Genomic DNA, 67,165 nt, shown 5'->3' with positions numbered 1-67,165 from the left:
TTTCCGGCCTCTTTCCTCACTTCTTTTACCGTTTCCAGTTTCTGTTCTCACCACAGTGTTTCCAGGTTTTTTTCTCACCTCCCTCACTGTCTCCAGTATTTATGTGTTTTCCGTGCCCTTTTCTCGCCTCCTTTACTCCTTTCTAGGCCTCCCTCACTGTCTTCGGGCTGTTTCCTCGACTCCTTTACTTTCTCTGGCCTCTTTCCTCGCCTCCTATACTTTGTCTATCCTCTTTCCTCACCTCTTGTACTGTCTCCATGCTCCTTTCTCGTCTCCTGTATTTTCTCCAGGCTCCTTCTTAGCCTCCTGTACTGTTTCCAGGCTCTTTCCTGGCCTCCTTTTTCATTTCCTTGTTTCATAACTCCAAACTTGAATTTAAGACAGTCTGACTGGTTTCCTTAGTTTGGTTCGTGTAAATAATGATTTTGAGCTTAATTGCCTAAAACTGATGTCTGAATGTCTTCAACTGTTGCTGAAGTTCAAATGTTTAAGATGAAGCTTTTGCCACAGTTTATGACCATTTCCTTTATGAAGTCATTGTTCAGTGAACATCACACTGATGGGCTGCAACAAGCTCCTTTAAATGTTGTGTGTAGTCAGTGCTGCTGTCAGTAACTCAGCTGTCAGTGAGCCGGTGAGAAGCTTCCAGGTGTTACTCTGGAGGAGGCTGGAAAACTTTGGAAAAGGAGTTCAATACAAGTGAGTGAAGCTCTGCTGAGCAGTGTCAGTGATACTGAGGTGAGCTGCTGAGGACATCCTGACCTCTCTGTCAGTGAGCCCTGGTGTTTCTGCTGCTGTTAGCGGTGAAGAAGATCCATCATCACTGACCTGCGACACTTGGAGAATAAACTCATACGAATGTGGCAGTTGGTACTGAAGGAAAAAGGGGGGGTTGTGCCTTTAATTAGTGCTTCCAGGGGTAAATATACAATCAACTGCACGTAGAAACAGTTTTATGAGTGGGATCAGGCCATTGGAGTGAGGCGGGTGCACACCTCACTCCATGTGAGCGGCATAATCCTGGGCATGAATATCTGAAGGTTTCAAGTTTTATTTCTTACAGAAGTTTTTGTGAAATTGTGTATTTATAGATGACCTAATTTCAGATCTGTGTAGAGGCAGTAGTAGAGGAAGCTGGTAGTCAATAGAGGGGCAGATCGAGGTACCAGGTATTTTAGTGTGTATCAGTAAAACTGTTTTTAAATGTCTTTTTAATAAAACCTTTAATAGTGTAAATTTGTCTCCCTGCAGCACACCTGTGAGCCTCTAGCTGCTCTTGCCGTGGAGAATTGTTTTTGGAGATTTAGTGTGATGCTAATTAGAGTTAAAGATCATTGAAGGGGTTTATTCACCTCGTATGCTTTGATTGGCTGCAGTGAAATTGTCCCCGGACCTACTCTGTGGAGTGGGGAGTTTTATTCTTACTCCTGAATGAAATGATGTGAAATAAAGATTTCTTTATAAAACAAAAACTTTCAGTAAACACAAATCTGTTGTTTTTCCAAATGACCTGTCGTGTAACACAAAGTGATGATTTAATCAAACTGTATCGGAGAGAAAGCGGCTTTTTAGGACACTCGAGCCTAACGTTAGCTGCCATAACGTTAGCTTATAACCAGCTGTGCAGCAAAGTACAAGGAGCGATCCTGATCCATAAATCTGATCCATTCTGGATTCATCCCGCTGTGCGAATGGACTCCGATCCAGACCCAGTTTGCAGATCCATTACAGTCTGTGATACATCAGGATGGATCCGGTCCCGAGTCTCTTTACTATCTGAGGTGGTTTATGATGAATGTGTTTGAAAATGAAGCAGAAGAATTAAATGATGTTTGTGTGAAAAAATGCAATTTCAAAAGTTTTTGTGGGGACACTTCATAGTAACTTCTGTGATACACAACTGTGAACAAAATGAGTTGTACACCATTAATGCAGCCATGAGGACATACACACAAAAACATGAGTTAGTGCTTCCTCTCGTCCTGTTGAACATACTGACAGAAACCTCTTTTGTTTACTTTGTATTCATTTATTATATGAAGACATCAAAACACAACACAGTTCAATCACATTTAACAACTAAAAAAGGAAACTTAACAACTAAAAAATAAGAAACTTAACAACTAAAAAATAAGAAACTTAACAACTAAAAAATAAGAAACTTAACTAAAAAATGGGAGGAAATATAACTTGAAACAAGTCAAAAAGGAGATGGGAAAGATAGAGGGAAAGGGAGGGAGGAAAAATGGAAGGTTAGGGGTGTTAAAGAGAAAGGCGTGGTGGGAGGAGGGGGGGGGGCAGAGGGAAGGATGAGGAGAGGGGGGGGATGAGGAGACAGAGGGAAGGATGAGGAGGGGGGGGTGAGGAGAGGGGGGGAATGAGGAGACAGAGGGAAGGATGAGGAGAGGGGGGGATGAGGAGACAGAGGGAAGGATGAGACAGAGGGAAGGATGAGGAGAGGGGGGGGATGAGGAGACAGAGGGAAGGATGAGACAGAGGGAAGGATGAGACAGAGGGAAGGATGAGGAGAGGGGGGGGATGAGGAGACAGAGGGAAGGATGAGGAGAGGGGGGGGTGAGGAGACAGAGGGAAGGAGGAGACAGAGGGAAGGATGAGACAGAGGGAAGGATGAGGAGAGGGGGGGAATGAGGAGACAGAGGGAAGGATGAGGGGAGGGGGGGGGTGAGGAGACAGAGGGAAGGATGAGGAGAGGGGGGGTGAGGAGACAGAGGGAAGGATGAGACAGAGGGAAGGATGAGGAGAGGGGGGGATGAGGAGACAGAGGGAAGGAGGAGACAGAGGGAAGGATGAGGAGAGGGGGGGATGAGGAGACAGAGGGAAGGAGGAGACAGAGGGAAGGATGAGGAGAGGGGGGGGGTGAGGAGACAGAGGGAAGGAGGAGACAGAGGGAAGGATGAGAGGGGGGGGTGAGGAGACAGAGGGAAGGATGAGGAGAGGGGGGGGGTGAGGAGACAGAGGGAAGGATGAGAGGGGGGGGGTGAGGAGACAGAGGGAAGGAGGAGAAGGAGGAAGTGGACTTCATGTCTTAGTGGATTTCTTCTGCTTCTTCAGCTCTTTCATTGTGTTCAGCAGCTGCTGCTCGGCCTCTTTCACTTTTCCTTTCAGTTTCTTTTTGGCCTCTTTTGCTTTCACTTTCAAATTCTTCTTGGCTGCTTTGTGTTCTAGTTTCAGCTGTTTGAGAGCTGTTTTACAGTCTTTTGCTGTCATTTCAGTCTCGGGCATGTTTGTATTTATAAAAGCTTCTATTTTTTCCTCCTCTAGTTTTTGTTTTGTGGCCAATAATTCATTTTTTAGATCTTCTGAGTCTTTTTTGGCCATCAGCTTTTCTTTCATTTCTTCTTGGAGCACACGCTGCACTTCCCGCAGTTTCTGCTTCCCAGTTTTGGTGTCGTCCTCTGCCTGCTCCCTTTCCTCCTCTTCAAATGCTTTGAATAATTGTAACAAGTCCTCCTTTATTTTCCCATTTTCATTTTCAGCCTCCAGTCTTCCTTTGACTTCCTCTTCTAGGGCTTCTTCCACTTCCTGTAGCTTCTGCTTCACACTTTTGGTTTCGTACTCTGCCCACTTTCTTTCTCTTCTCTCTTTTTCTAATGTGTTCTTCACCTCTAACAGTTTTTTATTAACAGTGTCCACTTCCTCCTTTGCATTTTCACAGTAATGTTTTGTTTTTTGCACCTCCCTTACCTCCTCTTCCAGTGCCTTCAATAATATTAACAGGTCCTTCTTTATTTTCCCATTTTCATTTTCAGCCTCCAGTCTTCCTTTGACTTCCTCCTCTAGAGCTTCTTCCACTTCCTGTAGTTTCTTTTTGAGATCTTCTGCATCCTTCTCCACATGCTCTTTTCCTTTTCTTTCTTCTTCTAATTCTTTCTTTACTCCTCTCAGTTCCTTCTTTATGTTCTCTACTTCCATCTTTGCCTCCATTTTCCCTTTTTCTTCCTCTTTAAGTTGATGTTGAACTCGTTGCACATCTTCTTTGAGCTTGTAGTTTTCCACCTGCAGGGACTTAAAGGCCTCGCGCAGCGCGATGAGCTCTGAGACGGTTGTGAAGGGCGAGGTGCTCACCAGTCCTGCTCTGGAGTTTGACCTGTTCATTGTGGCTTTTCCACCAAGAAATGAAGCAACAGATCAGGACAGAATTATTAGCCTCCCATGAAAATCTCTTTTTTTTTTAAAGTGCTGTTACAGTTTCTTCTCAATCGATTTGGAGCAATTCTCACACTTTTGTCACTCACAACTCTCCAGCTCTCATTTCCCTGAATACTGTCCAGCATTGTGTTAGTGTTTCAATCAAATGACCTCAAACTTTTTTGAGGTCGAGCGACCAACAAGTGTACCTAATAAAGTGGCTGCTGAATGTATGTAGCATGGCTTTATGGACTATATAGTAGTTGACGCCATGTTGCCTTTTGCACAGGTGAGTATAAGTTATGAAAAATGCTTTAACTGTTTGGAGAACTGCATTAAGAGTGGTGAAAATCACTTTTGTGCTGTGAGAATTGGGCCAAATCAACTGAGAAAAGTTTTAATCAAAGGAAGAAATTTGTAAAAGAGGAAATGAAGCTACCTTTCAGGTGTTCACAGTCGAAGCTGTGTTCTTCCAGTATTTTGTTGTTGTGCTTTCACTGTGATAATTTCTGTTTTATTTGAGATGCTGAGATGTCTTTTCTGCTGTGTTGTCTGTTGGCTGCTGTGTTGTCTGTTGGCTGCTGGCTGCTGTGTTGTCTGTTGGCTGCTGTGTTGTCTGTTGGCTGCTGGCTGCTGTGTTGTCTGTTGGCTGCTGTGTTGTGTTGTCTGTCTTGTTTAAAAATGCTGAAACTAAGCGATGTGATGACATCAGAGTTCTACTGAACATTTTGTTTTAAAATTTGCAACAAGCCCCGCCTACATAGAACAGTATTGTCAGATGCTCATGTTGCCTAGCAACAACAGCTCTTACAATGGACACTGCCGTGCAGGTACTGTTCCTGCAGGTACTGTTTCTGCAGGTACTGTTTGTGCAGGTACTGTTCCTGCAGGTACTGTTTCTGCAGGTACTGTTTGTGCAGGTACTGTTCCTGCAGGTACTGTTTCTGCAGGTACTGACAGGTAAACTCTTAATGGATGACCATCGACTTCAGTGACCGAGTCAGTCTGAAGGACTCAGTCAGTGAAACACAGCACGTGATGAAAACCAGCACCTGAATATGAAACAGGCCGCCTCATTAAATAAACGTGTGTTATCACAGCACTAATGCCTGTTGTAAAGTTAGGAACCAGTGGTTTTTGCTCTTGGCTTATTTTGCTAATGAAACATGTGACTGTGATACATATGATTAAAAAAAAGAAATCAGGAAGGGGGCAAATACTTTTTCACATCACTGTACATGTTGGATTTGTTGAGAACAATAAAACATGACTATAAAACATGAACAGGCTGCCAAGCACTTCCTGCTTTTAGTGATTTAATGAGGTGAGGTCATACACACACCTGTCAGGTCTGATGTGTTTGTGGGGACCCCGGTAACTGAATCATATGCACATATTTAGAAGAAGAAGAAGAAGAAGAGCTTTATTTGTCACATACATTTACATGCAGTGAAATTCATTCTCTGCATTTAACCCATCACACACATGGAGTATGTAGTACACACAGCACAGCATGGAGCAGGGGGCAGCCAAAGGGCGCCCGGGGAGCAACCTGGGGGGGTGGGCTTGCTCAGGGACCCACAGTGATGCCAGCCCGAGGATTTGAACCAGGGTCCTCTCAGTGACGAACCCGCTTCTTCTCCCCTAGGCCACCACTCCTAGGGGACATTTATTGACATACATGACAATAAATGACATTTATTGCATCTGTTCAGCCCGTGAACCTATGAAACACCATGTGTGACACTGAACATCAGCTCAGCTGTCTTCCTGCCAGTTATTCAGCTTTGGGTCAGTTATAGTTATAGTTATGTTATAGTTGAAAACAGCTAAAGGTTTAAAGCAGTGCCAAAGCTCGCTTTGAATTTGTGAGCCGTGTCAGAGCCAGCTTGACTCAGTCAGAAGCAGCAATGATTTCTGAGCCGGACACAGGAAATATTTGAGTAATACAAGTACCCGTCTTTCTGTCTGTTGCATCTGCCTCTGGTGATAGTTGTTGAACTGAGATGATGCTGCTGCTGAACAGGTACTCAGTAATGATGCTGAACTCCTTCAGGATGGACTACAGTCTGCTGCCATGAACTGCTGTGACAGGACACACAAAATACTGAGTGTTACAGTGAGTCCTGTCCTCTTAGAGAAGTACAGCGAGCTCTACTGCCTGTCCTTTAACCCCAACGTGAACAAAGAGGAGAGAGAGGAGTCGTGGAGCTTCATCGACCTCGTCGCCGACTACAAGAGGATGGGAGTTCCTAACAACCTGTGGGTTGCTACGGCAGCCAACAGCGAATACAGGGTCAGTCGTGGTCATGTGACATTTATGTAGGAACAAGGGTCAAGTATGTAAGGAAAAGGACACTGTTAATTAACAGATGAGTACATTTAAACACTTTGAAATTAAAGTTACTGCTAAAGACTTTTGATGGTACGATGCTCTGAGAGCTCCACGCTCTGCCACTCAAACCATCATCAGATTCAGACATGCTGCTCAGCTGACAGCAGGAATGTTTCTATTGGGGAGACAAAGGAGACAAAAGCTGCAGTTCCTCTGCAGTCCAGCAGGGCGCCAGCAGTGAGTCAGTCCCATAGACCCCCATGTTAAAACTTCCCAGCAGAAACATGTGTTTACAGCCAGATGCAGAAACTGTTTTGGTCTCTGTAGATAACTTTCACCTTCATAACAGCTGTAGGGGGAGGATGTTTGTATTATTAGGGCTGTGGCCTCTGACTCTGGTCGCCCCGGTCAGGTTCATCACTTTTAGTGTCCAGTGTAAACATTTATCTGTGCTCCCTGCAGTGTTTCCATATCTGCTTGTTTTGTAGTTCATGTGTTCTCAAGTTGATTTTTGTTTCCTTAGTTAGCACAGCATTGGGCTCTGCTCCTGTACTATGAGCTGAAGCTGTTCATATTTCTCTTGATAAGTGCAGTGAGTAGTCTTTGTACTCAGGATGTTTACAAGGTCATAGATTAGATAAGTTTCCCTTCAGCCTGCGATCAGCAGCTCCCTCAGAACGCTGCTTATTGCCTCCAGCTCAGGGTGGCTCAGTCCAGTTTTCCTCCAGTGCTTAGTCTGTCCTTCCATTTTCTTCTGCTTATCCATAAGGGGGGGGGCTGGAGGCTATCCCAGCTGCAATTAGGATGAGGGGCATGGTACACTGTGGACAGGTTGCCAGTCTGTCACAGGGCTGTTTAGTCACTAAATATTTAATCAGAAATGAGCAGTAATTGACCTCAGATGGGAAGCTTTTGGCAAACCCTGCACAAAGATTGGACTTTGGCTGCATTTGTGCTAAATGAAGCTGAGCACCAATGTCTCACTGTAAAATGATGCCTGCTTTTGGTTTGAGCTGGAGCCCAAAAGTATTTGCTGTGTGCGTCCTCTGCAGGTGTGTGATACCTACCCCTCAGAGCTGTTTGTTCCAAAGTCGGCCACGCCCGCCATCGTTGTCGGCAGCTCGAGGTTCAGAAGTCGAGGACGATTTCCTGCTTTGTCGTACTTCCACCAGGACACGCTGGTCAGACACACGCACACACACGCACACACACAGAAAGGAAGGTGGTGATTCTGAGTGTGTTATCGCCCTGTAGGCAGCCGTGTGCCGGTGCAGTCAGCCGCTGTCAGGAGGATGAGATGATGCTACAGGCGGTGATGAAGTCCAACCCTGGCAGTGACTACATCTATGTGGTGGATACCAGGCCCAAGGTAACACACAGACACACATGCACGTACAGTGACATGAAGAGGGGTTGTGAATAACATGTGTGTTTGCGCGCGCACACAGCTGAACGCGATGGCAAATCGAGCAGCGGGTAAAGGCTATGAGAACGAGGACCACTACACCAACATCAAGCTGCAGTTCATTGGCATTGAAAACATTCATGTGATGAGGAGCAGCCAGCAGAAGATCATCACCTGGGTCATCTGTCTCGTCTCTGACAGAGATCCTTAAAAACAGGATTAAAAACTCTTCATTTTACCTTCAAATCAGCTTCATGTGGATGTTTTCATTTTCATTGATTATTCTCTTTTTAACACTCACACTGCTGCTCAGTGTACAGCAGAGACGTTTTAGTTTCCTACTTATGAGACTGTGCTTGTGCAACTGCAGAGGGGGAAGCTGTGATCCAGATTCAGCCTGTATCCACTGTTTGGTTTGTCCTTCAGTCTGTGAAGAGTGTCGGGTTCATGGGCCCTCGCTGTTCGTCCGGGATGCTCCGGTGGGCCTCGGGGAGAAGTCAAATCAGCCACGCCTGAATCACTCGTCTCTGTTTCAGATTGCTGACGTGAACAACACTTATCAGTCTGTCGATGGCGGCGATGAGACCAAAGCCAACCGGATGAGGTGAACTTTGTTCTGAAGATAACTCCTGATCTTTATTCGTCTATCACTGCATTTGAACCGTACACAGCCAAACGTGTTCCTCAGCTCCCTGCAGTGCCTTAACTAAGACAGTGATCGAGAGCTGCTCCAGAGTTTACTGCTTCTTTCTTTGCTAAGAATCCACCTTTTTGTTTTAGATATATTTATTGTGAATGCAAAACTCCAAAGCAAATGGAGAACATCCCCAACAGACATCTTACACCTTTGGCATTTGTCAGTGATAGTTTACTCAATCTGTATGGTGTATAATATATGAGGTTGAAGAATATTAAATTGAATTTGTCCGTGTTTAATAGATAATGTTTTCCCTTCCTTATCCCATATGGGGCCCACCTATGTGTGCTGGCAGGGGACAATCATATTGGTGTATCCATCCCCAGGCTTTATCATATAAAAAGACATGAAAGAGGCAAAACCAGATCATTCCTGTATCATTTATAGCTCTGTACTCGGGGCTAACAGTGGCCGGACTGAGTGCAGATGTCCATAAGTTGTGGTCGTGGTACTTCAGCATCTATCTAGAGCTTGTAACAGTCGTAATTGTGATGTCTCTTTACGACAGTCTGGTCTTTTTGTGTTGATGATGTCACCAGTGTGCGCCCACCGCTCCTCGGTAGAGAGCGGGAGATGTTTTGCAGACGGACATTTTGGCTTGAGGAGGACCTTTCCCTTTTCTTATTTTTTGCACCGTCACAGGTTGTATGAACACTGCTCATTTTCATGTGTGTTGTTGTAGCAGCCGTTCAACCGGGCTTCATAAGGTTGTGAAGATTACGTTTATTAAAAGGGCAACACTGAAATTCTCAGTGCCAGTGTGCTTGTGCGTTTTTTTGGCTGCCCGCCGCCTCCTCTTCACCACCGAACACAACCCGGACGTTACAAGGCCCGTTTGTGAAAAACTAGTCTCATATTTTGTGGTTGTCAATCTTTGTCAGCAAGTTTAAGACAGGGTTTAATAATGTCATATTTATAACATATTTCCCTCTATTCTATTATTTTTTATGGCATTAAAACAAAAATAAAAAATAAAACAAACAGTAGATGTAAGCATGATAAGATAAGATCACCGTTACACACATAAATCAGAACACACCTATTTATTTCACATTCCCATAAGCTAGTGACCCATGATTATTGATATCAATAATTGATCTTCTGTGTGTCAGTGATGCTCTTGTGAAGTGTATTAGCTTTTAAAATCAGTCAGTTCAATCTAGATTCTTCATATAAATTGGCCCACATGGCAAACAGTGACTCTGACTCCGTTATTACCTAATTTTTGGCCTAAAATTCTTTAGATATATGTTGATTGCATCTATCTTTGGGTCAAATCAAAGTCCAACTCTACGAAGCTCTTACTCCAAACATAAAAAGAAATTATCAACTGGGTCAATGCACAGGTAGCAGTTAAATATGCAGCCTTCAGCCTCCAACTCATCAGTTCTGACAGTGCTTATATTCACTGAATACATAGATGTTCAATCCACAGTAGTCAGCGATTTATCACTTGAAATGTATTCCTACACCTCTTAGACAAACACTGTTCACATATGGCCGTCATCCTGGTTAGTTTCCTGTGAAAGGCGCATCAATGTCTCAGGTTTGGTCTCAGGCTCCTGTGGAGAAAGTGAAATAAAGTTCCAATTCCTCCCTGTCAGTTAAACAAATTGAGTCATGACCTGCAGGCCTTATGGGTCAATAATTACATTTACACAAACAACCAGGACTATAGTTTAACAGGACACCAAGGTGTCAGTGGCTCTTAATGGTAAATCCCTTGTTTGTTTATCATGCTGAGAAATTATCTTACAGTTTTAATATACCACTAGTTTTACTAAGTTTTCATGCTGTCAAATGCCTTTAAGCTGAACACTGAGAGACATCATGTCTGTGACTGTAAGCCGGTCTTCATTGCATGTTTGTTTGGAGCTCCTGCATGTAACAAAAATCTATTTCAGCAGATTCGTCTTTAGAGTTGATTCAAACTAATCAGATAAAAAAAAATTGCTTTAGGAAAAGGTAAAGGACATAATTTAAAAGGAAAATCATTTCAATACAATTTATAATAGACCCAAATTTTTTGTGGCTCTTTGCACACCTCAGAGTGCTGACCACACTCTTCTGACCCCGCTTCGGCTGAGCTTTGTCATCTTGTTTCACTTTTACTGAAACCTTGGACGAGCTCAGGGATTTTAACTCGTGACCACGCTGACTCTAAATGACCGGATTGGTGAAAAACCCTTTCCTGTTACGGTCAGGACATTTTTAACTTTACATTTAAACCCTACAATGTTGATGAATTTCAGACTACAGTGAAGCTCAGTGAGAGCAGAGAGATCAGAGGAAGTCCAGCAGGCCTGAGAGCGCGTCGATCTGCTGAGTCTCATCAGTGTCTTCCTCAGTCTCTACATCATTCCTGCTACCGGTCAGCAGGTGGCGCTGATGCTGCCCACGGCCACGAATAAGACCCGCCCCTGTTCTCAATTACGTCCTCAGAGCACCCTGAAATAGCTGTGAGCACGTCGGCAAGTTTATTCACGATCTTTTGACTGACCAGTGAAAATGAGTGGAAGAGGTAAGGGAGGCAAAGGACTCGGAAAAGGAGGCGCTAAGCGTCACCGCAAGGTTCTCCGTGATAACATCCAGGGAATCACCAAGCCCGCCATCCGCCGCCTGGCTCGCCGCGGTGGTGTCAAGCGTATTTCCGGTCTGATCTACGAGGAGACCCGCGGGGTGCTCAAGGTGTTCCTGGAGAACGTCATCCGTGACGCCGTCACCTACACCGAGCACGCCAAGAGGAAGACCGTGACCGCCATGGACGTGGTGTACGCGCTCAAGAGGCAGGGCCGCACTCTGTACGGCTTTGGAGGTTAAGGTCACAGCTCAGACACACAACTACAAACACACAAAGGTCCTTTTAAGGGCCGCCCACACGTTCAAAAAGGACAAATGATTCCTGTTTGCAGCGCACCACAGCTCTTCAAACCATTACTTGAAAAACACTCTTCAGACACTCCTGCTACAGACACATACCCTGATAATCAAGTGTTTATATACATATCCTTTAAACACACAAACCCAATATTGCAGATGGTGACCATGATAGTTAATTATGATCAGCACAGGTAAGATAAGTGATATTATTTTGGGCTCTTTCTACCATGAAGTAACCCAAGCTAGCATTTGCTCTCATACATGTGCACACAGTACTGAGTACAGGGCCACCTGAGTATTGCAATACGTTGAACTCCTAAAGGGAGCTGAGGTAGGGGAGAGCTGTGTCATGACTCATGAACACGTTTTAATGACCCCTAAATACTGATTAATTTCCACAATAATGCAACAACAGTTTTTGGAGAGCTGTGATGTGAACGTCTCTGAAGCTTCTGTTTGAAATGAGACTCAGTCAACACTAACGATTATCAGATAAATCCATGGTTCATGTTTGAGGTCTTTTTCAGTTCCATTAACATAATTTCACACAATTCAGTGGCTGAATATATTATTGGAATGAATATAGTCTATAAGTAACTGCTATGATGACCCAAAACACATCAAATAATTCCCAGCAGGTCAAAGGTGGGAGCAGAAATAAACAGGAAGTGAAGGACAGTCACAAAGGTGGCTCTTTAGTTTGGCTGTAGAAGCAGGTGGCCTCACTCTACCTCACTCTACCTCCTGGCTGCAGCTCAGGTCACCTACTAATTGGAAGGTTGGCAGTTTGATTCCTGGCTCCTCCGGGCTGCGTGTCAAAGTATCCTTGGGCAAGATATTGAACCCCAAGTTGCTCTCTGATGCAAGTATTGGAGTATGAATGTGTGTGACCGTTAGACAATAAAGGCACATAGCTGAGTTACATATGAACGGGTGAATGTAGACGTGTTGTATAAGCGCTTTGAGTGCTCAGAGTAGAAAAGTGCCGTATAAGAACTAATCCATTTACTGTGGCTTTGACCTCTGACTTTAGGGGCAATTAAAAAACCTTGAGTTTCCCACAGCCTCACAATATAGAAGCACTTTTGAGAAACAGGCAAAACATAAACCACGAAGATCCTTAAAAACAGCACAAGAAGGTGGAAATCTGTCCTTTGTGAGTCTCACACATGCTGCTGTGTGAGCTGCTGGCATCTTCTGGAAGCTCTCAGCGCAGAGCTGGAAGACTTAAAGCAGCTCTGAAATGTCCAGTTGAAGGTTTTTGTGTTTCAGTGTGAGCAGCTCACACTGACCTCTGACACGCTTTACATCACCTCCAGGGTCTCCTGAGGGCACCAAGGCCATCACCAAGTAACCCGTCTGCTCACAGCCCGCAACACAAGAGCAACACACTGCACAACAAGAGCTCTTTCCTTGCCTTCGTCCAGTTGTGCAGAATTGTGTATCTGGAGACAGTGTGTCAGAGAAGCACAGGTATCAGATGTGACCTGAGAGCACGGTTCCTCCATCAGGGAGTCTTTGCACTGCTGCAGATATGACACAAAAAGCCTCGATGGCAGTATAGAGGGCGTGAGATTAATGTGAACCAGGTTCTTTAAACTCCAAGAAAATCTGAAGGTGGTTTCCTCACAGCTTTGATCAGTGCATTTTAATGGATCAATAAGGATCATGAAAATCTGATTGATTTATTACAGGTGGATATCATGGAGAGCAGTGATGGGAAAGTGAGGCTGTGTCAAAGGTTTGAAGGGACTGAGGGAAACACTGAAGGCCACTTTGGCTGTTGTCACATCCTGTGAAACAATGACAAACATCTCAGCACAATCTGAAGAGGGTATGTACTGCAGCAAAAAACTAAATTCAATTCAATTAAAGATTTAATGTGAGCAAGATCCTGACATGTTGAAGCTCCAACACTTGGGCAGCAACTCCCAGAAACAGCAGGTGAGCCACCTGTTGAAACTGGGGTGAAATGCACCAAAACATTGATCAGCCACGATGAGTTTGAAGCTCTCTGAAGTTCAGTGTGATTTGGTCGGCCTGACCACGCTGTGCCATCAGTGTGGCAGTACTGATTCAGGTCTATGAATCCAAAGCTCCACAGTCAGCGGCTGAAATCTGATTTCATGAGTACAAAATGATTTGATGTGTGTAGCAGGAATTTGTTCAATTGTTTTTGGTGCTTTTTACTATCAAATAATGAAATCATCCAATCATTAAATGTTTCACTACAGGTTTCAAGTATTAAAGTAATGACAGGATTGACGAAAAGTTATAAAGGCTCAAACATTTTCACCTTCTCAGCAGACTGATGTTTGCATTACTGAGCTCAGTGTGAATGAAGCGGATTGTAATTGTGTAGTTTGTGGTGAGGCTGCGTCTCAGAGAGCAGTGTGTGGCTCTTAAAAGAGCCTTTGTGTTGCAGTAGCAGTAAGTTGCGTTTACTTGGCCTTGGCGGGCTTCTCGGTCTTCTTGGGCAGCAGCACGGCCTGGATGTTGGGCAGCACGCCACCCTGAGCGATGGTGACTCCGCCGAGCAGCTTGTTGAGCTCCTCGTCGTTGCGCACAGCCAGCTGCAGGTGTCGGGGGATGATGCGAGTCTTCTTGTTGTCGCGGGCAGCGTTGCCGGCCAGCTCGAGGATCTCAGCGGTCAGGTACTCGAGCACGGCCGCCAGGTAGACGGGGGCGCCGGCACCAACGCGCTCAGCATAGTTGCCTTTGCGCAGCAGCCTGTGGACACGGCCCACGGGGAACTGCAGTCCAGCACGGGACGAGCGGGTCTTGGCCTTAGCTCTGGCTTTGCCGCCGGTCTTGCCGCGTCCACTCATGTTGACTTGTGTTTCGTTGCAGTTTCAACACTCCAAGGAAATGTGTTTGCAGCCGCGCAAAGCCTCGCTTATATGCGCGCAGGGGCGGGCCGCTGTCGCTTGTGGCGCGCACTTTGAACGCGCTTTCCTCGACCACGAGAGAGCCGCCAATGAGCCGGCGCTCTGACGCAACGTCACAGCCGCGTCACAGCCGCTCGCTCGCACAATATAAGAGCAGCGAGCGGGCGCTCCTGTCGCTACGTTTTGTCGTGTTGACAGAAGGAAGAAAGGATGGCAAGAACCAAGCAGACCGCCCGTAAGTCTACTGGAGGCAAAGCCCCCAGGAAGCAGCTGGCCACCAAGGCCGCTCGCAAGAGCGCCCCGGCCACCGGAGGCGTCAAGAAGCCTCACCGTTACAGGCCCGGTACCGTGGCTCTGCGCGAGATCCGCCGCTACCAGAAATCCACCGAGCTGCTCATCCGCAAGCTGCCCTTCCAGCGCCTGGTCCGAGAAATCGCTCAGGACTTCAAGACCGACCTGCGCTTCCAGAGCTCCGCCGTCATGGCTCTGCAGGAAGCCAGCGAGGCTTACCTCGTCGGCCTCTTCGAGGACACCAACCTGTGCGCCATCCACGCCAAGAGGGTCACCATCATGCCCAAAGACATCCAGCTGGCCCGACGCATCCGCGGAGAGAGAGCTTAAGCTGCCTCCGTGCACCAAAGCAAACCCAACGGCTCTTTTCAGAGCCCCCCCACTCCCACACCGAGAGCTCGATCCTCTCACACTGCACCCACTCTCACGGCAGCAACAAATCACTACAATCACTTTTATCACCTCTCTCTTCAGCTCCTTTACAAAGTTCACTGCGTTTTATTCACGGATACAAACTACACTCTCAAGCTGCTCCAATACTGACTGCATCTACAAACTTATGCTCATCAATGAGCTGCAGCTGCAAACACAAACATGCTGCTATCACTCATATTCTCACATTCAGAGCTCACTCCTGTGCTTTAAACACTACTCTATTCATCTTCATCTTCTGCTCTCTCATTCTACACTTCATTCACAGGTCACTGATCAATCTGCACATAGTAAACAAAGGCAGCTCTCTGTGTGTGTGTGTGTGTGTGTGTGTGTGTGTGTGTGTGTGTGTGTGTGTGTGTGTGTGAGAGAGAGAGAGATAGATGTCACTTTGTCCTGAGCCCATCTGCATCGGGTAGTAGGACCCTCAATGGACCCACTCCAGTTTGCATATCAGCAGCACATTGGAGTGGATGATGCCATCATCTTCCTCCTACAACGAGCTCTTTCTCACCTGGAGAAGCCTGGAAGCACTGTGAGAATAATTGTCTTTGATTTCTCCAGTGCTTTCAACACCATCCAGCCTACAGCCTGGGGAATAAATTGGAAAACACTGGAATTGGCCACCACCTAACATCCTGGATCCTGGATTATCTCACCAATCGGCCACAGTATGTGAGGTCATGTGGCTGTTTCTGACACAGCTGTCTGTACATAAGAGATATCAGCAAAACCTTCATGAGAAAAATGTAAAAAAAAAAAAAAGTAAAAGTAAAATGTAAAAAAAAAAAAAAAAAACGGACAGTGGATGTGTGTCTTCCAGCTCATAGGGGGTCGTTTTGACTGTTGGGTTTTCTCTGTATTATTGTAGGGTCTTTACCCACAATACAAAGCGTCTTGAGGCGACTGTTTGTTGTGATTTGGCGCTATATAAATAAAATTGAATTGAGTTGAAATGAAATGAATTGAATTCCGTGTGGCAGCTTCCTCGCCTGTGATTGGACAATACAGATCACGTGCAGGATCGCGCTGAAGGTCTCGCAAGACCAAAGGAAACCAGTGCGGTCGTTCTCTTCCGTTCAAACTGAATGGTGTTCTTTGTCTACGCTGCTTTCCTGGTACAACAATGGAGATCGTCTATATTTTCAACACCCCAGAAGCTCCTCGTGAAAGCGGGCCTCTCTACCGGCCAGCTTCAACCAGCCCCGCTGCAGACGAGAAGACACTGCTGGCTGCAATCAGTGGGTTATCTCCTCAGTTAACTCAAGTTTCTACTAGCGCAACTGAAAGACAAGATGGCGTCTATTGTGTAGAGACTCGATTCTCTGGACTCTAACAAAGACTCACCTACTAAAGAGGAAAAGACGGCAGCACAATCCGAAAACTGCGGTAAGACTATGGTTGCGACGGCCACAGTTTTTTGCGCACGCGCAAACTGATAAACAGTACTCGCGGATTATCGAGTGCTTCTTATGCTTTTCTTGTGTTTTTACCGTTTTGTAATTCAGCGTTGTGTGCAGCAGCGATCCAACCTCATTGTCAGTCCACACAAAACCTCTCACATTGGCCGTTTTGTAAGTAGTGAACAATTTGCCGCGCTACCTACTGTGTCACTCCACGCATGCACGTCTTGCGTAAACAAACTTTGCAAAGAGAAAACCAACACCAACTTGTGGCCTGGCATGGGAACTACATCGTTTTCATCGTTTCAGGTGTCATCGTGTAAACACAGATCGTTTCTGAAACGCTATCATGTAAACGGAAGGCTGAAACGCATCAAAACGACACCGTTTCAAAATGTACACGGCATCGTGTAAATGGGGCCTAAAACCCCTGATGGTATTGAACCACGGCCCTTTTCACACCTTGGCTCATGTGATGATGCGCATGAACAGTAGTGGGTCATGGACCACCTCAAGGGGACTCGCTATCATTTGATTTTGAGCTGAAGAAGTCTCTTCGATGAGAGGTGAAAGTCCATAACAGCGACTGTACAGCAGCTCTTTGCTGCAGGATTTTCCTTTTATTTGTCACCTGTCAGTAAAGGAGCCACCATATTCCTCTGTTCTCAGCATGATTCAGACGTATTCTTTTCTGGATATCTCACTCTTCCCTTATATTACAATATAAACGATATTGATAAAACTGCTGTAAAGTCTATGCTGGTTATTTTTAATCCGTAATAATGCTGCTGTGCAAAACTGGAAAGCTGTAGTGGACCAGAAGCAGGATGTCCATGGCTCTACTGTATGAATGTCATTTTAGCCTATGGTTAGGTGGTTGCCAGGCAACATGATGGCATCATATGTATATCATAATTTTCAAGTTTTGTGGATATAAAATAGATGTTACTGACATGAAATGTAAAGATGCTTTTATAAGGTGTCATAGGAGCACAAATGGTAAAAACTATTCTTTGGGAAAGTGGTTGCTTGGCAACATTATGACACCGTAATGCGTGATATAGATAAGAACCTTCAAGGGCCTGAGATTTACCCCTGTACCGTGTTTGGTTGCTCAGCTCCTGATGGTGTCGGAGATGTTGGCTGACAAAGAAACAAACACACACCGTAAGATGATTTTACTGACATGGCATATTTTGAACATCCGTGACATTTGCTATGTTTAACTTGTGCTTTAATTTGAAAGGTCTCAGGAGGAAGCTGAATTTAAAAATGTAATTACTTAATTTATTTTTTTTGGCTGAGGAAAAAAATTAATGAGTGCTGTTTTTTTTTTTAATCCCTGTTGTTGTTTATCTGACACATAATTGGGGATTTAACCTCCCGTATTAAATCATTATAGCTGCAAATGATTGCACTGATTTTTAAAGTGCAAACACACGTGCAGAATGACAGACTCAGTGAAATGACTGAAACACAGACAAACAAGAATATTTGCTGAGCCGAGCTTTAATGAGAGAGGACATCAGAGGATTCGATACAAAGGCATGAATGCTGTAATACATCCGGTTTACTGCAGGAAACCTTCAGTGATCCATAAAAATATCATTAATAATGGCTGCTCATGTTCAGAGTGTTCCCAGAGAGCAGCATTTAGGACAGATGTGGCCTTCACTGATGCCGGTGAGGCTGCATGAAGTCAGACACAGGTCCATCTCACACAGGTCAAATATCAGGCTCTGACCTTTGGGTCACATCAGGACCACACAGCACGTGCTGATGGTGAAATTTCAGTCTGATTACAAATAGAAAAAGATCAATGATTTGGATCAACTGTCAAAAACAAAAACCTGACTGCACCTTTGGACAGCAGAGTCCTCAGTGAGTGAAGCCAACGAGCAGAGAGACGAACATTTAAGCTTCTACAATAAAAATGAGCGTTAATAATTTTCAAACTGGATTCAGGGACTTTTTTTTTCACTGTTGTATCCCCTGAATTGCTTTGAAGCTCAGTGACCTTTTCTGTGAGGTCACTCAGTGTAACAGTTTTTGGTTACAGTGTTGCCTTCAGCACAGCTGATACACTGGAATTTTCCATTCAGTCTGTAACAGCGAAATATGTTTTGAACACCAACAGATTTCCCAATTTGTTCCAGGGCCAGTTTTATTTTGGTTGGGTCAATGTTCTCTCCCTGTGGCTTAAAGAGATATTCAAACACAAATGCCTTTTCCCCCCACATTTTATTATTGAAGACATCACGAAGTTTGTCAGTGATCTTAAATTTACTTTTTGGATTTGCACAGTTTTCATCACAAGGTGAGGCCAGAGAGAAGAAGACCAAAAAATCACCCTTCTGAACTTCAAAATCATCAAGATTCTTCAGAACACGGTACTCTGCATGTTCAGTGTATCTCCTTCCCCCCTCAAATACGTCTTTCTTTGTGGCGATCACTAATCTGTTTTGTATGAACAACAAACTGTTTTTGATGTTCTCACTGTCTTTATCTGTGAGCGTGTCTGTGAGCTTTTCATCGTAGGAGTCCTGAGCCAGAATGCTCATAGCCACAGCGAACATTGGATATTTAACCCTGTCAAAAGAAGAAAAACAAGCACACACACACACACACACACACACACACACACACACACACACACACACACACACACACACACATTAGAATTTGTGTAGAGTAACTCCATAAAACCTGGTAAATACACATTTCTGTATATGTTTCACATTTTGTAAGCATGATGTTGGTATTTTTGTTTATTATGTATTATGTAACATATTTTGCAGACCATAAGGTGCAATATCAATGAACGGGTCTATTTTCATACATAAGGCGCACAGGGTTATAAGGCGCACGATAAAATATATGTAGAGCGAAGCAAAAGCGTCAGGTAAGTCGAATTTTATTCAACTCATTCACAAAAACTCAGAATATTGTTCAGCTGTAACAAATACAGAAAAATACCCTCACATTTTAAATCATTCATCTTCCACAAATCCATCAAATTTCTCATCTGCAGTGTCTGAGTTGAACAGTTGGGCGATTTCAGCATCAAGCATGCCGGGTTCCCTCTCGTCATTATCTGAGTCAGTCTCGTTGTTGTTACTGTTTTGTTTTGGTTGCGGCACACAGCAACCATTTAATTGTTAATAAAAGGGCAACTTTTGCTGGCAATCTCTCGCCATCTTCTTCAACATCTTAACAGACGCTACAATATATTCTTATTAATGAGGGTAAGAACAAGTCATTTCTTCATTTTATATAAGCCCTTCATAAATCCTGTGCACCTGTCTATTTATCGATATAAGCAAAGAAAAAACATTAAAGTAAAAAAAAAAAGAGAAATCCCTTTTTGACACAACACCGGAAACCTGAAAACTCCGCTGTCACCGTGTTTTGTGTACATACAGCGCTCGTACTGCGTCCCTTCATACGCTGTGGCATCGCCTGGACCTCTCTTTGGCACCGAGGGGGACAGCGCACACCCCTGGACCTCGATTCGTCGTTTAGCGCCTTCTAGCAATTTTTGAGACAGGGATTTTTTTTGGCCACAGCGGCTTTTTGTGACAGTGGAGAGAGACAGGAAATGGGGGAAAGATACAGGGGAAGACACGCAGGCAAATTGGTGACAGGCTGGGACGCAAACCCGCGCCACCCGCACCACAACGCGGCATATGTATGTGGTCACCAGCTTCACCACTAAGCCATCCAGGCACCCGAGACAGCGAGTTTTGTTGCACAAAAGTTGGCGACAGTGGCGGTCGCCGATCTCCAGATTACGCACAAATATACGGGCCAGCATAGATGAAAATAGGCCAAATCCATCGTTTTCTGCGGTTTACTGCGTATGGTTTCCATTTTTGGAACAATGCTTCCACTTCTTGTTTATCTCCGGCGGCTTTGGCTGCTTTCCACACCTGCTGCGCTGCACTCAAGCTTGTTCCTGTCTAATATCGTCAGTAGAGTCATTTTGTGAATCGATGATGGACTATTTTAGAGAATTCAATGAGGCCTTTGAACTGATCCACCAGACCGGAGACCATATCACTGCAGACCACGTAATGGTGCAGTGGTGTGGATGCCTCGGGCATTGGCGCTCAAATTACACAGACCAACCGACATTTTCTAACTATTTGAAAAGCGTACGCTGGGTGTTACCCCCCTCCTCCCGTGGTACGCTTTGTACGCTCTGGAAAATGTCGATATTTGTGAAGCGTCCCTTACCAAAGTCACACTAAAACATTTTGAAAGATTTTTGAGCGCAGTGTACCACATAAAATTCATTCAAGGTCAGTAAGCGCAACATGAATTCATACATAAGGAGCACCGGATTATAATGCGCACTGCCGATTTTTTTGAGAAAATAAGGATTTTAAGTGCGCCTTATAGTGCAAAAATACGGTAGTAGGCGTGTTCTCCAGGCAAATTCCCTCTTCATGAAGTGAAAACTAACAAGTAGAGCAAAAAGAATGAAATCCATCAAATCATATAAAGTTAAGCTTTAAACATGAGGGCTGATCCAGCCGCTTGAAATATAAAACATGGTGATACTTTTATTTTACAGCTACAAAAGCATAGAAATGTCAGACTGAGCTGTTATGGACAGCTGTTCCAAAGGCGTGTGACCTTTACCTTCCTGTATTCTCAGCGGGTATCGCAGCTCTCTAATCTTAAAGGAAAGAAAAAGAGCAGAAAATAAGTGAAAACAGCCAAATAAAACTGTGAACTTACTTTTTTGTGATATCATTTTTCAGCTTCTGTATTAGTCCTGAAAGCCGTCCCAGGTCTATTTCACCCAGACTTGTGGCAATCAGACAGAAGGTCATTGTCACAGTGAACAGGCGAGCCATCTGTACAGAGTAATGACAGAGCACAGTGCTGTCAATAAAAGCCCATTCACACTCAGTCTGTCCAGCATCAGCTCTTGTTCACTTGTTCTTTACTCTATGTGTGGTTCATTTATTATCCACACAGCAAAAACTTGGCAATCACACTGAGACGTCTCAACAGTGCTGAGATTTGGTTGAAATTGAAAGGAGAAAAGCCATCTGGATTCAAAATTTGACTGAAAGGTCAAAGGTCACTGTTCTTTTTCCTCAGGACTTCTGCGACCTCCCCACACAGGCAGCTTGTTGACTCAGACCAACAGTCTTTTGCTGTGAAGCAGCAGTGTCCTGCAGCAGACCTTTGTCCAACATTCAGTCTGTTTGTTCTCGTACTAAATACTCTGAGGCACAATCAATATTTCTCTCTTTTTCAAAATAAGAAACTGAGTTTTCCACAAAGCCTAAAATGACAGAAGACAGTTCAGAAGACATTCATATGTTTTATGTGTTACATATCAATGCATATCTTATGGAATATCCAGCAGAGTAGGTATAAAACAGCTAACTGATCATCTGCAGAGGAACAGTTTATTTGAAGAGTTTCAGTCAGGTTTCAGAATTCATCACAGTACAGAAACAGCATTAGTGAAGGTTACCAATGATCTTCTTCTGGCCTCTGACAGTGGACTCATCTCTGTTCTTGTCCTGTTGGACCTCAGTGCAGCTTTGATACTGTTGATCATAACATTTTATTACAGAGATTAGAGCATACTATAGGTATTAAAGGTACTGCACCTCAGTGGTTTGAATCATATTTATCTACCGTATTTTCCGGAGTATAAGTCGCACTTTTTTTCATAGTTTGGCTGGGGGTGCGACCTATACTCCGGAGCGACTTATATGTGAAATTTATAACACATGAACCAAAAGACTCCAGCCACTTGACATCTCCGTGAACTGCAGCTTTAAGGCAGTCTTGCGTAACCTGTGGGCGCAGTGGATGATGGATGGAGAGCACAGCTTAACGGCAACTGGGAGAATGCGCCACCCAACTTTCTTGGAAGTCATTGGATGGATCAAGAAAACATGGGCTTCAGTGACAAACCATCCTGTTGGGATTCAGAAAGGCTGGAATAATTGGAACTGCAGCTGACGACGAGTCTGACGAAAGCGACACAGAAGAGGAAGCGGCGCTTCGTCTACGTACGGAGTGTGCGGAGTTGTTTAGAAGTGACACCGAGGATGAAGAATTCAATGGATTGATGGTTTGGTTAACTTGTTAGCATGTTCTTTATGCTATGGTTATCTGAATAACTGTTAATGTTACGTTAACATACCAGACACGTACTCTGTTCGTTGTGTGTCATGTAGCTGAATGTGTTACGTTAGCATAACGTAGGCGTAACCGTGTTCGCCCTGTTCTTTAATCCATTATTATTTTAAATTGCCTTTCAAGATGGAATTTCTGCTCTGAGTCTCGGATTCTATCAAATAACCCCCCCCCCCTCAAAAAAAAGTGCGACTTATAGTCAAGTGCGACTTATATATGTTTTTTTTTTCTTTATTATGCATTTTTTGGCTGGTGCGACCTATACTCTGGAGCGACTTATAGTCCGAAAAATACGGTAATAGACTCCAATTTGTTCATGTAAATGGGGAGTCTTCTTCACACACAAAAGTTAATTATGGAGTTCCACAGGGTTCTGTGCTAAGACCAATATTATTTACATTACACATGCTTCCCTTAGGCAGTATTATTAGAAGGCATTGCATAAATTTTCATTGCTATGCAGATGATACTCAGCTTTACCTATCCATGAAGCCAGATGATGCACAGCAATTAGTTAAACTGCAGGAATGTCTTAAAGACATAAAGACCTGGATGACCTCTAATTTCCTGCTTCTAAATTCAGATAAAACTGAAGTTCTTGTACTCGGCCCCACAAATCTTAGAAACATGGTGTCTAACCAGATACTTACTCTGAATGGCATTAGACACCCATCTCCCCTATGTTAGTCTTATCTGTCCTCCTCTTGGGTGGTTGTTCTGAATGGAATTTTGTTGTATGTATAATGACAATAAAGTTCTATTCTATTACCTTGGCCTCCAGTAACACTGTGAGAAATCTTGGAGTAATTTTTGACCAGGATATGTCCTTCAATGCACATATTAAACAAATATGTAGAACTGCTTTTTTGCATTTGTGCAATATTTCTAAAATTCGAAACATCCTTTCTCAGAGTGATGCTGAAAAGCTAATTCATGCATTTATTACTTCTAGGCTGGACTATTGTAACTCGTTATTATCAGAGTGTCCTAAAAGCTCCCTGAAAAGCCTTCAGCTGATCCAAAATGCTGCAGCTAGAGTACTGACAGGGACTAGAAAGAGAGAGCAGATTTCTCCCATATTGGCTTCTCTTCATTGGCTCCCTGTTAAATCTAGAATAGAATTTAAAATCCTTCTCCTCACATACAAGGTCTTGAATAATCAGGCCCCATCTTATCTCAAAGACCTCATAGTACCATATCACCCTAACTGAGAGAGAAGTTCACTATTGGGAGTAGAATGGGAGGCAGAGCCTTCAGCTTTCAGGCCCCTCTTCTGTGGAACCAGCTCCCAGCTTGGATTCGGGAGACAGACACCCTCTCTATTTTAAGATTAGGTTTAAAACTTTCCTTTTTGATCAAGCTAATAGTTAGGGCTGGATCAGGTGACCCTGAACCCTCCCTTAGTTATGCTGCTTTAGGCCTAGGCTGCTGGGGGGTTCCCATTATGTATTTCTTTTCATTCACCTTATTTACTCTGTTTATACTCCACTCGGCATTTAATCATTAGTTATTATCAATCTCTGGCTCTCTTCCACAGTGTGTCTTTTGTCCTGTCTCTCTCCCCTCAGCCCAACTGGTCACAGCAGATGACTGCCCCTCCCTGAGCCTGGTTCTGCTGTAGGTTTCTTCCTGTTAAAAGGGAGTTTTTCCTTCCCACTGTCACAAGTGCTGCTCATAGGGGGTCGTTTTGATTATTGGGTTTTATGTGTTATTATTATAGGGTTTTTACCCACAATATAAAGCACCTTGAGGCAACTGTTTATTCTGATTTGGCATTTTCTAATTAAAATTGAATTGAATTGAACTGATGTTCTTGTTGTTGTCATTATATTGTAATCATCATTCACAGCCACAAGTCTGTTGAGTAAAAGTTTCAGTCTCGAGATACTTTAAAGTATCTCATTCGTCTGACTTCTAAAGTATCTCAGGACTAATGGTACTTTCAGTTTATAACTTCTACTGTTTTTCATGTTCAAACTTATTCATCATTATCGTTAATGAAAATCAGCGAAGTAACAAAAACTCAAATTGATAAAATATTTTTGTTAACTAAAAATGACAATAAAGGGGAAAAATGATAACTAAAACTATATTGTGGGTTTACAAAAATCACTAAAAAAAAATTGAAATTATAGAAAATTGACTTTCGTTTTCGTTATGTTATCTAATTTGTGGAGTGAGATGAAATAATTTTTTTCCACTCTAGCAGTTTAAGCTGGGAGTGCCACAACCGTGTGCGTGTGCTCATCGCACTGGTCCGACAAGTAATGGCAGCAGTTTGCCGAGAAAGCAGCAGAGTCCCATATGGGGTTTCTTTGAGTACAACAGTGAGACAGCTTATCGGGTTTTGGAGTTTGTTTTTCTTTATGTTTCTCCCTGCTGATGTTCATGTGTGTCCTTAATGTTACACACATTTAGCACGTAATGCTGCTGTCTTGTTGGTTGTTGAATGCAAATGAGATGGTGAACAGAAAACTTCTCTGCTTGAGTTTATTTTAAGTTATGATCTAAATTCTTTAATTTCATTCAGTAAAACAACAAGCTTACCTCGTGTGGTGGAGAAAGTCTGACCGACGCTGGGTGCTCTGTTTCCTCTCAGTATGAGATGCTGCTGCAGTGGCTGCAGTCAGAATGAGGAGACCTTTTTATAGAGGGCAGGCTGATTATGGCCAAACCCGCTGAGTGGCTTCATGCCCTTATTTGAACATGTCTTTACTGCTGAGTGGAGGAGGAAGAGGTGCTCCAAATGTCTCAGAGGTGTTTACCTGGACTGAGCAGCACACTGCTGTGCATTTGTAGAGCAGTCACTAGTAACTATCCTCTGTGTCTGTATCTTTCTGATATGAATATTGCCTGCTGTGCCCAACAGTTTATTAAGATGATGACAGGAAACCAGAACAGTTGTCAGAATCATCATTTCTAACTTTTGTTGCAGTCGGCCCAGTCGGCCCAGTCGGCCGCGAACTTCTCCCGGCCGACTGGGACAAAATATCGAGTCATTCTAAAGATTATTTGTCTTATTTCAAGAAATCTCACCAAGTGTAATTATCTTCCTGCACTGGCAGATAATTTCACTTACTTTGGAAAGATTCAGACTATAAACACTTCCACTGCAACAATCACCCTGCTCTGACTTATTTGTCTTCAAATAAGAGCAGAGGTTACTGAAAGCTAACAGAAAGCAGATGATTAAAGCAGTCAGAGAAAAAGCAGAAGTGACTTTGTGCTACAGAGGTTTATGTTTAGCAGCTGCAGTCTCGACCTCATTTATGTGAGCTGTAACTCGCTAAGTCATTAACAGATGAAGATAAGATGAAGACTTCTGCTTCGTGGATGACCAGTTCCTCTTTTTGTTTTGCCTCTCGCTTTATTCACTTTGTGAAATACAGAAAAACAAAGAACCTTTCACACACTGCAGAGTGCTGAACAAATTTATAAGGTCTTCATAAAGACAAGAAAACACAAATAATTTACAAATCTGTCAAAAACTAAGAGTTATATTAATATTTATTTGGCAAACAACAAACTGAATTTACATTTTTATACCCAAATTTGAGCCGACACACTCGACTATTGATCAGTGAGATCAATAACATTCAACCACAAAAACTGGTTTACTATTCAGGAATTGTAACTGTAAGCATCTTAATCAAAAATTAATAATAATGTGTTTTATTTGTTTTTCTGCTTTTTTGTAAAACAGTAAATTTGAAAAATCCTTTTAACATTTAGTGTATTTTAAATTAAATATTTTGATGAAACAGCTTGCACATACTGGTGGTTTGAACATTACAGAAACATAAAATTGATTTTGCTAATTGCACTTTCAGGGCAGCTGTGGCATAAACCTCACACTGGGTGGGGGTCTAATAAATTTGTTAAGACCTGACAAATGACTCCACACTCAGTAAAACATTTCAGGGTCACCTCTTAACACCAGGCTGGCTGTGAGAGAAGCAGAAGGACGACTATAATGTTAGCTGCTGCCTGTCCAGCTAACAAAAGAACACAACCTAAACAGAAGGATGAAAACGAGGAAGTAAAGCAAAGAGCAACATGAAAGCAGCAGCGTTCCTGCAGCGCAGGCCAGAGGAGCAGGATTAGCTCTGCTAACCAGCTGAGCCCTAAAGTCCCGATCAGATGGCATCTTCTGTTCCAGGGAGGAGGTGGAGTCATGGTCTGCGGGTGCTGTTGGGTTATTAACCCCGAGCTGTGATTACTGCTGTAGGCTGAGTGCTGTTATTTCTGTTGTTCTTACATCCTGACGTCTGTAAGAATTCAGCTCCCTGTCTCTGAGTTCAATGCTCTGTTCCTGGTTTCCTCTCCAGTCTCTGTGCTGCACCATCTACAGGCTCAAAGTGCCAGAAATGAATCTTAAAGAGGGATCCAAACATCACTGAGTTGGCAGTCCTGCATTGGGAGCTTTTATTGTGTGAACTCAGTTGTTCTGAAACACTGATTCTGCTGCAGTATGTAAAGCTGCTTTATTTTGCAGCTCACACTGAAGATTTAACATTTCATTGTGACTTACATGATGGCTGTAAATATCTGACCACAGCAGTTCACCTCACAGCAGACGTTTGAAAATTGATGGATACTCTATACGTTTGACAGGAGACCATAGTTTAGCAAATCATCTTCCCTCATGGATGTGAATCACAATAACACTTCATAAAAACCACATTATGTGATAGCATAATTTTCAGTCATAAACTTTGAATTTGCAAGAGACTGCATCATCCTGCATGTGTCTTAGGGGACACAGTTTTAACTCAGTCAGGTTTCACTGTGACGCTGACAGAAGGAAGCCAGTGGGAATAAAGGACTCATTAGAGCCCACTTTGACTGTAATGGAGAAAAAAGAATGAAGTTATGACAGAACTCTCTCTCTCTGAAAACCCCAGGCCTTTCTTATTGTACTGACTGCTAGCAGTGAATGGTGGGGCAGGTGTGCACTGTTCAGCTGCAGGTACAGAGATGACTGCAGTCTCTTACAGAGAGTTCCTGGAACAAAAGTTGGTCCACAGTGCACAACACTGAGCTTCAAAGCCCAGGCTTAATGTGAATGACCTTTGGATGGTCTTTAACAAGGCTTCTTATGTTTGCACAAGCCTTTGTTTCCGGTGGATGTACCTTTAGAGAGGAGAGTTTTTATTCTGCTGCAGCACCTAAGCACCGAGATCTGTTAACAGCACAGATTAAGGTCCTAAAAATGAATGATTGTGTGATTTGATTTATGTCCATATGCAGTGAAGCTGACTTATAGTGAATCCATCTTAATGACTGTGAAAGTAGTCTCTGGAGCTTGCAAAAAGGGTGACTTTTTGTTTCTTGAAGAGCTTTCAATTCTCATCCAAAAGGCTTCTTCGGTTCTCAAACCAAAAGGTGGAGAGACCCAAGTATTCAACCCCCAGTGGGCGTAGTCCTCTGGAGGTGGTTGACATTGAAAGCTGTGCAAATGTTAGCTTGTGTATGTTGTGACAGTGCGAGCCCCCTTGCTTTGTGTGTCTATGTTGAAGTCTGTTTTAAAATAACCTGCGGCTCCTATGGTGTTTTCCAAGGAAAGGACAACAGGAAATGAAGGAGTATTTGTGTTGGACAAAGGTCAAAGGCTATACATGAATAAATACTCAAGAAGTAAGTAAGTAAGCAAGTAAGTAAAATTTTATTTATATAGCATCTCTCAAGACATAGATCACACAGTGCTTCACAACACTAAAATTACAAATGGAGTAAGGAGGACAAACATATATATTAGAAGACTGTGGTCTTGCCGCTTGCCTCTGAACTTTAGCTCCACTCTGCCTACCCCTCATGGCTGCAGCTGCCGCTGCGAAGCCTACTCTAGGCACCTGGTGAGATTGTAGGTTCACTTTTCTGGGTAAGCAGAGATTGAAAGCTTCTCCCTCCTGCTTTCTGAGAGTGCTTGTTTCTCTAATTTTCTCCAAGGCTGGGCCAAAAAGACTCTTGGCTGGGTCACAGGCTGCATCCATGACTTCAACCTTCTGAGTGTCTCCCAATCATGACAGGTTTAGCCATAAAGCTCTCTCACCTGAGACTGCAAGGCCCATTACATGTCCACAACCTTGGACTGCTCCCCTGGACGAGCGTAGGATGAGATCTTTGACCACACAGATCTCATCCCAGAGGGCCGGGTTTGGAGGCCCATGTCCTCTAAAATCTCTGCCTGATAAGCTGACAGTAGTGTAACCGCATTAAGGGAACACACTGACTGTGCTGCATATTTGTACATCCTTTGATAGATGGATGCAGTGAGGCGATCCATCTTACTGGGCAGAGAAATATTAGAAGAAGCTGAAAGTGACCTGCGGTTAGGGTGAAGGTGATAGGCCACTGAAGGCTCCACTGCTGGGGGTCCGTCAGCCCCAGCTCACCACAGCTCACTTAAACAAATATGTAGGACCGCTTTTTTGCATTTGCGCAATATTTCTAAAATTAGAAACATCCTTTCTCAGAGTGATGCTGAAAAGCTAATTCATGCATTTATTACTTCTGGATGAACTACTTTTGGATGAATTTGAGTGATATCGTTATAGTGGGGTGAATAGTTTTTGCGTCAGCAGGTTTGTATCTCTTCTGGCGTTGGCAATTTAGTATTTATTGATTGTGGCTGAGTGACTAATAAATAATTGGCTTAAGATTGAGAAAAGATTTTATCAATTACTGTTAATGATTAACAAATAAACCGATAAATAAAATTTTTTGATTACAATAAAATTGATTAATTGAAAATAAAACATGTTCATTGAAAATTAATCAATTAATTGAAAAAAAAGGGGGGGAAATTTGAGAATTCATTAAAATGTCTGACAACAATACTAAGGTTTTGAAAGCAATTACCCCACGGAGTAATTCATTGATTAAATTACTCATTGCAAAGATATCAGAAAACTGGCATAAACGATGGCCACATATTGATCAACCCTGGAACTTTAAAACCAGATGTGGTTCCACACACAAAGCGGAACAAAAGAAGGGGAAGAAAGGAGAACGACAAAAAGACAAAAGGCAAATAGAACTTAATGTCCTTCAGCTTTTTGAAAAAGAAGGGCAGAAATTGATGCAAGCAACTAAGGACAAGAAGAATAAAAGCCTGGAAGATATTGAGAAGAATCACATCTCAATTCAATGAAGAAGCCCTCCTCTTATGAAAAGGAGCTTAAGTTTGAAAAAGTATACCCTCAGCTTCCAGTGGTTAACCACGATGGGAACTACCACATTAAGGATGACAATGAGAGAATAATTGACGTGGGACAAACGGAGACAATTATAAAATTGACTCCTTCTTCTAAAAGCAAGAAGAAAATGTGAAGCTAGAAGTTCTTTTTCAAGAAGGTTCCTCCCAACTGTATCCAGCACTAAAATACAGAAGGACAGACAAAAAACTTTAAGAGAGATTGAAAGAAGTATAGATGAATGCTTGTCAGATCTAGATAAAGCGACTACCTCAGTAGGTCAACTTGCTTTGGAGAACTAACTAAAAGAAACTGAAGGCACAGAAAAAAGACCTCCAGAAGGAAGAATTGCAGAGATCAGCAATGACATTACGTCTAAGGAAGAGGAAAACACCTGAGAAGATGTGTCCAGTAATTATAAGGGGACAGACAGTGGAGTACAAGCCCTGGCAGAATACGGACATGTCAGATATACTTGAGAAGCTAACAGTTTTCAGAGGGGTGTTACAACTGTGGACAATTTGGCCATTTTGCTTGTGACTGATCCCTTCCTAATCTGAGATGAAACAGCTGATTCCTCTCACTACCCATACTGGTGTCAGAGCACACGTCCAGTGCTTTTCTTGGTAGAGATCTCCTGTGTAAATTAAACTGCATAATAAAGTGTACACCGGACAGCTGTCTAGTGGAAATACCAAAGGATACTGCTCATCAATTATAGATGACAACAGAAACTGAAGGATCGACAGTATTTTGGATTGGAGATTTGAGCGCAGACTTCATGGAGCCAGTCAAGTTATGGGAAAAGTTCATTGCGGCAAACATGCCGAAAGCAAAACTTCCTGAATGCCCGTTACATTGCATGCTTAAGTACTTCAAAGATGCTGCAAAATCAAACTCAGAAGAATGGTTGAGTTGTCAACCAGAACAGGTTTAACTCTCTTCAAGCTGCATAATTTTGGGATCACAAGGAGCAACTATGAAGATAGAGGAAAGTGAATATCTGCAGAAAGAGTTTGATATTGTGAAAAGTGTGCCACATGTAACTCTGCTGGTATGTGAAGATTACGAGCAGAAGGACATAGGAGAAAGGGCCGCACTCTGTACTCTGTCACAGCTCGGACACACAACTACAAACACACAAAGGTCCTTTTAAGGACCGCCCACACACTCAATGGGAACAAACGATTCCTACCTGCTTACAGCACGGCTTGATACTAATCACTGTACAGTAATGTTGCTCAATTATTGTCCACACTAACACGCCCTTCACTTATTGAGGGAGTCTTGACAGTCAACACAGGTTGTATAAAGCTGTTTGCGGTTCATATTTGCTGTATACTGCTTTCTCTTCTGATACAATTTAACAATCCACAAAATTACAGGTAAAATGATTAAGCAGGATGGTCCACTGTCCCAAAATCTCAGTATAGTAACTCAAAGCACTGCTTAGCAGTTTGTATGGTCCTTGGGCCACCCTCATGAAGCCTGTGTCTGATTGGTCAGACACATTCACACCAGTGGCTGCTGGAGGTCATTTTGTAGCTCTGGCACTGCTCATCCTCTTCCGCCTCGCAGAGGAGCAGATACGGTCCTGCTCATGGGTTCAGGACCTTCTATGGCTGGGGTGTCAAACTCAATCACTGAACAGGCCAAACAGGATTAACTGAAAATATTTTAATCAGAAATGTGAATTTGAATGGCCAGCATACAGCAGCTGTTAATGTCAGTAACACAAAAGCAGCTGAAACCAATTAACCCCTCTGCTACTTTACTGAGCAGATCAATATTGCAGAGGTTTCACTGACTTGATGCTAAACTCTGATTAAAAGGCGTTGCTTTAAGTTTTTTGAGCAGTGGATTATTGAATGTCTGATCTGTTGGTAATGAGAGGGGGAGATGAAGCCTTGTGAAGCTTTGAGGTTTCGTCCCAACTGCACCAAGGAAAGCTTCAAACACAGACCCTACCACCGAGTGCTCAGTTGCAATTACAGCAGCCACAAACTTCCAAAGGATTCCCGCTTCTTGTTGATTCTGGTTCCAACACAAAAGCAGAAAATTCAGTCGTGAGCAGCTGCCTTCATCCTGAGAATCAGTGTCTAAAATAACGTTTAAATATGTTGACCTGTTACTGCTTATATTGCCTTGAAGCATGATTTAGATTGATGTGACAGGTTTGTGCTGTGAAGTGAGACGACAGATGTTCCGACATCAGGAAACAACTTCTAGTGGTAACGATCAGGACACCCCTGGATTTGTATCACAAACATTTTCCTGACTTTCACAAACAGAACGTCATTGTAATGTAACCTATAATATGGAAAGATTCACATTCAGCTTTTGGAAGCACTCTTGTGGGAATGATTCCTTGTGCTGCAGTGTGAAAATGAAGTGTGTGCATGAGGGGATTGTGTTTTTACAAGTTTTTATTGATGAATGAAATCCGCTCAGTTGTGCTTGGTTTCAAACAGCTTCTTCTCTGGATGAAGTTTTCTCCAGCCTTTGGGAAAAAAATCCCCTCACAGGGGCCGAGGATCCTGCTGTGGAGAGGTACTGTGGAGCCACTCTATGAAGGTGTGGGGATGCCGGCTTGTGGAAGATTCAGTAATGTAATGGGTCCTTCAAACATCTGGATGAACAGAAAACAAATATACCTGAGATCATCACGTATATTGAGATATCATTTTGCCTGAATTCATTTCAGTGTTATGTATTATTCTGGATGATTTTTATTTCACGTTGTTTTTTTAAGGAGACGCACGATGTTCACAGATGACATCTGTTTACTTTAATTAGCGCCTCTGGGTAGTAGAACGAGGTATGTTTAAAGTGTGGAATTTTGTTTGGTTTCTGAGTTCATGTTTGTGAGTAATGTTGTTTAGTGTGTATTTGAAATATTTTTTGTTTGAAACTGTTTGAGTTTTGTTTATTGAAGTAGCATTTTCCTTATTGTGAATTTATGTCAATTTATAGAATTAGTCCCTTTTCCCTTTGTATGCTTTATCGCTGTTTTCATGGTGCATGATGAAGTTGAAGAATTAAGCACCTGTGGAGACTCTCCATTCATTGACCCCACAGGATTGTTTTTTCTCTGTTTTGCAGTTTAAATTCATCCTGTTACCTTGTTTGGATTTCAAGGACTTTTTTCCCTCTTTTTTTTTCGTGCCATCAGCACAGCTGATAGACTGGAAACTTCCATCCAGACTGTCACCAATACATTTCCCAACATGTCCCTGAGCCAGTTTTATCTGGATCAATGTTCTGTCCCTGTGGCTTACAAACATATTCAAACACAAATGCCTTTGTCCCCCACATTTTATTATCAAAGGCATCACAAAGTTTGTCAGTGACCAAAAATGATCATTTCTGACTTCCAGTCTGTCGACGGTCTGCAGAACACCGTGCTCTTTGATCTCTGTGTTGATTGTGCGAGTCCTGAGCTGGAATGCTCACAGCCACAGGGCACACTGGATGTTTACCACGGTCAACAACAAACACACAAACAGAAGAGAAGCTACATCTGCTTCCATCATCATTCAGAGCCCGCTTCAGTGATCAGTCACACCTCAGCCTCCTCATGTGGGGACATGACACATTACACTTGGCTTCTGCTCCTCAGAGACTTTCAGACTTTGTGAGGCAGTGATGACATTATTGTGTCCTCGAGTAAAATGAATTCCTTGTCCCGGTATGAGGACATACATTAAAATAAGTAGCTTTTGAAACAACTTTGTAACAAAGTAACTTCCTGTTCATCAAATCTACTTGTAATTGTTATACTATCAGCATAATCTATATGCTCAGGAGGTTAATACGGTGTGCACAAAACTACCACTCAAATAACCTTCGGTCCTGTGATGTCACTGAGGTGTGTTCCTTGGTGATTTTCAGCAGTTACCTGTAACATTTGTATCAAACAGCTGGATTGAGATTTGATAGATTATCATGTAGGAGTCAGCGCTTTACACTTATGAATGATTGGCTCTAAAAAGGACCGTGTGTGTGTGTGTGTGTGTGTGTGTGTGTGTGTGTGTGTGTGTGTGTGTGTGTGTGTGTGTGTGTGTGTGTGTGTGTGTGTGTGTGTTATTACAGCGCTATAAACATCAAATTAAGTGAAGGCAGATTTCTAAAGAAACTTTAGTTTGTGGTGCTCAGATGTGCAGTTACACTCTGAATACTGGGGAACAAAAGGAGCGTGACAAAATAGATCAGAGGATTGAGCTCTTTCAATGCAAACTTCTGACTTAATGCACTCTAAAAATAAGTAAATTGAATATTTGTAACTTATTGTGCAGAAGCAGTTATCATGAGGCATTCGGAGTGAGTGCAGTGTGAGAGGATCGAGCTCTCGGTGTGGGAGTGGGGGGGCTCTGAAAAGAGCCGTTGGGTTTGCTTTGGTGCACGGAGGCAGCTTAAGCTCTCTCTCCGCGGATGCGTCGGGCCAGCTGGATGTCTTTGGGCATGATGGTGACCCTCTTGGCGTGGATGGCGCACAGGTTGGTGTCCTCGAAGAGGCCGACGAGGTAAGCCTCGCTGGCTTCCTGCAGAGCCATGACGGCGGAGCTCTGGAAGCGCAGGTCGGTCTTGAAGTCCTGAGCGATTTCTCGGACCAGGCGCTGGAAGGGCAGCTTGCGGATGAGCAGCTCGGTGGATTTCTGGTAGCGGCGGATCTCGCGCAGAGCCACGGTACCGGGCCTGTAACGGTGAGGCTTCTTGACGCCTCCGGTGGCCGGGGCGCTCTTGCGAGCGGCCTTGGTGGCCAGCTGCTTCCTGGGGGCTTTGCCTCCAGTAGACTTACGGGCGGTCTGCTTGGTTCTTGCCATCCTTTCTTCCTTCTGTCAACACGACAAAACGTAGCGACAAGAGCGCCCGCTCGATGCTCTTATATTGTGCGAGCGAGCGGCTGTGACGCGGCTGTGACGCGGCTGTGACGTTGCGTCAGAGCGCCGGCTCATTGGCGGCTCTCTCGTGGGCGAGGAAAGCGCGTTCAAAGTGCGCGCCACAGGCGACAGCGGCCCGCCCCTGCGCGCATATAAGCGAGGCTTTGCGCGGCTGCAAACACATTTCCTTGGAGCGTTGAAACTGCAACGAAACACAAATCAACATGAGTGGACGCGGCAAGACCGGCGGCAAAGCCAGAGCTAAGGCCAAGACCCGCTCGTCCCGTGCTGGACTGCAGTTCCCCGTGGGCCGTGTCCACAGGCTGCTGCGTAAAGGCAACTATGCTGAGCGCGTTGGTGCCGGCGCCCCCGTCTACCTGGCGGCCGTGCTCGAGTACCTGACCGCTGAGATCCTCGAGCTGGCCGGCAACGCTGCCCGCGACAACAAGAAGACTCGCATCATCCCCCGACACCTGCAGCTGGCTGTGCGCAACGACGAGGAGCTCAACAAGCTGCTCGGCGGAGTCACCATCGCTCAGGGGGGCGTGCTGCCCAACATCCAGGCCGTGCTGCTGCCCAAGAAGACCGAGAAGCCCGCCAAGGCCAAGTAAACGCAACTTACTGCTGCTGCTGCTGCTGCAACACAAAGGCTCTTTTAAGAGCCACACACTGCTCTCTGAGACGCAGCCTCACCACAAACTACACAATTACAATCCGCTTCATTCACACTGAGCTCAGTAACGCAAACCTCAGTCTGCTGCATTAAGACATTTAATTTATGCATTTAAAAATCACATCATTTTGGATGCATCAACTCAGATTGCGCCATTTCGGATTCCGTACAGCTCATGAAATACCGCCACACGGATGGCTCCGCATAGTCAGTCCGACCAATGAAGCTGAACAGTCGAGATCCTGAAAGCACAGATTTCAGAGGACAATGGGAGGCAGAGCCTTCAGCTTTCAGGCCCCTCTTCTGTGGAACCAGCTCCCAGCTTGGATTCAGGAGACTGACACCCTCTCTATTTTTAAGATGAGGCTTAAAACCTTCCCTTTTGATCAAGCTTATAGTTAGGGCTGGATCAGAGGACCCTGAACCCACCCTTAGTTACGCTGCAATAGGCCTAGGCTGCTGGGGGGTTCCCGTGATGCACTGAGTGTTTCACTCGGGTTTATACACCACTCTGCATTTAATAATTAGTTAGTAACCTCTGGCTCACACAGCACGTCTTTCAGTGTGATGAAATAAACTCTCATTCAGATGAGAGAAACACATGCATGGGTCAGACCCACTGGCTTACATCAGCTGTAAAATTCAGTGCTTTCCACGAGAAAATAAAACGGGCAGAAATCTCGAGCGCTTTCTCCCCTCTGCTGTTTATGTGCTTTAAAAGGAAATGTGCTTGCTGCATTTAGTAACTGCATCCTCACTAAGTCATTACTGTGTGGGCTCAGCAGCCTCAAAGTGAAGGAGAACCCCTACTCTTTAAAAATGAATACATTGAACTGAGGCAAACACACTCATCCACAGCTGGATGCAAAGAAAGGTCAGGAACGTTTCTCCATCCTCTGAGTGTGGGATGACCTGTTGGAGGAGTTTCAGCATCTGAGAGTGTTGTTCACATTAAATCTTTTGTCAGTTGAATTGAAAATAAAAGTCTAAAATCTATTGTGTAGAGTAAACCTGAGGACATGTCAACAGGCCTCATAGTGTGTGTGTGTGTGTGTGTGTGTGTGTGTGTGTGTGTGTGTGTAGTGATGTGAGTGCATAAGAGCTCTCGGGTGATGGTGTGGTGGCTCTGAGAAGAGCCTTTGTGTAGTTGTATTGTGAGTGTGAGCGCTCACTTCTTCTTGGCTGGCGCGGCCTTCTTGACTTTGGGCTTGGCTGCTTTCTTCGCGGGGGCTTTCCTGGCTGCTGCGGGGGCCTTCTTGGGCGCCTTTTTGGGGCTCTTGGCGGCCGCTTTCTTGGGGCTCTTGGCGGCCGCTTTCTTGGCGGCTGCTGCGGGCTTCTTGGCCTTCTTGGGGGACTTCTTAGCGGCTGCGGCGGGCTTTTTGGCTGCCGCCGTCTTCTTGGGCTTCTTGGCCGCTGCTGGTTTCTTGGCCGCGGCGGGCTTCTTGGCTTTAGCAGCGGCTTTCTTGGCGGGCTTCTTCTCTTTACCCTCAGCCGCCTTCTTGCTCATCTTGAAGGACCCGGAGGCCCCGGTGCCCTTGGTCTGGACCAGAGTCCCCTTAGCCACCAGGCTCTTGATGGCGGTCTTGACGCGCGCCTTGTTCTTGTCCACATCGTAACCTCCGGCGGCCAGAGCCTTCTTGAGAGCGGCTGCGGACACGCCGCTGCGCTCCTTGGAAGCAGCCACGGTTTTAACGATGAGCTCGCCGACGCTGGGGCCGGCCTTCTTGGGCTTGGAGGGCGTTGTCTTCTTCTTCTTGGCCGCTTTGGCCGGAGCGGCGGCCGGAGCTGGAGCTGGAGCTTCTTCAGACATTTTCCACGTCGCTTCCGCACTGGGAGCAAAAACACGAGAGTCACGGTACAGTGATGGAAGCTCGCAGCGCGGCGCTGCACTTAAACACACCATGAGAACCGTGGAGAGTGAAGGCAGCGCGTGGGGCTCCTGCGCGCGGCCTGAGCGGCTCCACTTTGTGTTTTGTGTCCGGGATCAAAGGGCTCCAGGTGTGCGTGTGAACCGCCCTGCAGAGCGACGCTGAAGCGGACCGCAGCGGACACGCGTCTCCTGTCGTCGGCCTCATGCGGAGCTCTGCTGCTGTCTGCGCTTTGTCGGTGGAGCCTCCGGAGCTCGGCGGCTCCGCGCGGAGTGCAGCGCTGCTCGGCGCCTTCTGCCCCTCTTTGCTCCGCTGAAAGGATGAGGACGCAGCGCAGCTCCGTGAAAAGCGGTTTTGTGGATGAGCCACTGTACCTGTTTTCTGCTGATTAGGGATGGCACGCCAAAGCTTTGCTCAGTGATGTTTTGACTCAAAGTTAGGAACAACACTTTTCTGTAGCTTAAGGCCTTGATGTGAGATAGTGTTCAAAAGCAAAATATACATACCTTCATTTTATTTCAGCGTACAGTCTGAGCATATCTTGATAATCTTGAAATTATCCTATTTATATCTTCATCTTGTGATATTGTGTAAGGGCAGTCGTCAAAGCATTTTGCTGCTACTTGTACCTTGTATGACAAACAAACTGATTTGATTTAACAAGAAAGCACATCAAAGTGCAAATAATATAATAACACAATCATTACTCCAGACTGTGACAGCATGTGGCGACAACTGATGATCTTTCACAAGTCCACCAGAACACCCTGAGTGGAGGGGCTCGTCTCAGCACACCTGTGTATCCACTTTTCAAACTGGAGTAATAAATTTAAACCTGTTCCTGATATTGATGATTAACTGTTTGACTGACTCTTGATTGACTGTTACGGTATGGCAGAATTTATTGGTCCATGTAAACAGTATAATTAAGTTGCACTAAGCACCTTCATTTTATTAACAGATTAACTTTTGAGTCCCAGGTCAACTCATTTGACATGTTTATAAAAAAAAAAAAATTACTTGGTTTATTAAAGAAAGTCCTCTACCCATCAAAAACACATAAAGCCATCTTTTGAGAACAATTTCAGAATAAAGCCAAAAGCCCTCCAGTGAAGGTGGGATATGACAGCTTGCATCACTGGACACTGATGTTTAAATCATGATTTCATTTTCATGTAATTTCTTCTTGAAAAAATCAGTTCCTACATTATTGTTCAATATGAAGCTTAAGCGTAAATTCAAAAAGGAAGATGTGAAATCACTCATCTGCATTCTTTCCTGGGATTTTTGCCACCATCACCGCCACTTTCCCACGAAGTCAAACTCAGCGCTGCCCACAGCTCCTCTAGTCCAATCATCTGTCTGCCCGCCTTCCTTGAGCCAATCAACCTGCACTCAGCGTGCTTTAAATATCGCTGTTTACCTGTCATTCTCCCACCTCCCCTTCACCACCCAAGAGCTCCTTCCAAGCCTCCATCCGTGACCAGCATCTAGACTCTGGGGGTCCTGCCAAGTTCCTGTCTCTACTGGGATTCCCTTCAGCTTCGATGGGCCATCGGAGTCAAATCGCCAAATAAGCTGTTTGTATTTTCAATAAATCTCGTTCTCCTAATGATCGCTCCTGATTGAAATATTTTGGTTACATTTTAGCCTCGTGTAGTTTTCAGTTTCTTCAGTCCACTGACTCACCAAAGCAACAATAAGACATTTAGACAGCGTCTGCATCTGAAGAACAATCTCACACATGTCAACACACATCAGCCATAGCATAACCAGAACCACATAAACAGGAAATACCCCCAAAATGCTATTTTGCATACTGAAACTTAAAGGTACAGTCACTCCTTTGGTTTACGTTAAAGAGAAAAAAAAGAATATTGTATCCATAAATATAGATTGGTTAGTGTGTAATTACATCTTCCAATAAATTCATGTGTTTTCAAAAGCTTAGAATTAATAGATTAATATCATTTTTTAATGTCACGTACCAAATATTTGGCCAGTGAACTGTGGTAAAGCAACAGGGAGCTTGTAATATCCCAACTTAACCGTGCTTTGCTGAAGTTTACAGTTAAATCAGATTTCATGCTAAACAGAGTAAAGTAAATGAAGAAATCCTCCTCCTGTTGCTACTTTTTTGACATTTCGCTTAACCCTCTTAATTGGAGGGGAAGGCGAAATGTCAAAAAAGTAACTTAAAGGGCCAAACTGTATGTTATTTTTGACATCAATTATATATACAAACTACAGCAAGACTATATATGTGTTCCTCTGTCATGGAACGTACTCAATAATGAGGGCAAGAAGCCGCAACCACCCTCCCATGGGATCCAGAGGCAGGCAGAGAAATATCCAGGGGACCCGGGTCATCCACGGCCCACCAGGAGCAAGACATCAGGCCATGCACCCCAGGACCCCCAGGCACCCACATCCCAGGGGCGGCAGTGACAATCCATGGGGAGCAGCGGGGAGCGGTAGGCAGGGGTAACTCCTGCCCTCCGCAACCGTGTCCCACAGGCCACAGACCCAGGACCAGCTGTCCACACGCACACACACACACGCACACACGTCATATATTCATACACACACATACATGCCAGTCACACACCCATGTTCATATACATGGACCATACATGGACATTCAGTGTGGGCAAGCAGGCACCAGCACTGAGCCAAGTACTTGGGTTGTTTTCTGGCATCAAATTAAAACCTTTTTTTAAACTGAACACCATGTGGGCTGCAGCAAACTGAGAAGTCTGAGAAGCACAAAACCTGCTGGTGTGCCTGCAATCATTTTGCCCTCAGAGTGAAGGAAAATTTGTCTTCTTTTCCACATGGTCTTACTCAAAGCCAACAGATGTATACTTTTTGGACTGGAGGCATCTGAGTGAGAGGAGTGCCTTTTAACTGCCAATATAGTTCCATTATATCTTCATCAAGGACTTTTGGAGAAAAGCAAACACAACCTTGTTTTTATTTCCCTTTCCTGACCACATTTTAACACGGGGAAAACCAAAACTCACATGTTTTAGTAAATCAGCTTCTTAGGATGCTCAGGAATTTTAAAGCAGGTGAGTGTGATTTAATGGTTTCTGTTTTATAAGCAGCTTTGTGAGCAGAGAGTCACTGGGCTACAGTGAAACCAGAGCACCTTTGTGGCTGCTCCCTGCACACATGTGCGAGCCACTGACAGTTAATGAACTGATTCATTTAACTATTATCATCTGATTGGCTGATTTCAATCTCCTCTCTCTGTGTAATTGGCTGAAATTTATTTCAGTTCAGCTTCAGTAACAAATGTTTCGTAGTCAGATGGTTGAATATGATGATAGGGACCTACTTGGAATGAACTTGGATGCATTTCAGTCTAATTCAATAATAATATCCATCTTACTTTCTAATGTAAGATGGATAATATTAAGATGGCCACTTTATTAGGAATGCCCGTGCCCAGCCATTGTGTTAGATACTTCCATGGCTATTTTATTAGCTACAGCCATGGCCACTTTATTAGGTACATTAATCTTGTAGCCTAACAAAGTACTTTTTGAAGGTTCAGGTTAAATCCTGCTAAACAGGACAGCGCCTCCTGCTGCTGTCTGTTACTATCCATAACAAGGATATATGTTTTTGTGGGAATTATTGAAAGCAATGCAGGATTTGCTGCAGTTTTTTTTTTCCTTATCATAATTGCAAATGTGCAATAAAGTGTCTCTTAGCACAAACCTGAGAATTATTCAGGTAAAGAACAAATCTCACACACGTGTGTATGCATGTATTTGTATATACGTTTGTGTGTGTATATATTAATATATATATATATATATATATATATATATATATATAGAATTGCAATATATAAATGCAAATATATGCAGTATGTATATTAATGTGTAGGTAAGAAGGCATTTATGTATTTCTTGATCATTGGCAGGTCATTAGAAAGTAAGATGGATATTATTATCATTCATTAGACAGGAAGGAGGGTAGGATCATATACGTTTATACTTCCTGCTCCTTTGCAAGCATACCATATTTTTCAGACTATAAGGCGCACTTAAAATCCTCAAATTTTCTCAAAAATCGGCAGTGCGCCTTATAATCCGATGGTCCGCAAAATACAGTAAAAGTTTAGTTACTTTAAGGTGTTATTTTGTTTTGTTGGATGTACAGATATGGCTCTTTATTCTGTTTTCTCTTTTGAATGTTTGAAACCTCCATCCATGCAGCATGTTGATGAATTTCAGACTACAGTGAAGCTCAGTGAGAGCAGAGAGATCAGAGGAAGTCCAGCAGGCCTGAGAGCGCATCGATCTGCTGAGTCTCATCAGTGTCTTCCTCATTCTCTACATCATTCCTGCTACCGGTCAGCAGGTGGCGCTGATGCTGCCCACGGCCACGAATAAGACCCGCCCCTGTTCTCAATTACGTCCTCAGAGCGCCCTGAAATAGCTGTGAGCACGTCGGCAAGTTAATTCACGATCTTTTGACTGACCAGTGAAAATGAGTGGAAGAGGTAAGGGAGGCAAAGGACTCGGAAAAGGAGGCGCTAAGCGTCACCGCAAGGTTCTCCGTGATAACATCCAGGGAATCACCAAGCCCGCCATCCGCCGCCTGGCTCGCCGCGGTGGTGTCAAGCGTATTTCCGGTCTGATCTACGAGGAGACCCGCGGGGTGCTCAAGGTGTTCCTGGAGAACGTCATCCGTGACGCCGTCACCTACACCGAGCACGCCAAGAGGAAGACCGTGACCGCAATGGACGTGGTGTACGCGCTCAAGAGGCAGGGCCGCACTCTGTACGGCTTTGGAGGTTAAGGTCACAGCTCAGACACACAACTACAAACACACAAAGGTCCTTTTAAGGGCCGCCCACACGTTTAATGAGGACAAATGATTCCTGTTTGCAGCATAGCTTTGTGGTTATGACTTCGAAGTGTTATTATACAACATTACACATGTACAGCACTCAGTACTTAGTTGGGGCTCCTTCTGCCTGGATTACTGCAGTAATGGGACGTGCCATGGAGTCGATCAGTCTGTGGCACTGCTCAGCTCTTCTGAATTGTTGGGTCTGGGGTATCACATCTTTCTCTTCACAATAGCCCATAGATTTTCTGTTTAATTTTTTTTAATGGAATTACTGAAATCAACTTTTTCTTGATATTGTAGTTGTATGACCAGCACCTGTAGTCTTGCATTTTTATATTGCCATTAAACACAAACACCAAGTTGCAGACCTGGGACTGTGCCAGTTCTCACAGGTGTTCAACACAGGTGAGATGAAGGAGAGGCAGATATTATTATGGGCTCTTATCACCATGTAGTAACACACCAGCTCACATTCTCACACATCTGCACACACAGAACTAGTGCTGTGCAAAACAGCAAACTGGCTGATTTCAGTACCACATACTGGGCCACCTGAGTGTTGTAGAGGACAGCTGTGCTTCATGAACACATCTTAAAGGACTGATTACTGTTCAGTTTTTGGAGGGCTGAATGTGAATGTGTGAGCTTCTGTTTGAAATGTGCTGCAAATAAGACTCGACAGTCAACTCAAACTGTTATTTTCAGATATATTTATAGTTAATGTTTGAGGTATTTTTCAGTTTCATTAAAATAATTTCACACCAGTGGCTGAATTTGAATGAATATAGTCTATAAGTGCTTTGAGTGCTCAGAGTAGAAAAGCACTATATAAGAACTAGTCCTTTTTATATACACTATTCACAAAAAGTTAGGGATATTTGGCTTTTGGGTGAAATTTCAGGACGAGCCTAAAATGCATTCGAACCTTTGCAGGTGAACTTAATGTGACCTTCTCTAAGCTTTTGAATGCACATGTCCAACTGTTAAATGGTTCAGAACTTTTTGCACAAGTTGCTGTTCTCTAACGAGGCGCTTAACGGCAAAATTCACAACAGGTATTTGATCCTCGAATCGACCGATAAATGTCCCAGAGGAAACCGACACACACGGGTGAACATGCAAACTCCACACAGTCTTTTCCCACCACATAAAACTGAGCTGAGGAAGTGCCATCAGTGAGGAGAGACCAGGTAACAACATTAAATATAAAATACAAAATAAAAGGGTAAAAAACATGAAATAATTCCAAGCAGGACAACAGTGTTTAGAGTGGCCAATTAACCTAACCCCAGTAAGTGCATGTCTTTGGACTGTGGGAGGAAACCGGACCTAACCCACGCAGACAACATACAAACTCCACACAGAGAGAGGAGGAGCAGCCTGGGCTAAGGAGGAATCAAAGCCAGGCCTTCCAGATGGTAGGCAGCAGTGCTAACCACCGCGCCACCGTGCTGCCTGTACGTATGAATGAGTGTTTGTGATAGGCTGGTGACCTGTACAGGGTGTACCCTGCCTCTCGCCCTATGTCAGCTGGGATAGGCATCACACACACACACACACGCAACAGAACAAGAGTGTGTGGGGGGGGGGGGGTTCTGGAAGCTCTCACTGCTTAATTTTCATCCTTCCCAGCTGCAGCTGGTAGGAGCAGGTGGAGCTGAATGGTGAAGGTTTTTGTGTTTCAGTGCGATCAGCTCAGACTGGCTTCAGACACACTTTAGTCCTCTCTGCTCTCTGCTCTCTGCTCTCTGCTCTCACACTGAATGTGTCTGAACTCTTCCGGTGTTTGATTGTCTGCTGCATAGGCCTCTCACATAAATACGTCATCCGTGACATGCGCACTACTGTTTGGAAAAAGGAAAACGTTTCCCGGATTTGCTGCTGAGCAGAGTGAACAATTGCAGAGTTCCCCGCCTGTCTGCTGTGTGCGTGCCCACGTAACTTTACACGGAAATCATTAAGCCAATGAGAGCCGAGGGTCGGCGCAGCAACATTAGCATGCAGCCTCTATAAGAGGAGCAGCTCCTGCTGTGGAACCACACTGGTTGCTGTAAAGTAACGAGGAAGCAGGATGCCTGAACCCGCCAAGTCTGCGCCCAAGAAGGGCTCCAAGAAAGCGGTGACGAAGACCACTGGAAAGGGAGGCAAGAAGAAGAGGAAGACCAGGAAGGAGAGCTACGCCATCTACGTGTACAAGGTGCTGAAGCAGGTCCACCCCGACACCGGCATCTCATCCAAGGCCATGAGCATTATGAACTCGTTCGTCAACGACATCTTCGAGCGTATCGCTTCGGAGGCCTCCCGCCTTGCTCACTACAACAAGCGCTCCACCATCACCTCCAGGGAGATCCAGACCGCCGTCCGCCTTCTGCTTCCCGGGGAGCTGGCCAAGCACGCCGTGTCCGAGGGCACCAAGGCCGTCACCAAATACACCAGCTCCAAGTAACTCGTCTGCTCTCAACCCACAACACAACGGCTCTTCTAAGAGCCACACACTATACAACAAGAGCTCGTTCTGTCTTTATCTTTGTGTGTATGTATACATATAGTGTGTATGTATACATATAGTTTGTGTGTGTGTGTGTGAGAAGGCTGAAGTTTTACACCTGTATTCTGATGCCACGGTAACAATATGTATCTTGTGTGCGAGTGTGGGGCATTATGGGATGCTGTGTGCAGTGTATGGGGTGATGAGGTCCTATGACTGTGTCGAATCTTTGCAGTCAGCTGCTTCACCAAACGCCTGAACGTTTAACATATTCAGCAGTGCTGACATCTGCTGGGCGTTTGATGTACCGCATCCCTGCTGTTACATGTTGGCCGGCGGTGCTCTAAGCATAATTTTAAAATGATGTCAATCTCAATTTGAGGTATTGTAAAACCAGATTAAATAAATCTATGCTGATCGTGTTATATATGTTTCATTACATCAGTTGTGGTATATCAAAGTGTTGTATATAGACTAAAGACTAAAGTGGTGTTTGAAGATAAACACTTACAGAAAGTGTGTGTGTGAGAGGGGGTAATTATTGCTCTAACAGTGGCTCAGATCACCCAGAACACTTCCTCTTTTTCAGCAACTGGAATCACGTAACGAGGCAGTCACGTGATTTCGGAAAACGGGGCCTCGTTTGGCTTTTGTCACGTGGTGTTCTGAAGAGGCTTCAATTGGAAAGGTGTAGCATCACCAGTGAGTATATGGAGGTGTAATGGTTCAGCAGTCTGACAACATCTACATCATGATGCTCTCCACCACACAGCTGTGAAAGGGCCTCTTCCTCAGGAAGTACAGGTGTTTGTGGGCTTTCGTAATGACAGCTGTGGTGTTGGTTCCCATGATGCACTGAGCACTTCTCCACTCCACAGGTGTGTCAATCCTGCTGCTGCAGGATATTAAAATTTTGTTTTGTCGTGTTGGTTTTCCTTGATTCACGAAGTGATGAAGAGGCAAAGTTAAAACAGAGACTGCTCATCTGTTAATGACTGAGTTAAAGCTCACCCAACTGAAGCTGAGACTGAAGCAGTTTGTCCTCATACTCTTCCCACTCCAGCTGAACTTTTCACCTCATTCCTTCATTCATCTGATTCCTTTCAGTCTCCTGGAGATCCTGCCTTCAGTGTTGAATTGTATAAAGGTTTAAAGTTGTGCACAATTAGAGGTGCAACTACTTTGTGTCATTTTGTCCTGTTTAAAATGAGGCTGCACTGAAAGATAGAAGCTTCCTCCCTGCATGGGCTGTAGGCCCTGTGTGACACTCCCAGCAGTGACATGGTGCCCACAACAAGCCAAACTAGAGAATTTCTTTTTTTTTGTTTAGTCAGGGGAAAAAAAGGAAGTTCAGTGGTTCTATGTGTGTGAGCAAAAATGACTTTATTTCCATGAACACAGACTGAAATCAGGCATTTTCTGCTTTGTTTCACAGAGAAGGTTCATCGCAGGTTTCACTAAACACATTGGTGACAAATTACAGGAAAAACATTAACCACTGAGACCTTCAGTGAGGACGTGAGTGGCCCTGATATTGCATGGTGTCATGGTTTGGGTCTGTGTACTCTCAGAGGGAAGGCTCACTCCAGAACCAATACAAAGCACCTCTGAGTGATTCATTCATCCTCTGATGAAACATTTCTATCATGATGGGAATGGACTCCAACACACAGAGTGGAGGTTCAGTGGCCTGATGAGAATGAAGATAATGTGAATCAAATTATGATCTCTAACTAGTTGAAAACCTTTGGACGTATTTGCACCAGAACATCTTTCACCTCTTCCTCCTCCTACATTCAGCAGTTTCTTAGAGAAATGTCCAAATAATGGAAAACATGCAGGAAATTTCATATGAGACAGGCTTCATGAGACAACATATAAAGCATACAAATATCTTCTGAACCTGTCAATTTTGGCAAACCCAATTTTTTATTTTGAAAGAAAAAAAAAAGAGACATTGGTTGTGCCTTAGAGTATATAGTAGCACTGTGGCACTCCTTTGACCCTCCTGGAGCAGCTCTGTGCTCAAAGCACCACAAACACTCTTTGATTTCATGAAACTCTGGGGCAGACAGAGCAGTAGATTTTTGTCCCTCATCTCTGGCAATGGAAGCACATTAGAAAGAAGAAGTATTCCACCAGCATGAACCTGGCTCGTTGTTCACATGGGGACATGGCTACAAGCTGGAAAACTGTGCTGAGAAAACAGACTGGCGTCTCCAGCATCAGCTGAGAGGCAGCGATGGGACAGGTCCAAATGTGGCAGCGAGCTGCGGGCAGATCCTGTCAGGACAAATATGAACCGTCTGCTCTTCAACAGTGACCCATCCGGGAGTCCAGCTCTCGGCTGTGGTTTGCTTTGAAGCGAGCAGCTCTCACACGAGTGCGGCTGCGCCATCAGCCTCCAGCATCCTCGGTGTGTTTGCTGCGAGCTCAGCAGCTTCACTTTGTTCCCCAGCTGCGCTCAGCAGATGCTGCTCTCAACTCGGAGCCTGTCAGCCAGCATGCGGCTCATCCACAAAACCGCTTTTCACGGAGCTGCGCTGCGTCCTCATCCTTTCAGCGGAGCAAAGAGGGGCAGAAGGCGCCGAGCAGCGCTGCACTCCGCGCGGAGCCGCCGAGCTCCGGAGGCTCCACCGACAAAGCGCAGACAGCAGCAGAGCTCCGCATGAGGCCGACGACAGGAGACGCGTGTCCGCTGCGGTCCGCTTCAGCGTCGCTCTGCAGGGCGGTTCACACGCACACCTGGAGCCCTTTGATCCCGGACACAAAACACAAAGTGGAGCCGCTCAGGCCGCGCGCAGGAGCCCCACGCGCTGCCTTCACTCTCCACGGTTCTCATGGTGTGTTTAAGTGCAGCGCCGCGCTGCGAGCTTCCATCACTGTACCGTGACTCTCGTGTTTTTGCTCCCAGTGCGGAAGCGACGTGGAAAATGTCTGAAGAAGCTCCAGCTCCAGCTCCGGCCGCCGCTCCGGCCAAAGCGGCCAAGAAGAAGAAGACAACGCCCTCCAAGCCCAAGAAGGCCGGCCCCAGCGTCGGCGAGCTCATCGTTAAAACCGTGGCTGCTTCCAAGGAGCGCAGCGGCGTGTCCGCAGCCGCTCTCAAGAAGGCTCTGGCCGCCGGAGGTTACGATGTGGACAAGAACAAGGCGCGCGTCAAGACCGCCATCAAGAGCCTGGTGGCTAAGGGGACTCTGGTCCAGACCAAGGGCACCGGGGCCTCCGGGTCCTTCAAGATGAGCAAGAAGGCGGCTGAGGGTAAAGAGAAGAAGCCCGCCAAGAAAGCCGCTGCTAAAGCCAAGAAGCCCGCCGCGGCCAAGAAACCAGCAGCGGCCAAGAAGCCCAAGAAGACGGCGGCAGCCAAAAAGCCCGCCGCAGCCGCTAAGAAGTCCCCCAAGAAGGCCAAGAAGCCCGCAGCAGCCGCCAAGAAAGCGGCCGCCAAGACCCCCAAGAAAGCGGCCGCCAAGAGCCCCAAAAAGGCGCCCAAGAAGGCCCCCGCAGCAGCCAGGAAAGCCCCCGCTAAGAAAGCAGCCAAGCCCAAAGTCAAGAAGGCCGCGCCAGCCAAGAAGAAGTGAGCGCTCACACTCACAATACAACTACACAAAGGCTCTTCTCAGAGCCACCACACCATCACCCGAGAGCTCTTATGCACTCACATCACTACACACACACACACACACACACACACACACACACACACACACTATGAGGCCTGTTGACATGTCCTCAGGTTTACTCTACACTCTCAAATAGATTTTAGACTTTTATTTTCAATTCAACTGACAAAAGATTTAATGTGAACAACACTCTCAGATGCTGAAACTCCTCCAACAGGTCATCCCACACTCAGAGGATGGAGAAACTTTCCTGACCTTTCTTTGCATCCAGCTGTGGATGAGTGCGTTTGCCTCAGTTCAATGTATTCATTTTTATAAGAGTAGGGGTTCTCCTTCACTTTGAGGCTGCTGAGCCCACACAGTAATGACTTAGTGAGGATGCAGTTACTAAATGCAGCAAGCACATTTCCTTTTAAAGCACATAAACAGCAGAGGGGAGAAAGCGCTCGAGATTTCTGCCCGTTTTATTTTCTCGTGGAAAGCACTGAATTTTACAGCTGATGTAAGCCAGTGGGTCTGACCCATGCATGTGTTTCTCTCATCTGAATGAGAGTTTATTTCATCACACTGAAAGACGTGCTGTGTGAGCCAGAGGTTACTAACTAATTATTAAATGCAGAGTGGTGTATAAACCCGAGTGAAACACTCAGTGCATCACGGGAACCCCCCAGCAGCCTAGGCCTATTGCAGCGTAACTAAGGGTGGGTTCAGGGTCCTCTGATCCAGCCCTAACTATAAGCTTGATCAAAAGGGAAGGTTTTAAGCCTCATCTTAAAAATAGAGAGGGTGTCAGTCTCCTGAATCCAAGCTGGGAGCTGGTTCCACAGAAGAGGGGCCTGAAAGCTGAAGGCTCTGCCTCCCATTGTCCTCTGAAATCTGTGCTTTCAGGATCTCGACTGTTCAGCTTCATTGGTCGGACTGACTATGCGGAGCCATCCGTGTGGCGGTATTTCATGAGCTGTACGGAATCCGAAATGGCGCAATCTGAGTTGATGCATCCAAAATGATGTGATTTTTAAATGCATAAATTAAATGTCTTAGTGCAGCAGACTGAGGTTTGCGTTACTGAGCTCAGTGTGAATGAAGCGGATTGTAATTGTGTAGTTTGTGGTGAGGCTGCGTCTCAGAGAGCAGTGTGTGGCTCTTAAAAGAGCCTTTGTGTTGCAGCAGCAGCAGCAGCAGTAAGTTGCGTTTACTTGGCCTTGGCGGGCTTCTCGGTCTTCTTGGGCAGCAGCACGGCCTGGATGTTGGGCAGCACGCCACCCTGAGCGATGGTGACTCCGCCGAGCAGCTTGTTGAGCTCCTCGTCGTTGCGCACAGCCAGCTGCAGGTGTCGGGGGATGATGCGAGTCTTCTTGTTGTCGCGGGCAGCGTTGCCGGCCAGCTCGAGGATCTCAGCGGTCAGGTACTCGAGCACGGCCGCCAGGTAGACGGGGGCGCCGGCACCAACGCGCTCAGCATAGTTGCCTTTACGCAGCAGCCTGTGGACACGGCCCACGGGGAACTGCAGTCCAGCACGGGACGAGCGGGTCTTGGCCTTAGCTCTGGCTTTGCCGCCGGTCTTGCCGCGTCCACTCATGTTGACTTGTGTTTCGTTGCAGTTTCAACGCTCCAAGGAAATGTGTTTGCAGCAGCGCAAAGCCTCGCTTATATGCGCGCAGGGGCGGGCCGCTGTCGCCTGTGGCGCGCACTTTGAACGCGCTTTCCTCGCCCACGAGAGAGCCGCCAATGAGCCGGCGCTCTGACGCAACGTCACAGCCGCGTCACAGCCGCTCGCTCGCACAATATAAGAGCAGCGAGCGGGCGCTCCTGTCGCTACGTTTTGTCGTGTTGACAGAAGGAAGAAAGGATGGCAAGAACCAAGCAGACCGCCCGTAAGTCTACTGGAGGCAAAGCCCCCAGGAAGCAGCTGGCCACCAAGGCCGCTCGCAAGAGCGCCCCGGCCACCGGAGGCGTCAAGAAGCCTCACCGTTACAGGCCCGGTACCGTGGCTCTGCGCGAGATCCGCCGCTACCAGAAATCCACCGAGCTGCTCATCCGCAAGCTGCCCTTCCAGCGCCTGGTCCGAGAAATCGCTCAGGACTTCAAGACCGACCTGCGCTTCCAGAGCTCCGCCGTCATGGCTCTGCAGGAAGCCAGCGAGGCTTACCTCGTCGGCCTCTTCGAGGACACCAACCTGTGCGCCATCCACGCCAAGAGGGTCACCATCATGCCCAAAGACATCCAGCTGGCCCGACGCATCCGCGGAGAGAGAGCTTAAGCTGCCTCCGTGCACCAAAGCAAACCCAACGGCTCTTTTCAGAGCCCCCCCACTCCCACACCGAGAGCTCGATCCTCTCACACTGCACTCACTCCGAATGCCTCATGATAACTGCTTCTGCACAATAAGTTACAAATATTCAATTTACTTATTTTTAGAGTGCATTAAGTCAGAAGTTTGCATTGAAAGAGCTCAATCCTCTGATCTATTTTGTCACGCTCCTTTTGTTCCCCAGTATTCAGAGTGTAACTGCACATCTGAGCACCACAAACTAAAGTTTCTTTAGAAATCTGCCTTCACTTAATTTGATGTTTATAGCGCTGTAATAACACACACACACACACACACACACACACACACACACACACACACACACACACACACACACACACACACGGTCCTTTTTAGCGCCAATCATTCATAAGTGTAAAGCGCTGACTCCTACATGATAATCTATCAAATCTCAATCCAGCTGTTTGATACAAATGTTACAGGTAACTGCTGAAAATCACCAAGGAACACACCTCAGTGACATCACAGGACCGAAGGTTATTTGAGTGGTAGTTTTGTGCACACCGTATTAACCTCCTGAGCATATAGATTATGCTGATAGTATAACAATTACAAGTAGATTTGATGAACAGGAAGTTACTTTGTTACAAAGTTGTTTCAAAAGCTACTTATTTTAATGTATGTCCTCATACCGGGACAAGGAATTCATTTTACTCGAGGACACAGCGAAGCCACAGCGACATTGATCCAGATAAAACTGGCTCAGGGACGTGTTGGGAAATCTATTGGTGTTCAAAATACATTAACATAACATCCTGATATTGAAGGAATCATTACATTATTGACTCTTCCACAAGTTGGCGTCCCCACACCTTCATAGAGTGGCTCTACAGTACCTCTCCACACCAGGATCCTCGGTCCCCTGTGAGGGGACTTTTTTCCCAAAGCAGATTTCACTCATCAAAAAAACTTGTAAACAAAAAGTGTGGCACATACACAAAGACAATCCCCTCATGCACATACTTTATTTTCACACTGCAGCACAAGGAAGTCATCCAGAATCTTCCCACAAAAGTACTTTCAAAAGCTGAATGTGAATTTTCCATATCATGGGTTTCATTACAATGATGTTCTCGTCATGAAAGTCAGGAAAATGTTTGTGATACAAATCCAGGAGTGTCATGATTGTTACCACGAAAGTGGTTTCCTGATGTTGGAACATCTGTCTCACTTCACAGCACAAACCTGTCATATCAATCTAAATCATGCTTCAAGGCAATATAAGCAGTAACAGGTCAACATATTTAAACATTATTTTAGTAAACTGGTATTTTACAATGTAATATTTTCATGCGTACACACTGATTCTCAGGATGAAGATAGCTGCTTGTGACTGAGCAGAACGGACCGGACCGGGATCTGCTCCTTTGTGCAAAGAGGAGGAACAGGATGAGCTTTGCTAGAGCTACAATTAAGCTCCAGCAGCCACTGGTGTGAATCAAGTACTTTATTATCCCCGAGGGGCAATTTGTTTTGCAGCCAACAGCAAAAATAAATCAATCTATAAAAACAATCAAACATACAACCAGGGACACAATCATCTAAAAGTTTAAAAAGTTTATAGTATTGGGAATGAAATTAATTTGTTCTGCATTGTGGCAGAGAGTACCTCCTTCCTGACGGCAATAACTGATACAGAGGACAGGGGGTGAGTGCTATCACCCCAAATCCTTTCTGCCTTTTGGGTGGCTCGAACCCTGTACAGGAGGGAAAGATGTCTCCAACCAATCAGACAGAATTCATGTGGATTTTTAGCCCAATGAGTTGTTAAACTTTATGAGAACAGAAAGCAACACCTCAGATATCAATTGTAAACTACTTTATTCAACTTACATTGTCCCCACTTGAAGATGAAGAGTGAGAAGAGGAAAAGTGTGTTACTTTAGACAAGTGACTGAGTGGCATCAATATTACTGTCCAATCACTCAGATCATGCAGCTATAAACAGGTAAGAATCATTTGTCCTTTTTGAACGTGTGGGCGGCCCTTAAAAGGACCTTTGTGTGTTTGTAGTTGTGTGTCCGAGCTGTGAGCTTAACCTCCAAAGCCGTACAGAGTGCGGCCCTGCCTCTTGAGCGCGTACACCACATCCATGGCGGTCACGGTCTTCCTCTTGGCGTGCTCGGTGTAGGTGACGGCGTCACGGATGACGTTCTCCAGGAACACCTTGAGCACCCCGCGGGTCTCCTCGTAGATCAGACCGGAAATACGCTTGACACCACCGCGGCGAGCCAGGCGGCGGATGGCGGGCTTGGTGATTCCCTGGATGTTATCACGGAGAACCTTGCGGTGACGCTTAGCGCCTCCTTTTCCGAGTCCTTTGCCTCCCTTACCTCTTCCACTCATTTTCACTGGTCAGTATATAGATATTGAATGAGTCCACCGAGGGCCTTGCAGCTATTTCAGGGTGCTCTGAGGACGTAATTGAGAACAGGGGCGGGTCTTATTAGGGGCCGTGGGCAGCATTAGCGCCACCTGCTGACTTGCAGCAGGAATGACGGACAGCAGACTGTGTGAGGGTCTCCAGCTGTGTGCAGCTGTCTCAGAGGTCTTCTCCTGGTTGGTGTGTCTGTCTGTCTCTGTGTGCTGCTGCGGGAAGATTCACAACAGTCACAGACACACTGCTACAATTCCACTCTGAAACATTTGATTTCAGTGATTTTGTCCACCTGCTCTGTGTGTGTGTGTGTGTGTTGCTGACAGTCACCTGGATGATGTGCTGTCTGTGATACATGAGCAGCACAGTGCAGCACTGAGACTCTGATTCTTCTTGTCCTTTTTCTCATGAGCACAGCTCTCAGCATTCAGCTGAGTGCAAAGACATCAGTGAGCCCTCTGCATCCTCTCAGAGTTTAACCAAACTCAATCAGCTGTTTTCAGTCTGCTCATTAAAGGGGTCAATGGTTCAGGATTTCCTTTCATTTGTCACCTGTCAGTAAAGAAGCCACCATATTCCTCTGTTATCAGCATCATTTGATTGAAGTATTATAGTATGTATGTGTACATACATAAACACACAGATAGATAGATAGATGTGCATAAACACATATCCATTTGCAGTGGGGAAAATAAGCATTTGATACACTGCTGATTTAGCAAGTTTTCCCACCTACAAAGAATGGAGAGGTCTGTAAATTTTATTGTAGGTACACTTTAACTGTGAGACACAGAATCTAAAAAAAGATCAAGAAAAACACATTGTATGATTTTTAAATAATCAATTTGCATTTTATTGCATGAAATAAGTATTTCATCACCTGCCAACCAGCAAGAATTCTGGCTCTCACAGACCTGTTCGTTTTGCTTTAAGAAGCCCTCCTACTCTGCACTAATTACCTGTATTACTTGCACCTGTTTGAACTTGTTACCTGTATAAAAGACACCTGTCCACACACTCAGTCACACACCAACATCTCCAAAATCAAAGAGCTGTTGAAGGACACCAGGGACAAGCTTGTAGACCTGCACAAGATTTGGATAGCCTACAGGATAATAGGCAAACAGTTTGGTGTGAAGGCAAAAACTATTGGTGCAATTATTGGTAAATGAAGAAAAGAAACACAAGATGACTATCAGTCTTCCTCGGTCTGGGGCTCCATGCAAGATCTCATCTCGTGGGTTAAGGATGATTCTGAGAGGTCAGGAATCAGCCCAGAACTACACGGGGGACCTGGTCAATGACCTGAGGAGAGCTGGGATCAGTCTCAAAGATGTTAGTAACACAGTATGCTGTCATGGATTAAGATCCTGCAGGGCACAAAAGTTCCCCCCTGCTCACGCTAGCAAATGTTCAGGCCTGTCTGAAGTTCACCAGTGACCATCTGGATTGATCCAGAGGAGGAATCTGAGAAGGTCATGTGGTCAGATGAGACCAAAATAGTTTTTTGATATCAACTCCACTTGATGTGTTTGGAGGAAGAAGGATGAGTACAACCCCAAGAACACCGTCTGATGTGAAGCACGAGGGTCAAAACATCATACTTCGGGGGTGCTTTTCTGCAAAGGGGACAGGGCGACTGCACGTATTGAAGGTTGGGGTCATGTATCGTGAGATTTTGGCCAACAACTTCCTTCCCTCAGTAAGAGCATTGAAGACAGGTTGTGGCTGGGTCTTCCAGCATGACAATGACCTGAAACACACACCCACTCCAGAACTGAACCTAATAGAAGATCTGTGGAGGGAGCTGAAACTTAATGTTACCCAGCAACAGCCCCAAAACCTGAAAGATCTGGAGAAGATCTGTACAGAGGAGTGGGTCAAAACCCTGCTGCAGTGAGTGCAAACAGCAACTACAGGAAATGTCTGACCTTTGTAACTGCAAACAAAGGTTTCTGTACCAAATATTAAGTTATGTTTTCCTATTGTATCAAATACTTCATGCAATAAAATACAAATGGATTGTTTAAAGATCATACGTGATTTTTTTTTTTTTTTTTAGATTCTCAGTTGAAGTGTACCTACAATAAAAAAAATTAGACCTCATTCTTTGTAGGTGGGGAAAACTTGCAAAATCAGCAGTCTATCAAATAATTATCCCACTGTATATAACAATATTGATAAAACTGCAGTAAAGTCAGTGCTGCTGGTGATTTATAAAGGAGCCATGTGAAACTGGAAATCTGTAGTGGACTAGAAGCAGTAAACAAATGCATGTCCAAATCCTGCTCTACTGTATAAATGTCATTTTAGTCAGGCAGCTTGCCAGGCTTATGACATACGTATACCATAATTTTCAAAGTTTGAGGATATGAGTGTTACTGAGATTTAGCCCTGCACCATCTCAAATAATCAGTGGTGGAGAAAGAGCTGATGCTGGAGGCTGAGGTGCTGCTGCAGTGGATGCAGCTCTCTGCAGGTCACAGCCTGATTCTTAAGCTCATGCAGCATTATCCAACTTTACCAGAGACACCCACCACACTCTAGTTATTCCTCATAGTTATTCCTCATAACTATTGCTAATGTTGTATTTCTGCACTTAAGAAAAATAAAGACATTTTCAGATCATAAAGCAAACACACAGAATGAGCTCTTGTTGTATAGTGTGTGGCTCTTAGAAGAGCCGTTGTGTTGTGGGCTGAGAGCAGACGAGTTACTTGGAGCTGGTGTATTTGGTGACGGCCTTGGTGCCCTCGGACACGGCGTGCTTGGCCAGCTCCCCGGGAAGCAGAAGGCGGACGGCGGTCTGGATCTCCCTGGAGGTGATGGTGGAGCGCTTGTTGTAGTGAGCAAGGCGGGAGGCCTCCGAAGCGATACGCTCGAAGATGTCGTTGACGAACGAGTTCATGATGCTCATGGCCTTGGATGAGATGCCGGTGTCGGGGTGGACCTGCTTCAGCACCTTGTACACGTAGATGGCGTAGCTCTCCTTCCTGGTCTTCCTCTTCTTCTTGCCTCCCTTTCCAGTGGTCTTCGTCACCGCTTTCTTGGAGCCCTTCTTGGGCGCAGACTTGGCGGGTTCAGGCATCCTGCTTCCTCGTTACTTTACAGCAACCAGTGTGGTTCTACATCGGGAGCTGCTCCTCTTATAGAGGCTGCATGCTAATGTTGCTGCGCCGACCCTCGGCTTTCATTGGCTAAGCCTCTCGAGAGGCGGAGGCTAGTGTTTCTATGGAAACTTTTGTTAAAGCTGCAGCAGATACGGTGACGTAGTATTGAATGAGATGTGACTCGAGCACTCACTTCACACTCACTCAAAAGCGGAAATATTGTGATTAAAGTGGACCTGAAACCCAGCATGCATGAAGGCTAATTTACGGAGCTGCTCTAAAAGCTGCCACAGATGAACTCACAGATGAAGAGTTTACATCACATCACTGGGTTGGTTGGTCGGTCAGTCTGTTGTGTGTCACCTGTTACTATGTTAGCTAACAGGTGACAGAAGCCATAACTCAGCAGAAGACAAGGAAACTATGAAATTAAAAATCAGCCTCAGGGGTCACTTTGTGCTGTCTCTGCCTCATGATCCCATTTCAATAAGAAACTTAGTCATGTTATGCTGTGATGCACACGTAGTAACCTGTTACATTGTAACCTAGTTGGATGAGTTTGGGGAGTAAGACTATTTGAATGCACAAAATGGAGCTGAACACATCTTGCAGACAGCTGCTTTCCCAGCTGGTCGGTCCGGTGAACCACTGGGTCACCTGCCTCCAGCAGGCCCTCCTCCACAGTCCGCATTGCAAACCCGAACATTCAGCTAACAGGTGTTTTCTCCTGTTTTAGAGCAGCTAGCCAACAATGAACTGACTGCTTCAGACACAGAGAGTAAAATTGGACTCCATATCTTTGTTTAATTTTGATTTTTTTTTTATTCATTTATTTGGTTTAACATGCCTTACAAACAAAATATATTACACAAAAAAGGGTGAACACTTGTTTCCATTGTGGTCCCAGAAACAAACATAAATACGTGGCTGCAGCCGAGGGCAGCACAGAGAGACTTTCCCAGGCTGCTTTTTGGTTTAAGTTTCCTTCTTTTTCACTGAGTTATCAGTTATGACACGTTAGCTAACATAAGCTAATGTAAGTCTGTTAACCAACCAACCAACCCGGTGACATCACAGAACTTTAAACTCTTACTTCTTGTCTTTCTTGAGCAGCGCCATGCTGTAATTTAGCCTTCATGGGTGCAGGGTCCTCTTTAAAGCTACATTTATGGGACTCTCCTCATACCGGCGTCATCACACCTTATTCTTCATTCCCCTGAAGCAAAGTTGACTTTATTGTGTTCTGCTGTGAAATCAACCCTTTGTCTCAATATAAAGACACACAAAGAAAAGTCTTAGGAATGATGTAACAAAGTAATGACTGTTCAAAGATGATGCTTAGGTTTTATGCTTATTGGTTCCAATTAATCCCACACAAAGACAAACAATGGCCACTGAAGTACAGGTCAAATGACCTGCACCCCTGAGGATGTGGTTGAAATGTGCTCATTGTTCTAATATTTCAGTAGTCATTGAATGTAATGCTGAGACTCTCCTAACATTCATTTCATGATTGATCTCTTACTTAATCTGTTGTAGTGTTCCAGGTTCCATGGATGTCTTTGCCAGTAAAAATGGCAAAATTATGTTAAAAGTAAAAAATGAATAAATAAATTTATGCTTTTCTGCCTTTGAGGTTTGGTCCTGGCCTGCGTTTGATCAGGTTCAAAATTGTCCACTTTGGTTTGTCAGCTGAAGCTTCAGATTTCCCTCAGTGTCCTCAATCTGTTTTTTCTCAGGGCATATCTGTCCCACAGAGTCCACTAATAAAGTAAGTAAAATTTATTCATATAGCACCTTTCTAGATAAAAATAACAAAGTGCTTCACAACAATCAAAGGAAAATAGTGATACACAGTAAACACACATAAACCACTAGTTAAAAGCAAGCCTGTGCAAATAAAGGCCCTTTCACACCGGACGCATAAATTCTGTGCGAATGTTTCGTGCATTAAAAATATTTTTCGGACTCTCCTGTTCTTAATGCAGACGTTCACACCGACTGCGTCATTTCACAGGACAAATTTATTTATTGTTCATTTATTTTTTAGGATCAAGTTCGATTTTTCTGACTTTTGCAAGTGACCAAACAGGACTGACCAATCAGAGCGCTGCATTTAGCAGCATGTGAGGTCATAGCTCAAAACAATAAAACAATAAATAACAATAAATGGGAACAATAAAATCATAATATTTTACCTCAGACACACAGCTACACGCTGGTCAGTCGGCTCTCTGAGGTGCCGTTTACACGAGACCGTTTTCATTTTGAAACGGTGTCGTTTTGATGCGTTTCGGCCTTGCGTTTACACGACAACGGTGTCGTTTTGATGCGTTTCGCCCTTCTGTTTACACGACAACAGAGTGAAAACGATGTGTTTCAGAAACGGGGTCCAGAGTGGAGCGTTTCAGAAACGCACCGGCTTGCGTTTTCGTGTAAACACTTGAAACCGGGGTGATTTGAAAACGCTCGACTCGCACATGCGCACTATGGTTGCGACGGCCAGTTTTTCGCGCACGCGCAAACTGATAAACAGTACTCGCGGATTCACGAGTGCTTCTTATGCTTTTCTTGTGTTTTTACCGTTTTGTAATTCAGCGTTGTGTGCAGCAGCGATCCAACCTCATCATCGGTCCACACAAAACCTCTCACATTGGCCGTTTTGTAAGTAATGAACAATTTGCCGCACTACCTACTGTGTCACTCCACGCATGCGCGTCTTGCGTAAACAAACTGCAAAGAGAAAACCTACGCCAACTTGTGGCCTGGCATGGGAACTACATCGTTTTCATCGTTTCACATGTCCTCGTGTAAACGCGGATCGTTTCTGAAACGCCATCGTGTAAACGAAAGGCTGAAACGCATCAAAACGACACCGTTTCCAGTGAAAACGGCTTCGTGTAAACGGCACCTGATATTATCCTCTGCCTCCTCACATGTGATCCCAACTCTGCTCCTGTAGCAGAATGGATTCTAATTGGTTGGCTGCTATGACTGGGCGGTCATGGTATAAAAGGGCGGCGTGTAACACCATATTGTGATCTTGCTCTCGGTGATGCACACGCTTCCGGATTCTCATCTATGTTTCTCGTGGCTGTAGCAGAGTACGCTGGTGGTAACCTTGTAGCCCTCCCTCCATAAGCTTCGGGTGTGGTATGACTCCTTTTTATTGTAATGCGATTTTAATCCTGTATCTTATTTGCCTTTTGATTTGTAGGTAGTAGCTGGGGAAGCCCCATACCGGCCAATTTGGTCCCTGCAGGCATTGATTGACTGGTATGTAATTCCGCGGGTTTCTGTTTATATTCAATATCTTCACCAGTCATTTTAATATTTATTGTGTTATAGGGTGTTTGGGCCTGGGTCGGCGGCGTGTTGCTTTCCACGGTGCCGCCATCGCTTCGTCAGGATAAAGCTACAGTGCGCTGCTGTTTTGCCTTTCCCCATTTTTTTTTTTTTTTTTTATGCGATCGTTTTATTTCTTATGAACAAAATAAATTATTTTGTTTTATCTCTTACAACGTCTGTCGTAAGTGAAACGAACCTGAGTGTCCTTCATGTGCTGATGAATTGGTGTCTGTTGAAGGAATATTTCCCTGGGTGGAATTCCCAGGGTGGCGTTGTCAGTTTCTTTGTTTTATGCAAATTACTCCAATTTTAAATAAGCAGATTCGCTGTTAGTGTCCTTTGAATATTTTGAAATACAGATCGATCCACCTTACCATCGCCACACCAGCAAGAGCTCAAACTGTCCACTGACATCCTGAAATATGTGCGAAAGTATCCGTGATGCAGCTTCAACTCTGGGATCAAACCATGAAACTCTCCCTGCTGCTGCTTTATTATGAGTTGGATGAACCCAGAATCTGTTTTTTTTTTTTTTTTTTAGAAACAACACAACCTCATTACATCATCGTTTGATGTCAACTTCATTTCTTTCACAATGCGTTTTATGAGGATGAAAAACGCAACGCGTGCGGTGTGTATGTAGGTTACACGACAGATTCGCATCCTAAAGATTCGGAATTTCGTGTTTACGCAACGCATCCAGTGTGAAACGGCCTTGAAGCGAGGAACCACGTGAGTTATATAGGATAATTAGAATATTACTTAAGACCAATACAAATGTTGGCCAGCTGAAAAGTATGAACATGAAAAGTATGAGCATGTACAGCACTCAATACTTAGTTGGGGCTCCTTTTGCCTGGATTACCGCAGCAATGCGGCGTGGCATGGAGTCGATCAGTCTGTGGCACTGCTCAGGTGTTATGAGAGCCCAGGTTGCTCTGATAGTGGGCTTCAGCTCTTCTGAATTGTTGGGTCTGGCGTATCACATCTTCTTCTTCACAATATCCAATAGATTTTCTATGGGGTCAGGCGAGTTTGCTGGCCAATTAAGAACAGGGATACCATGGTCCTTAAAGCAGGTACTGGTAGCTTTGGCACTGTGTGCAGGTGCCAAGTCCTGTTGGAAAATGAAATCTGCATCTCCATAAAGTTGGTCAGCAACAGGAAGCATGAAGTGCTCTAAAACTTCCTGGTAGACGGCTGCGTTGACCTTGGACCTCAGAAAACACAGTGGACCAACACCAGCAGATGACATGGCACCCCAAACCATCACTGACTGTGGAAACTTTACACTGGACCTCAGCCAACTTGGATTCTGTGCCTCTCCTCTCTTCCTCCAGACTCTGGGACCTTGATTTCCAAAGGAAATGCAAAATTGACTTTGATCAGAGAACATAACTTTGGAGCACTCAGCAGCAGTCCAGGCGAGACTCTTCTAATGCCGTCTCTTGTTCAAGAGTGGCTCGACACGAGGACTGCGACAGCTGAAACCCATGTCTGCATACGTCTGTGCGTGGTGGTTCTTGAAGCACTGACTCCAGCTGCAGTCCACTCTTTGTGAATCTCCCCACATTTTTGAAGGGGTTTTGTTTCACAATCCTCTCCAGGGTGCGGTTATCCCTATTGTTGTACACTTTTTCTACCACATCTTTTCCTTCCCTTCACCTCTTCACAGACGCTTCGACACTGTCGAGCTTCCGAAGCGCAGATGTTTCGAAACACTGCTCCGAAACCTGGTTCAAAACACCCATGTCACGTGACCATGGCAAAGCGAGGCTTTGGTGCATTTCACCGTAGCTCCGATAGGTGGCTTACCCGCTGCCAGAAGCTTAAAAGTCAACCCAAACATATCGAAACCTCAAGGGCGTTTTATGAGATGCGAGAGGTTTCGAGAGAGGAGGAAGAATTTGATATAGTGACATTGCAATTGATAGCGTGATTTAGTGAGTGATTAGTCAAGTTAGAATATTTATTCATAGGTTACTTAAAAGCAGACAGGTAGGATTACATTAAATTAATTCAGTTTAAAATATAGTTAGTGATAGTAGCAGCGAGATAAAGATAGGTACGAGAGAGTACAGCAGTTCCAGGTGTAGTCACATAGACTAGATAGAATAAGATGGAACATCCCTGTAAGAGATCCCGATCTGCAGTGTGGGAGCATTTCCATTTGGAAACACCAAATAAAGTCAGGTGTCTGATTTGTGCTCAGCAGCTGGCCTACTGCAATAATACATCTTCTATGATTCGACATTTGAGGAGTGCGCATCCTGCCATTTCAGAGGGTTCAGAGGGAGGTAATGTTCCCTCTGTACATAGGCCTGCTCCTGGGCCATCTAATCAAGGTATGCATTGTTTGAAAGATTATTCAGATTGAGCCTTAATGCATTAAAACTCACTGAGAATGGCCACAGTTTGAAATGGGACTCAGTAATGCCCAAACAATGATAAATCTCAGCCACATTACAGGACTCCATTGTCAACACTGAAATAGCAAACAAATGCTAAAAAATGAGAATTTATTGAATCAATATGTTTCCTGCCTGTCTGTATTTATGCAAAAACCACCAAAGGCACAATATATTTGTGTCTGTGTGTATTTGACATAATATTAACTGTAATTCCCAAAGACTTTATTATTTTCAGATGGAAATGTGACAGCACACTGAACAGAAACTCCCTATAACAGTTTGGTTGTTTAGTGTATTTTGGCAATGCTGTTGTATGGCCAAGTAACCGCCTCATACCCAAAGCTGTTTTTTGAAGATACATCTACTTTTACTCTACATTTACTCTTTTGGGATTGATTTTATGTTCTCTTTTAAAAGGCAGGCAGAAAGAGTTGGATGAGGCTCTGGTGAACTTGGTGGTGAAGGATTTGCAGCCCTTCACTGTTGTTGAGGATGAAGGTTTTAGGGCCTTTGTCCAAAAGCTTGACCTCAGCTACAACCTGCCATCAAGAAAAGCATTCAAAGAAATGGTGGAGGAGAAGTACAAGATCACCAAGGAGAAAGTGAAGGCAGCCTTGTTACAAAATATTTTATTTCATACATTTATTTGTTTTGCATTACACTGAATTAATAAGCAACTGAAACACATATTAAAACACAGTTCTTTACAGTCACAGCATGCGGTCTTTGACAAGAGAGTTTTTCTTGCTTTGTTGGATGCTGGTTTCTCCCAAAACATGTGCGGATCATAATTATTGATAGTGTGGTGTAATAAGTACCCTCGCTTACAATTGTTCAGCACTTGTGCGTTTCATTGTTTCAGAGAACGTTATTATACAGATGTGGAATGAGCTAAAGTAGCCACTGGGTTACACTATAGAGATGTGTTTCAGATTGTTTCGAAGCTTCGACACAATTCCGGCAATTCCGGTTTCAGAAAGCCTCGCTTTGCCCATCACTACCTCTCTGTTAATGTGCTTGGACACAGAGCTCGTTGAACAGCCAGCCTCTTCAGCAATGACCTTTTGTGTCTTGCCCTCCTTGTGCAACGTGTCGTGGTTGTCTTTTGGACAGCTGTCACGTCAGCAGTCTTCCCCATGATTGTGTAACCTACAGAACTAGACTGAGAGACCATTTAAAGGCCTTTGCAGGTGTTTTGAGTTAATTAGCTGATTAGAGTGTGGCACCAGGTGTCTTCAATATTGAACATTTTCACAATATTCTAATTTTCTGATACTGAATTTGGGGTTTTCATTAGTTGTCAGTTATAATCATCAAAATTAAAAGAAACAAACATTTGAAATATATCAGTCTGTGTGTAATGAATGAATATAATATACAAGTTTCACTTTTTGAATGGAATTACTGAAATAAATCAACTTTTTCCTGATATTCTAATTTTATGACCAGCACCTGTATTAAGTAGCCTCCCAGCAGCATTTTGAACCAACTGCAGGCAATCTAAAGATGATTTACAGAGGATGATGTACAGTGAATTACAGTAGTCCAATTAAGAGGAGACAGAAGCATGAATAATAATTTTGACTTCAGATTTGGACACCTAGACCAAACGAAAAGGTCTCTGCCAGGGTGCTGGAAAGGAGGGTCTGTCCATTAGTCGAACCTCGGATTCAGGAGGAACAATGCGGTTTTCTTCCTGGTCGCGGAACGCTGGACCAGCTCTTTATCCTCTCAAGGATATTCGAGTGTGCATGGGAGTTTGCCCAACCAGTCTACATGTGCTTTGTGGACTTGGAGAAGGCATTCGACCGTGTCCCTTGGGGTATCCTTTGGGAGGTTCTGCGGGAGTATGGGGTGTCTGGCCCGTTGTTGCGGGCCATTCAATCTCTGTACAACCGCAGTGAGAGCTTGGTCCGTATAGCAGGTAATAAGTCAGATTCGTTTCCTGTGGGTGTTGGACTCCATCAGGGCTGCCCTTTGTCACCAATTCTGTTCATAATTTTTATGGACAGAATTTCTAGGTGTAGCCAGGTGGAGGAAGGCTTCTTCCTTGGTGGCCTCAGAGTCTCATCTCTGCTCTTTGCAGATGATGCGGTCCTGCTGGCTTCATCAGGGGGGGGCCTCCAGCTCGCAGTGGAACGGTTCGCAGCAGAGTGTGAAGCGGCTGTATGAGAATCAGCACCTCTAAGTCTGAGGCCATGGTCCTCAGCCGGAAAAGGGTGGAGTGCCCTCTCCGGCTCAGGAATGAGTTCTTGCCCCAAGTGGAGGAGTTCAAATATCTCGGGGTCTTGTTCACGAGTGATGGGAGAAGGGAGCGGGAGATCGACAGACGGATCGGGGCTGCTTCTGCAGTGATGCGGACGCTGCACCGGTCTGTCGTGGTGAAGAGGGAGCTTAGTGTAAAAGCGAAGCTCTCGATTTACCGGTCGATCTACATTCCTACCCTCAGGCTCAGAGTAGAGCCGCTGCTCCTCCATATCGAAAGGAGCCAGTTGAGGTGGCTCGGGCATCTGATTAGGATGCCTCCTGGCCACCTCTTGGGTGAGGTGTTCCAGGCATGTCCCACCTGGAGGAGGTAGACCCAGGACACGCTGGAGAGATTATATCTCTCGGCTGGCCTGGGAACGCCTTGGGGTCCCTCTGGATGAGCTCGAGGAGGTAGCTGTGGAGAGGGAAGCCTGGGCTTCTCTGCTTAGGCTCCTGCCCCCACGACCCGGCCCCGGGTAAGCGGAAGAGAATGGATGGATGGGTTTGGACACATTTGACTGACGTGGGCAATATTTCTTAAATGAAAAAAGTAGGATCGCACCAGGCTATTAACAGGTTTATCAAAACTAAGAGCTCGGTCAAATGTAACAACTAAGTTTCAGACATTTGACTGAACCACTGATGATAAAAACCAAGATTATTTATCACAGTGGGAGCAAAGCTATCAGGTGCGCAACCAAGAACTTCAGTTTTCCCAGTATTAGTGAAAGGTAGTTAGGAGCCCTCCAGTTCTTTATAGCCTCAACACAGTTCTAAAGAACGTGCCCAAAATGTCTCTGATATGGAATAAATACAGAGTAAACAGAATAGGTCTCAAGACAGAACCTTGGAGCACACCACAGGACAGCAGCAACTGAGAAACTTCTGTTTAAGAGGTAAGATGAAAACCAATCTAAGGTTGACAAGAGATGCCCACCTGTGTCCTTAACCTGTCAAATTAAAATGTTGTGATCTGCTGTGTCAAACACTGATGTTAAGTCCAGGAGTACAAAAACAGAGAATTCACCTGCATCTCTGTCATGGTCCGGGGTCCACAGGACCCCGTGTGTTTTTGTTTTGCTTCCTTTTGTCTGTTCTGTTTGGGATTTCTTTTGGTTGTGAGGTTTAATTGTTATTTCTAGTCCCTGGTGTTCTCTCTGTATTCTGTGTCAGGTCTGCGTTTCCGTTCCATCGTGTTACTTCCTGTTTTATTTTGATAGTTGTCCAGTCCCAGTCTCTTGTGTTTAGTTTTGCTTCCCCTGGTCTAGTCAGTATTATCAGCATCACCTGTGTTACCACCTGTTTCCACCTCCCTCATTAGCCCTCCTGTGTATTTAAGTCTTGTGTTTCCAGTGCCTGTTGTCGCGTCGTGGTCCCGTATTCGTCTCCTGCTGTGTGTCTTGTTTCGCCTCGTATTTAGCCTGGTATTTTTGCTCTGTGTTTTGCCACTAGCTCTGCCTACTCCGGCCTTTTGTTGTGCACCTGAAAAATAAAGGTGAATGACCTTTTACCTGTGCCTGGCGTGTCCTGCATTGGGGTCCTCCTTCCTGCCTGCCACACAGACGATACATGACAATCTCTTTTCATTAAAATATTGTTAGACACTCTAAGAAGAGCAGTTTCAGTGGAGTGCAGGTTACAAAACCCAGACTGAAACTTATCAAGTATGTTATATTGAGCTAAAATAACATTTAGCTGTTTGACCACAACTTTTTCTAAGATTTTTGATATAAAAAGCAACTTTAAAATTGGTCTAAAATTCTGAGGGAGAGAAGGATCAGAGACTCCCATCAGAGAATATTTTTGTGTTTTTTGTGGTACTGACTCCCTGAGGGTGTAACACTTGGTGAAAAGTCCTTGCTGCTTTTGCAGCTTTGCTAGCAAAGGTTCAGGTATCTTTTCACACTCTGCATCAATCAAGTTCTTGTGTTTCTCTGCATCTTAAGTCTCATAATGGAAATTCAAAATGTAATATTTAAACACAGCAACTGTTTCCCACAAACTAAGGGCTCAGATTTACCTCTGACCTCAGTAAATAAATACTTAGAAGCCCAGGTCCTGTTAAAAACTCGGATACAAATCCTAACTAAAGAAGAGGAAAGAAGTTACTGGATGAAACTTCTCCCCATCCAGAGGGGAAATTTATTGGGCAGATTTACACAGTGGGACAAATTAGCATTACCAGCAATCACCAGGGTGATTCCTGGTAATTTATATACCAAGACCCAGCTAGTTAATTTCATCTTCATCTTCATCTTCATCTGCTGTGACCGGTTGGGCTGAGGGGAGAGAGACAGGACAAAAGACATGCTGTGGAAGAGAGACAGAGATATAACTAATGATTAAATGCAGAGTGTAGTATAAATGGGTAGGTTCCTTAAAGTGCAATGTCACATTGCCACATCTGCTGTGAGTTGAACTGTTGTTCCTGCTGTGTGGTCAGATATTTACAGCCATTATGTAAGTCACAATGAAATGTTAAATCTTCAGTGTAAGCTGCAAAATAAAGCAGCTTCACATCCCTGCCAGCACTCCTAGGTGGGCCCCATAGCAAGGGCAAACATTATGGGCCCCATAAGGTTTTGTCCGCGGTTTCCATGGTGGCCCTACAGGGGTTTGCCCAGATAGATTTTAACCAGCCCTGAATATGTGTTCATTCGGACCCATACGGTCCATGCATGCATGGACCGTATGGGTCCGAATGATCGGTGTTTCAGAACAACTGAGTTCACACAATAAAAGCTCCCAATGCAGGACTGCCAACTGTGATGTTGGATCCCTCTTTAAGATTTATTTCTGGCACTTTGAGCCTGTAGATGGTGCAGCACAGAGACTGGAGAGGAAACCAGGAACAGAGCATTGAACTCAGAGACAGGGAGCTGAATTCTTACAGACGTCAGGATGTAAGAACAACAGAAATAACAGCACTCAGCCTACAGCAGTAATCACAGCTCGGGGTTAATAACCCAACAGCACCCGCAGACCATGACTCCACCTCCTCCCTGGAACAGAAGATGCCATCTGATCGGAACTTTAGGGCTCAGCTGGTTAGCAGAGCTAATCCTGCTCCTCTGGCCTGCGCTGCAGGAACGCTGCTGCTT

General features: G+C 44.8%; 14 protein-coding genes and 1 long non-coding RNA gene across 16 annotated transcripts; 8 read left to right on the top strand and 7 right to left on the bottom strand.

The window, feature by feature from the left end:
• The first annotated feature begins 6,226 nt into the window (after positions 1 to 6,226).
• On the top strand, positions 6,227 to 8,404 carry LOC115788805 (myotubularin-related protein 7-like). Its single transcript, XM_030741995.1, has 4 exons — positions 6,227 to 6,445; positions 7,537 to 7,665; positions 7,739 to 7,853; positions 7,933 to 8,404. Exons 1-3 carry the CDS (start codon positions 6,227 to 6,229, stop codon positions 7,778 to 7,780), a joined length of 390 nt encoding a protein of 129 aa, XP_030597855.1. The 3' UTR covers positions 7,781 to 7,853; positions 7,933 to 8,404.
• A 2,587-nt stretch (positions 8,405 to 10,991) lies between these two features.
• LOC115779733 (histone H4) lies at positions 10,992 to 11,406 on the top strand. The gene has a single exon (XM_030728511.1). The coding sequence runs from the start codon at positions 11,095 to 11,097 to the stop codon at positions 11,404 to 11,406; it is 312 nt and encodes a 103-aa protein (XP_030584371.1). The 5' UTR covers positions 10,992 to 11,094.
• Positions 11,407 to 13,898: 2,492 nt separating this feature from the next.
• Positions 13,899 to 14,294, bottom strand: LOC115779657 (histone H2A-like). 2 transcript variants are annotated; one of them, XM_030728431.1, is made up of 2 exons: positions 14,214 to 14,294; positions 13,899 to 14,108 (listed from the first exon to the last, which is right to left on the bottom strand). In XM_030728431.1, exons 1-2 carry the CDS (start codon positions 14,292 to 14,294, stop codon positions 13,908 to 13,910), a joined length of 282 nt encoding a protein of 93 aa, XP_030584291.1. In that variant the 3' UTR covers positions 13,899 to 13,907. The 2 variants fall into 2 exon arrangements, with proteins under 2 accessions (XP_030584291.1, XP_030584284.1); XM_030728424.1 differs by having other exon boundaries at positions 13,899 to 14,294.
• A 263-nt stretch (positions 14,295 to 14,557) lies between these two features.
• LOC115779632 (histone H3) lies at positions 14,558 to 15,017 on the top strand. Its single transcript, XM_030728395.1, has one exon. The coding sequence runs from the start codon at positions 14,565 to 14,567 to the stop codon at positions 14,973 to 14,975; it is 411 nt and encodes a 136-aa protein (XP_030584255.1). The 5' UTR covers positions 14,558 to 14,564; the 3' UTR covers positions 14,976 to 15,017.
• A 2,971-nt stretch (positions 15,018 to 17,988) lies between these two features.
• LOC115779761 (uncharacterized) lies at positions 17,989 to 25,260 on the bottom strand. The gene is made up of 3 exons (XR_004019937.1): positions 25,196 to 25,260; positions 21,224 to 21,342; positions 17,989 to 19,069 (listed from the first exon to the last, which is right to left on the bottom strand). It is a non-coding gene; the product is annotated as an uncharacterized LOC115779761 (long non-coding RNA).
• An 8,954-nt stretch (positions 25,261 to 34,214) lies between these two features.
• LOC115779622 (histone H3) lies at positions 34,215 to 34,674 on the bottom strand. The gene has a single exon (XM_030728389.1). The coding sequence runs from the start codon at positions 34,665 to 34,667 to the stop codon at positions 34,257 to 34,259; it is 411 nt and encodes a 136-aa protein (XP_030584249.1). The 5' UTR covers positions 34,668 to 34,674; the 3' UTR covers positions 34,215 to 34,256.
• Positions 34,675 to 34,927: 253 nt separating this feature from the next.
• LOC115779711 (histone H2A-like) lies at positions 34,928 to 35,335 on the top strand. Its single transcript, XM_030728475.1, has one exon. The coding sequence runs from the start codon at positions 34,949 to 34,951 to the stop codon at positions 35,333 to 35,335; it is 387 nt and encodes a 128-aa protein (XP_030584335.1). The 5' UTR covers positions 34,928 to 34,948.
• A 1,217-nt stretch (positions 35,336 to 36,552) lies between these two features.
• LOC115779584 (histone H1-like) lies at positions 36,553 to 37,246 on the bottom strand. The gene has a single exon (XM_030728335.1). The coding sequence runs from the start codon at positions 37,205 to 37,207 to the stop codon at positions 36,566 to 36,568; it is 642 nt and encodes a 213-aa protein (XP_030584195.1). The 5' UTR covers positions 37,208 to 37,246; the 3' UTR covers positions 36,553 to 36,565.
• Positions 37,247 to 41,758: 4,512 nt separating this feature from the next.
• Positions 41,759 to 42,080, top strand: LOC115779751 (histone H4). Its single transcript, XM_030728533.1, has one exon. It carries the CDS (start codon positions 41,769 to 41,771, stop codon positions 42,078 to 42,080), a length of 312 nt encoding a protein of 103 aa, XP_030584393.1. The 5' UTR covers positions 41,759 to 41,768.
• A 2,108-nt stretch (positions 42,081 to 44,188) lies between these two features.
• LOC115779590 (histone H2B 1/2-like) lies at positions 44,189 to 45,359 on the top strand. Its single transcript, XM_030728347.1, has 2 exons — positions 44,189 to 44,576; positions 45,212 to 45,359. The coding sequence occupies exons 1-2, from the start codon at positions 44,206 to 44,208 to the stop codon at positions 45,342 to 45,344; spliced, it is 504 nt and encodes a 167-aa protein (XP_030584207.1). The 5' UTR covers positions 44,189 to 44,205; the 3' UTR covers positions 45,345 to 45,359.
• A 2,157-nt stretch (positions 45,360 to 47,516) lies between these two features.
• On the top strand, positions 47,517 to 48,197 carry LOC115779574 (histone H1-like). Its single transcript, XM_030728324.1, has one exon. It carries the CDS (start codon positions 47,556 to 47,558, stop codon positions 48,195 to 48,197), a length of 642 nt encoding a protein of 213 aa, XP_030584184.1. The 5' UTR covers positions 47,517 to 47,555.
• A 1,214-nt stretch (positions 48,198 to 49,411) lies between these two features.
• Positions 49,412 to 49,829, bottom strand: LOC115779702 (histone H2A-like). Its single transcript, XM_030728465.1, has one exon. It carries the CDS (start codon positions 49,816 to 49,818, stop codon positions 49,432 to 49,434), a length of 387 nt encoding a protein of 128 aa, XP_030584325.1. The 5' UTR covers positions 49,819 to 49,829; the 3' UTR covers positions 49,412 to 49,431.
• Positions 49,830 to 50,081: 252 nt separating this feature from the next.
• On the top strand, positions 50,082 to 50,541 carry LOC115779649 (histone H3). Its single transcript, XM_030728415.1, has one exon. The coding sequence runs from the start codon at positions 50,089 to 50,091 to the stop codon at positions 50,497 to 50,499; it is 411 nt and encodes a 136-aa protein (XP_030584275.1). The 5' UTR covers positions 50,082 to 50,088; the 3' UTR covers positions 50,500 to 50,541.
• Positions 50,542 to 52,375: 1,834 nt separating this feature from the next.
• LOC115779725 (histone H4) lies at positions 52,376 to 52,948 on the bottom strand. Its single transcript, XM_030728501.1, has one exon. It carries the CDS (start codon positions 52,915 to 52,917, stop codon positions 52,606 to 52,608), a length of 312 nt encoding a protein of 103 aa, XP_030584361.1. The 5' UTR covers positions 52,918 to 52,948; the 3' UTR covers positions 52,376 to 52,605.
• Positions 52,949 to 55,456: 2,508 nt separating this feature from the next.
• Positions 55,457 to 56,053, bottom strand: LOC115779720 (histone H2B 1/2-like). The gene has a single exon (XM_030728488.1). The coding sequence runs from the start codon at positions 56,034 to 56,036 to the stop codon at positions 55,662 to 55,664; it is 375 nt and encodes a 124-aa protein (XP_030584348.1). The 5' UTR covers positions 56,037 to 56,053; the 3' UTR covers positions 55,457 to 55,661.
• Between the last annotated feature and the right edge of the window lie 11,112 nt (positions 56,054 to 67,165).

This window comes from Archocentrus centrarchus, chromosome 1, assembly GCF_007364275.1.
Source record: "Archocentrus centrarchus isolate MPI-CPG fArcCen1 chromosome 1, fArcCen1, whole genome shotgun sequence".
NCBI lineage: Eukaryota > Metazoa > Chordata > Actinopteri > Cichliformes > Cichlidae > Archocentrus > Archocentrus centrarchus.
Note: the sequence above shows the minus strand (reverse complement) of the source record. Positions and strands in the feature narration are given on the sequence as shown.

Bases quoted from the DNA above. Each gene is read 5' to 3' on its own strand.
- LOC115788805 (XM_030741995.1), top strand. From the start codon at position 6,227: ATGAACTGCTGTGACAGGACACACAAAATACTGAGTGTTACAGTGAGT. The intron at 6,446-7,536 runs GTCAGTCGTGGT...CGTCCTCTGCAG, and splicing joins CAGCCAACAGCGAATACAGG to GTGTGTGATACCTACCCCTC. The intron at 7,666-7,738 runs GTCAGACACACG...ATCGCCCTGTAG, and splicing joins ACTTCCACCAGGACACGCTG to GCAGCCGTGTGCCGGTGCAG.
- LOC115779733 (XM_030728511.1), top strand. From the start codon at position 11,095: ATGAGTGGAAGAGGTAAGGGAGGCAAAGGACTCGGAAAAGGAGGCGCT.
- LOC115779657 (XM_030728424.1), bottom strand. From the start codon at position 14,294: ATGAGTGGACGCGGCAAGACCGGCGGCAAAGCCAGAGCTAAGGCCAAG.
- LOC115779632 (XM_030728395.1), top strand. From the start codon at position 14,565: ATGGCAAGAACCAAGCAGACCGCCCGTAAGTCTACTGGAGGCAAAGCC.
- LOC115779622 (XM_030728389.1), bottom strand. From the start codon at position 34,667: ATGGCAAGAACCAAGCAGACCGCCCGTAAGTCTACTGGAGGCAAAGCC.
- LOC115779711 (XM_030728475.1), top strand. From the start codon at position 34,949: ATGAGTGGACGCGGCAAGACCGGCGGCAAAGCCAGAGCTAAGGCCAAG.
- LOC115779584 (XM_030728335.1), bottom strand. From the start codon at position 37,207: ATGTCTGAAGAAGCTCCAGCTCCAGCTCCGGCCGCCGCTCCGGCCAAA.
- LOC115779751 (XM_030728533.1), top strand. From the start codon at position 41,769: ATGAGTGGAAGAGGTAAGGGAGGCAAAGGACTCGGAAAAGGAGGCGCT.
- LOC115779590 (XM_030728347.1), top strand. From the start codon at position 44,206: ATGCCTGAACCCGCCAAGTCTGCGCCCAAGAAGGGCTCCAAGAAAGCG. The intron at 44,577-45,211 runs GTAACTCGTCTG...CCTCTTTTTCAG, and splicing joins ACCAAATACACCAGCTCCAA to CAACTGGAATCACGTAACGA.
- LOC115779574 (XM_030728324.1), top strand. From the start codon at position 47,556: ATGTCTGAAGAAGCTCCAGCTCCAGCTCCGGCCGCCGCTCCGGCCAAA.
- LOC115779702 (XM_030728465.1), bottom strand. From the start codon at position 49,818: ATGAGTGGACGCGGCAAGACCGGCGGCAAAGCCAGAGCTAAGGCCAAG.
- LOC115779649 (XM_030728415.1), top strand. From the start codon at position 50,089: ATGGCAAGAACCAAGCAGACCGCCCGTAAGTCTACTGGAGGCAAAGCC.
- LOC115779725 (XM_030728501.1), bottom strand. From the start codon at position 52,917: ATGAGTGGAAGAGGTAAGGGAGGCAAAGGACTCGGAAAAGGAGGCGCT.
- LOC115779720 (XM_030728488.1), bottom strand. From the start codon at position 56,036: ATGCCTGAACCCGCCAAGTCTGCGCCCAAGAAGGGCTCCAAGAAAGCG.